Below are 72089 nucleotides of genomic sequence, written 5' to 3'. Positions count from 1 at the left end.
ATACGCTTATGCAATTTTATAACATACTCTTCACTAAATAATATTATGTCACATGTATTTCAAGTAATGGAATACCTATTAGCCGCCCCGCTCGATGTTTGGCAGGAAATTTGCACGCCAAAAATGGCGCCTTCTTCACCCAAGATGAAAGCCAAAATGGCGTCTTCTTCCCCAGGTGTAGGGAAGGCCACTTTATTTTGTAAACTGTGCCAAGCTACAGATCATTCAATCAAGAACTGTAGTAAGCAAGTTCGTTCGAAGCAAAGTGTCAAAGGGCTAAACAGTTAAAGTTATGTACTCGGTGTTTGGGTGAGCACGCAGAGGCATCTTGACATGGTAGTAAGGGATTTCCTTACCCATGTGCAATATGTGGGTTGAGAATCCATTTTACCGTCATTTGTCCCAAAGGAAATAAATCCTTTGTGAGCCGAACAAGATATCCCGAATCACTGAATAGTATTTTTCCCGTCATCAGAATATCTATGAAGGCACATGGACGACCAGTATATTTCTTCTGTTTATTAGATACTGGGTCACAACATACGCTTTTCACCCAGGAAATTCTTAGTAAATTGTGTTCTGATAAACCCATAAACCACAAGAAGGTTAATATGGCGGTGAATACGCTTATCTGGAGTGACTCCTTAACATTGAAGGAGTACTATATATCGATCAAATTAGGGAATCAAAATCCCTTTAAATTTGTGGCTTTATTCTCCCAAAATTTGAATTTAAAATTCGAAGTGGATAACTTCGATAAAGTTGTTGATAACTTATCTCAGGAAGGTTTCCGGCTATGTCCCGGATATAAGAATTTGAATGGAACCCACCTTATGGGGATGATTGGATTAGACCTTCTGGGCAAGTTAAATGATCTCAAGCAATACATAAACTAATATAAAAGAATTTTTGTCTAACAATAATATTTTATAAAAATAATTCATCTACAATTTTCTAAAAAGGATTAGAGTTATCCTACATATTTTTGAAAATTCATTTTATTTTAATAAGTATTAAACAAAAACTGATTATTTTTAATATTTAATTTTAAAAATAGAAAAAACAGAAGGGAGTATACGAATTCTTGCTTGAAACTTGGAATTTGGTGGACTAATTTTATACCCAATCATTATTAAACTCTTACAAAATTAAGTTTTTAATGATTTAAATGGAAACAATACATAACAACACAACATAAAAGAATATAATTTTTGTTTAACAGATATTTTATAATAATTTATATTTCTACAATTTTCTACAAAGGGTGTAACATAGTTACATCAGCATTTAGGTAAGTGTGTACGCAGATGTATGAAAGTTAAATCTTGCCAGTAAGGATTGAGGACATGCGTTGCATGGAATAAAGTGATATGAGAATGATACAATTTTAACGTTGTTCGAAAATCAACGCAGTTTTCAGTCGCAAAGCAGAAAAAGAATAGAAAAGAACTTCAACTCGCTTTTTGTTTTGCACAACGACATTTATTTCCTCATTTGTACAGTCGTTGTTGTACGCTCTTCGTATCTTCAAAAGATTTCATGTCACGTCATGGACTCAAATGCATATATAAAAATTTCCCTGCAACCTCTTTTCTACAGAAGAGACGTTGCAAGCCTGTTTCTGCTTTATCATCATTTTCATGGCAAATGCTCATCTGTGCTCAAATCTATGGTCTCCCCAGGCCTAACTTTCATGGAAAACACTCGACTAGCTGAAACTACTATCAATAATTTCCCCCACTCTTTATCTGTGGTTAAACCTAAGTGTAAAATCTTTGAACAAAGCTTCTTTCTTAGAACTGCATGCCTCTGTGCCGTTTTCTTGCTTTCCAACAATATGGTCGTCTTCAAATCCGATGTGAACAAATTCTTGATGAGCCATCCTCTTAAGTATCGTATATTTCAGCGTATATGACCACCCATAAAGTTAAAAAGATCATCTTTAAAAACCAATATTAAGATACTGAGTGTTGCAATCTCTAGCCTAGGCTAAACAAACATGGTTTTGTGATTTAGAAGTCGTCTTATACAAGCGATTTCTGATAAATTTATTAAAATTTGCTCCAATTTTGTACCTCGTCTTATCTGACGGTCGCCTTATACGTCAAAATATATGGTAATCTAATTCACCAAATTTCCACTACTAACGATTACTACATTTTCCCATTGACTACTGTACATTCATTAACCCTTATCCTTGAGTGGTCTTCAGGTCTTGATAAGTGGTGACTACTTTGTAAAAAAAAAGAAGAAAGAGAAGTAAAAAGGAAACAATGCGTAGCGATTGGGCAAGTTACATTCGGTGAACATGTGAGGCTTCTTTTTCCTGCTACTCCTTTAAAAATTAGGGAGATTTACAATATGTTTGTCTGGTGCTGTTTACTGACAGCTAGTAGTTTTGAGCGTGTGAAATGAACAAAACAAATACCTATTCATTTTATTTATTGTGGACTATTATCGTTATCTTTCTTAGTTGTTGTCTCACAATGTTTCAGCCAACTACTCCTCTGGCCTTCGTCAGGTGGCAACCACAACGAGATAGGAACTCTGAATCTTCTAACTGCATTCTCAGCAATTACTGCCATCCATATAGTTGATGTCCTCTCACCACATTTTTTTGGCTAAGTAAGACTCTGGCTGGCTTTGGTTAGGATTGAAATCGCTATCTTCAGACAATTCTCACCTGGAACCGATGAGGATAATAGTCCGCAATAAATAAAATTAATAAATGATACTCATCTCAATAATGAATTCCAGTTAAATTATATAAAATAAATACCTTTTGCCTTTGTGGTGAAATTCTCATTTTCTTTGTGACAATATTTACAGATGTAAGAGCGTCACTGACGATGAGTTAGTAGCAGCAGCAGCAGCAGACATATGCAAATGACCAAGCCAGCAGAGGAAAAAAGTGCATGCATGTTCAGAGAAGCGTACGCTTGAGAACTGTTCAAGACATAGAGCATTCAAGATATATTCAAGACATGAGAGAGCAGAAAAAGGACATGTTATCAATATGAGAGCAGAAAAAGGATGCGTTATCAATACGAGAGTAGAAAAAGGATGCGTTATCAATACGAGAGCAGAAAAAGGATGTGTTATCAATACGAGAGCAGAAAAAGGATGTGTTATCAATACGAGAGCAGAAAAAGGATGCGTTATCAATACGAGAGCAGAAAAGGATGAGTTATCAATACGAGAGCAGAAAAAGGATGCGTTATCAATACGAGAGCAGAAAAAGAATGCGTTATCAATACGAGAGCAGAAAAAGGATGTGTTATCAATACGAGAGCAGAAAAAGGATGTGTTATCAATACGAGAGCAGAAAAAAGAAGTGTTATTAATACGAGAGCAGAAAAAGGATGTGTTATCAATACGAGAGCAGAAAAGGATGCGTTATCAATACGAGAGCAGAAAAAAGCAGTGTTATTAATACGAGAGCAGAAAAAGAATGTGTTATCAATACGAGAGCAGAAAAAGGATGCGTTATCAATACGAGAGCAGAAAAAGGATTTGTTATCAATACGAGAGCAGAAAAAGGATGTGTTATCAATACGAGAGCAGAAAAAGGATGTGTTATCAATACGAGAGCAGAAAAGGATGTGTTATCAATATGAGAGCAGAAAAAGGATGCGTTATCAATATGAGAGCAGAAAAAGGATTTGTTATCAATACGAGAGCAGAAAAAGGATGTGTTATCAATACGAGAGCAGAAAAGGATGTGTTATCAATACGAGAGCAGAAAAAGGATGCGTTATCAATACGAGAGCAGAAAAAGGATTTGTTATCAATACGAGAGCAGAAAAAGGATTTGTTATCAATACGAGAGCAGAAAAAGGATGTGTTATCAATACGAGAGCAGAAAAGGATGTGTTATCAATATGAGAGCAGAAAAGGATGTGTTATCAATATGAGAGCAGAAAAAGGATGCGTTATCAATACGAAAGCAGAATAGGATGCGTTATCAATATGAGAGCAGAATAGGATGCGTTATCAATATGAGAGCAGAAAAAGGATTTGTTATCAATACGAAAACAAAAAAAGGATGCATTATCAATACGAAAGCAGAATAGGATGCGTTATCGATATGAGAGCAGAAAAGGATGCGTTATCAATATGAGAGCAGAAAAAGGATGTGTTATTAATACGAGACCAGAAAAGGATCCGTTATAAATACGAGAGCAGAAAAAGGATGCGTTATCAATACAAGAGCAGAAAAAAGAAGTGTTATCAATAAGAGAGCAGAAAAAGGATGCGTTATCAATACGAGAGCAGAAAAAAGATGCGTTATCAATACGAGAGCAGAAAAGGATGTGTTATCAATACGAGAGCAAAAAAGGATGCTTTATCAATACGAGAGCAGAAAAGGATGTGTTATCAATACGAGAGCAGAAAAGGATGTGTTATTAATATGAGAGCAGAAAAAGGATGTGTTATTAATACAAGAGCAGAAAAAGGATGTGTTCTAGAGACAAGTGTTGGGAGAACTACAGTTCAAGACACATACGTGTTGTCAGAGCAGCGATAAAAAAATCACATAAAGCCGGAAAAAAAGAAATTTGTTAAATAGAAAAAATGTTTAAATCTAATATATGTATGGCTATATGTCCATCTATCAGTCTGTCTATCGGTCTATCTCCATATTTTCAAATTCTATTTCCTCTGAAACTAAAAATCACAAAGTGGTGCTAGGGGCCTCAAATGCTTGGGGGTGGGGGTTACGGGCTGTTCTTATATGAGTCTCTAGCCAGTCAAAATTGTTAAGGGGACAAAAATGGGTCAAAATTGAAAAAAAATTGTAAAAATTTTGTACATTCATCTTAGTTTATTTTTCATTTTTAGTTTTTTTTTGTGTCTGTATTTGTGTCATGTTGGTACAGTGGTAATGTAACCAGCATTGAATGCTACAGTTTTGACCATTACAACTTTGAATGCTACAGTTTTGAATGCTACAGTTTTGAATGCTACAGTTTTGAATGCTACAGCTTTGAATGATACAGTTTTGAATGCTACAGTTTTGAATGCTACAGTTTTGAATGATACAGCTTTGAATGATACAGCTTTGAATGCTACAGCTTTGAATGCGACAGTTTTGAATGCGACAGTTTTGAATGCTACAGCTTTGAATGCTACAGTTTTGAATGCTACAGCTTTGAATGATACAGCGTTGAATGCTAGTTTTGAATGCTACAGCTTTGAATGCTAGTTTTGAATGCTACAGCTTTGAATGCTACAGTTTTGAATGCTACAGCTTTGAATGCTAGTTTTGAATGCTACAGCTTTGAATGCTACAGCTTTGAATGCTAGCTTTGAATGCTACAGCTTTGAATGCTACAGTTTTAAATGCTACATCTTTAAATGCTACAGCTTTGAATGCTAGTTTTGAATGCTACAGCTTTGAATGCTACAATTTGGAATGCTGCAGCTTTGAATGCTACAGTTTGGAATGCTACAGCTTTGAATGCTACAGTTTTGAATGCTACAGCTTTAAATGCTAGTTTTGAATGCTACAATTTTGAATGCTACAGCTTTGAATGCTACAGCTTTGAATGCTACAGATTTAAATGCTACAGTTTTGAATGCTACAATTTGGAATGCTACAGCTTTGAATGCTACAGTTTTAAATGCTACAGCTTTGAATGCTACAGTTTTAAATGCTACAGCTTTAAATGCTACAGCTTTGAATGCTAGTTTTGAATGCTACAATTTTGAATGCTACAGCTTTGAATGCTACATCTTTGAATGCTACAGCTTTGAATGCTAGTTTTGAATGCTACAATTTTGAATGCTACAATTTTGAATGCTACAATTTTGAATGCTACAGCTTTGAATGCTACAGCTTTGAATGCTAGTTTTGAATGCTACAGCTTTGAATGCTACAGCTTTGAATGCTAGTTTTGAATGCTACAGCTTTGAATGCTAGTTTTGAATGCTAGAGCTTTGAATGCTAGAGCTTTGAATACTACAGTTTTGAATGCTACAGCTTTGAATGCTACAGCTTTGAATGCTAGTTTTGAATGCTAGTTTTGAATGCTACAGCTTTGAATGCTACAGCTTTGAATGCTACAGCTTTGAATGCTAGTTTTGAATGCTAGTTTTGAATGCTACAGCTTTGAATGCTACAGCTTTGAATGCTACAGCTTTGAATGCTACAGCTTTAAATGCTACAGTTTTGAATGCTACAATTTGGAATGCTACAGCTTTGAATGCTACAGTTTTAAATGCTACAGCTTTGAATGCTACAGTTTTAAATGCTACAGCTTTAAATGCTACAGCTTTGAATGCTACAGTTTTAAATGCTACAGCCTTGAATGCTACAGTTTTAACTGCTACAGTTTTAAATGCTACAGCTTTGAATGCTACAGTTTTAAATGCTACAGCTTTAAATGCTACAGCTTTGAATGCTAGTTTTGAATGCTACAGCTTTGAATGCTACAATTTGGAATGCTGCAGCTTTGAATGCTACAGTTTGGAATGCTACAGCTTTGAATGCTACAGTTTTGAATGCTACAGCTTTAAATGCTACAGCTTTGAATGCTAGTTTTGAATGCTACAGCTTTGAATGCTACAATTTGGAATGCTGCAGCTTTGAATGCTACAGTTTTTAATGCTACAGTTTTGACTGCTACAGTTTTGGTTTTGAATGTAGCTGATGGCACCCAAATTCTTTTTTTTTACTTTTTAAATCATGACTCTATAATAATATATACGAAATCTGGACAAATAAAAATATTATTTTTAAGTGTATTTTATGCCTAGGAAATGTCGCCCCTCACCCCCACTCTGCTAGTACCAGATATAAAGGCTTCTGTCAAAAAAGAAAGCGTGTCAAGAACTTTTTCTTTTTTCCATTCCTTGCAATGGCATTTTTTACATTTAAATTTTTTACTTAAAATAACTTTTCAAGTCCTCAAATTATTTAGTCCTTAAAATAAAGATTTTGATTGTACTCTTGAAATATATTCTATTTTTATGAGATTTAAATAACATATCTAAAATTTTCCAAGGAAAACAATGGAAATGGTTCCAAATCTCTAAGTGCCATCCTTACCTAAAGGAGTTACGGCAAGATGAACCTCCTTTAAACTTCAAATATATCCCATTTTTATGATATTTGCTATCCTAACCTAAAAGAGTTATGTCGGGGTTGAATCAAGACCGTCTTAAAAGACAAGATGGCCGGTGGGCAAAAATAATTTAATCTGCTGACGTCATCACAGATAGTCCCTTAGTTGCTTGACACCGGTAATCACCGGTAGTCACTCGTGGATATCTCCATTCAGCAAAGTAAGTTTTAACGTGCTCCTCCCCCTGTATTTAACACGATGCAACTATAATTTAATTCAATATTATCATCCTAAGTTTTTTACCATTCAAAAGAAGAAGCTTCAAATAAATTGCTAATATTAAAAAAAAATTTTTTACAGCATACAAAACTAATGAAAATGCGAGACAACATCGACTCTTTAAGACACGTTCTTTTGAAGAGATGATTTTTTTAAGCTGTTGACACACATGTTTTAAAAATCTAGCAAAAATTAATTTTCCTGAAATTTTTCAATATTTAAAAATAAATTATGCTGGCTGATAAAATTTTTAAACTTTTTTTTAAAGCTATAAAGATAAAATTTTAAAATACTTATTTTTATATATATATATATGAAACTAAACTAAAAAAAAAAACGCGCGTTCACTCGTGGTCTTAAAGTTCATTTCAGGTTTGTATTACTGTACACATAGATTCGAAAAAGTTGTCAAAAAACAAATATATAACAAATAAATGTTATCAAAGGCAAGATAAGTTACTTTTCTACCAAACTGGATATATTTTTCGTGTTTTTATTCAATGTAACATGTTTATTCAGCTCGAAAAACATACTGTTTACCGAGGTATTGGAAAATTCAAGATGGCGCCTCACTCCCTCTTTAACACGGTAAGTATGGGAAAAGGTGTTATAAATAAAAAACTAGAAAAAATACTATTAAAAACACGCCGAATATATGTCAAGCTATGTCACGGTAACATATATTGAGCGAGTTTTTAACAGTATTTTATCCAGTTTTTTATTTATAACACCTTTTCCCACACTTACCGTGTTAAAGAGGGAGTCAGACGCCATCTTGAATTTTCCAATACATCGGTAAACAATGTATGTTTTTCGAGCTGAATAAACATGTTACATTTAATAAAAACACGAAAAATATATCCAGTTTGGTAGAAAAGTAACTTATCTTGCCTTTGATAACATTTATTTGTTATATATTTGTTTTTTGACAACTTTTTCGAATCTATGTGTACAGTAATACAAACCCACGTATTTTAACAAACTGAAAATATGGATATAAAAAAATGATTTTGCATGTTATTTTTGTTATGTGGTGAAATAATCTTAAATAAGAAACATGATTTTTTCTTTAGGTTAATTATTTTTTACTGTGCAATATTTCATGAATTTATTAAAAATATTGTTTTTAATTTTGAAAAAATATTGTGGTTCATTTGCATTTAAAAATATTGTTGTTCATTTTGATTAAAAAATATTCATTTTGATTAAAAAAATATTCATTTTGATTTTTTAAAAATATTGTTCATTTTGATTAAAAAATATTCATTTTGATTTAAAAAAAATATTGTTCATTTCGATTAAAAAACATTCATTTTGATTTAAAAAAAATTCATTTTGATTAAAAAAAAATTCATTTTGATTTAAAAAATACTGTTCATTTTAATTTAAAAAATAGTTTAATTTTAATATTTGTTTATTGTCTTAACTCATATCAAATGTTTTGCTTGTGTTCTGCTTCAAATATTCATAATCTTACATGCATAATTTTCATTTAATTATATTAAATAAACTTCAAGTTTACTACAAATCAAATCGTGTTCCTTCACTTTTTTAAAATGTAATTTATAAGTAATTAAAGAACGCATTCTAATCTTTAAAATCTATAATACAACAAAATATTCAATTGCTTATAATACTTAAACAAACAACTTGTGTTTTTTTATTATTTTTTATTATTAATATTAGATGAGTTTCAGTATAAATCATCGTGTTCTTTATTTCAATCCAATTTTGAAGTTTTGTAACGCTGTCTGTAAAAATTACTGTTCATTATTGACAGTTTAAGAGTTCCACATATCTTGCTTGTTGGGACCTCGGCGATGACGTCATTTTTTCAGCTGGCCGGCCATCTTTATAATGAAGGCCACGGTTGAATCCCCTTTAAAATTTCAAATATATTCTGGAAATAAAAGCCTCTGTTCAGTCTTGAAAGACAATGTCCCCCCCCCTGAAAAGGGAGCTATATGTGTAATTGAGGCAAGGGTTGTGTAATATCCGACCACCCCTCTCCTGAATTGAGCTCACTGGCAATTAGAGGTCCAGGACGACTGGAAATAATGCCGAGATAAGCAGAGAACACATACACCACCTCAAATTCCTTTGAATGAACCTCCTTTTAAATTTAAAATGTATCCTATTTCTTTCTTCTTCTTTCTAATTTTTCTTTTCTTTTTTTTTTTTTTGAAAACAGAATAAAAGATTTAAGAAAAATAACATATAACATTACTTTCCAATTGTCTTTCCTTTTCGCTCGTATAACTCTTCCGAAAATCCGATAGGCTCATAAGAGTAGTGGTAGATGGACAAAAATCGGAGGCCTGCAATATAAATGCTGGAGTCCCTCAGGGGTCAATCCTGGGCCCAACTCTCTTCCTGATCTACATCAATGACCTCCCTAAACACATACTTAAATCATTTGTTGACATCTATGCTGATGACACGACCATCTATGGCAACACATCAAAGGCTATAAATGACAAAGTTCTCTCTGATTCTCTCTCCTCTGATCTCGAGCGCGTGGTTCAGTGGGGGAAGATGCGGCTGGTTACCTTTAATGCATCCAAAACCAAACTCCTATCCTTACATCATCAACGCTCTGATCCCCATCTGACATCAATTGTGATGGATTGCTCTCATCTGGGCAAGGCCCCGTGTTTTGACAAGCTTCTGGGTTTAACCTTTACTCCTGATCTGAAATGGAACACGTACATCAAGTCTGTTGCCAAGGTCGCTGGAAAGATGGTGGGATCCTTCTACCGCTCCAGAAGATATCTCACTACTGATGCAATTCTCTATCTATATAAAAGCCAAGTACGTTCAAGGATGAAATACTGTTGCCATATCGAGGCAGGAGCTGCTAAAAACAGCCTATCCTGCCTTGACAGAGTACAAAATAGACTTCGTGGCTTAGTGGGGGATGCCCTTTTCTCTACCCTGCAACCTCTCTCCCACAGAAGAGACATTGCGACCTATCCTTGTTTTATCGTTATTTCCATGGCAGGTGCTCGTCTGAACTCCAATCTCTGGTCCCCCCTCGCCAATCTTTCATGAAAAACACCCGTCTAGCTGAATCCACTGTGAAAAATTTCCCCCACTCTATATCTGTGCCTAAATCAAAAGGCGGATTCCATGAACAAAGCTTCTTTCTTAGAACTGCACACCTGTGGAACTCTGTTTCGTTTGCCTGCTTCCCTCCGGACTGCAACTTGGATGTCTTCAAGTCCAATGTTAACAAATTCCTAATGAACCGCCCCCTTAAGTAAACACTTCATCAAATCTCCACACTAACGTAATGTACTTGTAATAACCCTTATCCCTGAGTGGCTTCCGGGCCTTGATAAGTGGTGATCACTGTGTATAAAAAAACCAAAATAAAAAACAACAAAACTACTTCCGGCGAGTTAAAGTGCACTTGTCCCACTTGATGAAATTAAATAGAGTTATAAATAAAATAATAATGCAATTAAGTTACTTTATTAAAATTCGTTTTTCATAGTTTTCACTTATTTATGCTTACCTAATCTCACCTAACCCACCCCCCACCCGCAAAAAAAGAAAGTAGTTCAACCTCGACTGGAGAATAATATGATATCATTTTAAAGTTAGCAAAAACATATTTACAAATAAAAGGTACAAGGATTCAATTAAGATTAGATGCTTCTATAGTTTATCGCCGAAACTGGAGACGCCATTTTAGTTCTCGCAGCAGAGCTCAGCTGTCGTTCAAATCCGAGGGAGAAATCAGTATTTTAAACTATGGCCTAAGTAGGAAATAAATAAAAATTAAACTAGATATTAATTACTTCCAGAAAGAACTATGAAAAAACGTAAATAAAGAAAGTGAAAGAGAACATATATCCGTAATTGTTTAATTGGAAATGTTTCGATTTAATTAATGAGAACGGGGAAAGTTTTGCATGAAACATTTTTTTTATTATTATTAAAAACAGAAAATAAAAATGACATACTCATAATTGTTTAAATTGGGCGAGCGCCATTTGAAAACCAAAACATTTATTGTATAAAAATTTATCAAAATATGATTGTAAAATCATTTATCGAAAAGTTTGCGTAAGAAAATATAATTTTAAGGTGCTAGTGCAAGTGCACTTACTGATCTGCGCTATTTTTTAAAAATCGTATTTCCAAGTTTAATTAAAGTTTTATGATGTTTTTTTTTTTTATTCAATTCGAAGGTTAAAGTATAGAATAGGTACAAAACACCCTCCCCTCCCCATGTTAAGAATGGCTTTTTAAATAATAACGTTATTATTTCAGCACGGATCAATAAGTGCACTAGTACCAATTTTAATAAAACAATTTTGTAATGAAAGCAACATTGGATTTTTATAAAATAGTTTTTTTTTGTTTTTTTTTTTTAACAAATAAATAATTTTAATGAAACATTTTTTTTTAATTAATGCAATTTTGAAGCGTCAACAACAATATTAATTTAAATGAAACAGAAAAATCATTATCTAGTTTAATTTTCTTATTATTTATTTCATGCTTCGGCCATAGTTTAACATACTGATTTCTCCCTTGGATTTCAAGGTGTGTGAAATAAAATGGCGTTTCCGTTTCGGCGATAAAGTGTAGAAGTACCTAAGATTATTGCACTTACTTTTATTTAATCTTCTTTCGTTTGGGCTTTTGTGTTTATTTATTTATTTACTTCTTTTTTTCTTTTTTTTCTTTTTTTTTAACAGGAAAACAATTGAAAGGTTAGCAAATTACGTGTTACCAATCCCGCAGTCAATATTCAAAATGGTTATCCTCGCAAAGCAACTTCGCAGAAGTTTTTTTTTTTTTTTCTAATCAAAATATAGAGAACCAGAACCTCTTTAAGAACACTGCCTATCCGTTTGGGATTAAAATGAAATTTATTTTTATTTATTTATTTTTTTTTTCAGCATTTTATGATAATTCAGAAGAACGTCTGACTTACTCTGCAGTTAACGGTGTCTGGTCAAATTCAGTTCCTGATATTAAACTTCATCCATAATATAAGTTCCGGCGAGGGTTTCAGTTTCACAAATTAATTCATTTATTTATTTATCAAATCGTTACCTGGAAGTACAGAATAGTTAACAGAACCAGTTATCTTCAAGAAACCAATCCCACTTTGACTTCCGCTTTCTGCTGAACGGAAGCGTGGCCGTTTTATGCCATAAAGTGTCCCTGTTTATTTTTTTTAGTTTTACACAATAGTTTCATTTTTAATAAAATCATAGCAGGGGGAGGGGCGTAAAACACGCTTAAATATGATATTTTAATTTGTCCAGAATTCGTATGTATTATTATAGAGTTGCGATTTCAAAAGTAAAAAACAAAAAGTATTAGGGTGTCCTCACTCCTCAGCTAGAACCGAAAGAAAAACTGCAGCATTCAAAGCTGGCGACTACCACTACTGTACCAACGTGATTGAGCCGATTATAAATAAACTAAGATGGTTGGTTGGTTGTTTTTGTTTTACGGCATATCAACCTTTTTGCAGGTTATTTAATGCTGAATCTAGTTATTTTGAGGAACGATTTTTAATGGAGTATATTTTTTTTAAGTCGGATTCTATTCAACCCATAGTTGGGACCCTAGCAGGTACTCCCACTCCGGTTCAGAGTGGACCTGGGAGCAATAGCAATTAAAGGGTGCTCCACACTCCCCAAGGTCCGCAAGGTGGGGCCTCACCATCGGATATAGTTTTTTAGGTCATATCCGGGACCTAAACTAAGATGGATGTACAACGTAAAGAAAGAGACTCCTTACAATGTCGGTAGCACACACACAAACATATATATAAGGCACTTTGTCTATGTGTGTGTGTGTTGTGTTTCGACCAGACACTTAGGACTCAGACGAAAAAGAAACACGAATATACAAGTCAGAGAGCAATAAAAGTGTATTTAACTGCAAATAAACACAAATATAAAATAAGCAGGTTGCAAAACAATTGCGTTTGCGGCTTTTTAAGAAGTCCAAAAAGTTGTTATTTTAACGTCTTCAGTTTGACGGCCCCATTCAAGTTCGGAAAGAGGAGAGATGAAATAATAAGTCTTTCCTCCACAGAGGTTTGAATGAAAGAGAGAGTTTAAAGGGAATCTCTAGTCCTGCTTAATAAATAGGTTGCCGTGATTGGTCGATGAGCGGCACCTTTGGCCAATGAGACAAGGCCTTATTTAAAGTGTAAGGAAAGGAAATGAGAAGACGAAAAGGGAGGTAACTCTAGTTTTTTATGTGTGTGTGTGTGTGTGTGTGTGTGTGTGTGTGTGTGTGTGCAATTCCGTTCTCTATAGACTCCGAAATTACTGACAGTTTTTTTTTTTTAATTTTTCACAAAAATATTCCTTATTTTATATCATGAATAAGCGTATGGTACCAGGAAAAAAACAAACAATATAAGTTTAATTTTAAGCAATTGATTACTCGTTTATTTTAAAAACAAACTTAAGAAAAGCAAAATAAAATAAAGTGTTCTTCAGTTCAACAGAAGTTTGTCCCTGATGTTAAGGTTATTCATTTCAGTATAGTCTTTATCGGCAATTCACGTCCTTCTTTGACCAAGCTGTCAAGTCTCCTGGCGTACATAGTAGCTGCATCTGGTAGTAGCGTCTTCGATCGATTTGTTGTCCATTAGACTGGGGATTTGACAAGTTGTCTGGTGTGAAAATTAGACTTTCCCAGTGGTAGACCAGTGAAGTTGTTGTGGTAGAGACCCATGGCCAAACTGGCCAGGGTAAAGGTTGATTGCTCTTCTTAGTTTTAAAGTTGGATTCTCAACTGACAGGGATTCATGGGGTGTGTGCCAGGCTCAATCAAGCAATCTTCTCGATCAGCTTGGCTTCTCTCTATTTAAACGTAATTTAGCAGGTGCCCGGCTCCCACAGCAAGTCTTTTCTGATTGGTCAAAGTTGCATTTTGACAGCCTATCAAACTGTTGGAAATTAACCAATCAGAGTAGAGTATTTTGGTATTTTGTAAAGCTTTGTAAATATTGTTGCTTTTAGCTGCTGCTGCTGCTGCTGCTATTATTTGTCATGGTTGGAGCTTTCCCTTCTAATTCAACAATGTGTTTGCTGCTCCTGCTAATTTGTTGTTTTCACTGCAAGAAAGCTTCACAAATCGAAATGAGATCTCGCACTCAACCAGATCTCACTTCGATTTGTGAACATGGAATATTGATAAGAATTCTGTAGTAATATCCATAAATGTGTATTCATTTTTTTTTTTTTTTTTACATGGAGGTCACCACGTATCAAGGCCCGGAGGCCACACAGGGATAAGGGTTATTGTGTGAACAATTGGAGATTTGATAGTGTCTTACTTAAGAGGGGGGTTTGCCAAGAATTTGTTTATGCTGGACTTGAAGACATCCAAGTTTTAGTCAGATGGGAGACAGGCAGATGGAACAGAGTTCCACAGTCATGCACTTCTGAGAAAAAAGCTCTGCTCATGGAATCTACGTTTGGATTTAGGCACAGATAAAGAGTGGGGAAAATTATTGACAGTAGTTTCAGCCAGACGAGTGTTTCTCGTGAAAGATTGGCGAGGTGGGACGAGAGATTGGAGCTCAGATGAGCACTTGCCATGGAAATAAGGATAAAACAAAGACAGGCTCACAACGTCTCTTCTGTGGGAGAGAGGGTGCAGGAAAGAGAAAAGGGCATTCCACACTAAGCTATGAAGTCTATTTTGTACTCTGTCAAAACAGGATAGGCTGTCTTTAGCAGCTCCTGCCTAGATGTGGCAGCAGTACTTCATCCTAGGACGTACTTGGCTTTTATATAAATAGAGAATTACATCAGCAGTGAGATATCTTCTGGAACGGTAGAAGGCTCCCACTATTTTCCCAGCATCCTTGGCAACAGACCTGATGTACATGGTCCATTTCAGATCAGGAGTAAAGGTCAATCACAAAAGCTTGTCAAAACATGGAGCCTCTCCAAGACGAGAGTCATCCATTTCAATTGATGCCAGATAGGGATTAGAGCATTGATGATGTAAAGATAGAAGCTTGGTTTTGGATGCATTAAAAGTAACCAGCCACCTCTTCCCTCACTGTACCACGTGCTCGAGATCAGAAGAGAGAGAATTAGAGAGAACCGTGTCATTTACGGCCTTTATGTGTTGCCATAGATGGTCGTGTCATCAGCATAGATGTCAACGAATGATTTAAGTATGTGTTTTGGGAGATCATTGATGTAGATCAGGAAGAGAGTTGGGCCCAGGATGGACCCCTGAGGGACTCCAGCTTTAATACTGTGGGCCTCTGATTTCTGTCCATCAACCACTACTCTTATGAACCTATCGGAGAGAAATGATTTAATGATTGAGAAAACATTTCCAGTGATACCATAGCTGGAAATCTTGTAAAGTAGGCCCTTATGCCATACCTTATCGAAAGCCTTTGATATGTCAAGAGCAATTACCCTGGAAAGGAAGCCTTTGTCAAGGGATTCACTAATCCTATGAGATTAGCACATCTGCTATAGATCTTGCAGAGCAGAAACCATATTGCATGTCACTAAAAAGGTTTTCCAGGGTGTTGGAAAGCACTTCTCCTTAAGGCAACGCTTAAACAGTTTTGTAAGTATGAGGGCAAGTTCTGTTTGGAGCTTTTTCAGCACTATAACTGGAATGCTGTCAGGGCCAGTTGCTTTACTGGAATCAAGGTTCTTGATTAGCTTGGCGACCTCACACACAGATATTTGTATGTTGCATAGCGTGTTGTCTGTTATAGGAGGAAATATGGAGAGTTGATGGTCTTCGTTACATGGGGTAGAATTAGCTGCAAAGTTCTTGGCAAATAGTTTGGCCTTGTCTGATGCTGACGAGATGACCTCTGGTCCATTGATAATGGTTGGGATAGAACGCACACTTCTGTTCATTTAAATCTGTCTGGATTTAAGCATTTATTTTTTAATATTTTTTTATTATATATCATCGGTTGACAAATCGGTGTGGATGTTTGATGTGTATGACGAGTATGGTGAAAATCGTAATGCTGTATCGTTAGGCGAGGTGGCTGACTCTGTTTGAAAGGGAATAACTTGTTTTATGGCAGTCAAGAGAAAAGTGATGGCAGTAACATGTAGAGGTTGCTTGGTGAGATAAATGGTCCAATATCGAAAAATGAGCTGCGTGTGTAGCGAGGTAAATTCGATTCTTGTATCGGAAAGAATACCATTCAGTTGAGCGCAGTCAGAATGTCGTCGGTAATAATTCCTCGCCATTCCTTGGGTTCGGCTGCAATCTGTATGAGACTGGCGGTATCGATGGATTGAATGGCATTGTGTATGCATGTGTGTGATTATCAGCATTGTGGAAGTAATGTGATGTAGTCGTGCGTGTGCATGCGTGAAAATGTATCAGAAATTGTTTAAGAATCCGAGGTGCAAGTGATAAGCTCGTACTGCAGTGTTGAACATGTTGTTTAGCCTGGTGGGCGCTATTAATTTCCGCATGTAGGAAAAATGGTGGTATCTCTGATTAGCTTGATGCCTCGAAGAGGCCGTGGGTAGGCACGAGAGTAACTTGTCACCACTATTCAGCAAAATCCATAACAAGCGGCACTTGAATCTATGGTTTAATTTATTGATCCTACACCATAATCACGTGATTAAAATTTTAGCAGACGAAAAATCGGGAGTCAAAAGAGTCAGGAGTTCCCTTTTTTTTTAATAATATGAATGTTGGGTCTGTTTTAAAATAGACTTTAAAATGTATATTTGTTTCGAAAACCAAGTAATATCGAGCGTTACATGAGAATAAGAAAAAATGACTGCTACAATAGGGTCATATCTTTTGAATCTCAATAATGTCTTAAAAATAAATAATAAAAGAAATTACTGGTAGAAATCCACCTGTTGCATTACAAAACTGAGCGTATGGAAAGCAAGGGTGGGATTTTGCTGCTTGATGGGCTTGTCACAGGTATTTACATTGAGTGGGGATACGCGCAGCAAGTTCATTGGAGAACATTCTGTGAAAGTATGTGTAATATAAGCAAAGGGATGAAACATTACCGTGATGGAACAGGGGCTGGAGCTTGGTAGACAGTGCGGGACATATTCAGTAGGAGACTCTTTATTGCATCTTATCTAAGAGGGAGGGGTTAGTAGTTAGTATGCCAGCCCAGCTGTGACAACAATACTCCATGCATGTAATAAAGAAAGTCAATGGATTCGCATAGCACAACAGCGTGCAGGAATATAATAATATTGTACTGACATGCAGAAATTCAAGTGTAATGTGAACTGACATCTTGCTGCTCAACTCCCCACTTAGTACCCCTGTAGGCTGTGTTCCTAATAGTAGCCCCCTACATCAAAGTGGCAATGTGCCTTGTTTAGGGTGAAAATGTAATTAAAAAAAAAAAAAGAAAAAAAAGTTCACCCAACATAAGGGCATTGGTGCGTTTGTTATATTACAAAACTGAGCATATGGAAAGCAAGAAAGTGACAAACGAAAAGGTTGAGTTTAAACGTTTTATTTAAAGTTTAAACGATCATGAAACAAACTGTTTGGTATGTCAGGATAATTTGATGGCAGCAACGACGGTGAGGCGTCGGTAGTGCTGGTCAGGTGTTGATATGAACTTGGTAACGATCTAAGTTATTGTCAGGCTGAGGTGGGGGAGGCGGTGATGGCGAGGGGTTAACAGCTGTTGGCTGGCGAGCAGTGGTGATTTGGAGGTGGCGGTGGCGGAAGAGAGGGAGTCTTCAAGGCTTGCTGTTCAGTATCACGAGTGAGATGGCGGCGGTGCGGTAACTACACCGCAGTAATCTCAGTAGCTGATGTCGCTGGCGAAGGGCTAACTTGCTGCTGACGGAGCAAGATTAAGGCTGACACGCAGGGGCCAATCTGGGCCAATCTGTTTGCTTGTCGAAAAGGCAGTCACTTTTATACTGGTGATGCGGACGTAGTAGTGGACAAAAGATGGGGTTTATCGTTGGCCAACATTTTTGTTTTTATTTATGTTCGTTTTTTGTGTTTTAGGGAGTCGTCTGTTTGGTGTTTGTATACAAGTGTTATGTCAATTTAAAGCTAAGAAAGTTGTGAATCGTATTCTAGTAGTTGTTGTGTTGTTGCAGTGTCTTATGAGATAATTATTCGTGTTTATATGCTGCTGGAGTTGAGTTTATTTTTTTTTATAGTCCTTACCTCTACTTCTCTAAAGACTTTTCACACTGGCTTGCTAAAAGAATCGGTCAAATTAACAGAAAGTATTTTCAGTTTTACATTGACCGCGATTATCCCCTGTTTAAAAAAAAAAGCCTAGCCTCACCCCTACCTGTGTAAATGTCCAGTAAAAATAGTTATTTATTGGGAGGGGGGGTAGTCCTATTTTAAACTAGAGAAATGAAAGCTTAGCCCACACTTCTCAAACTACTTTTTCTTTGTCAACGTGCCATTTTTACCTATTTATTCACTTTTGCCAATTTTACCGGTGCCATTTTTCCGGTGTCATTTTTACCGTGCCATTTTTACCTAAATTCGTCAGACTTCAAATTGACTTAATGATTCTAAAAATATCTGTGTTCATGAGAAAGTTGTTTTGGTGGTGGAAGGGAAGAAAGAAATTGAATGGGAAAAATAAAGAAATATTCATTTAATTCTTTCAAATATTATGAAAAATCAAAGTACTGAATTGTTGGCAGTCTTGCAGTTAAGTCCCGGCAAAGTTTTACAACTCTAGAAGGGTCACATCAGTATTTTACACCGTCAAATCACGAATATTATGAATTATTAGTTTTAAAATAAAAATAAAAATTATTAAAGTTTTAAACAACAAACAAAAATGTAATTAATGAAGTATATCAACATTAACAATGCATAATGAATAAAAATGCACAAGACAAAATAACATTATAGATAGATCGGCAGACAGTACGCCTCGTAGGGAAAGATCGTCTCCCGGTCCTTTTATTTACAAAGAAAAAGATTTCAAGACAGTCGCGCCCTCTAGTGGTAGTTCATTGAAGTACAAGGGAGATAATCCGTAGTTCATTAAAGTGCAAGGGAGATAATCCTGTCCAATATATTACAATTAATATTTAATAAACTGTGGAGGAATTCTGGTCACATGTGAAAAGGAAGATGAGGATGGTAGCGACTAATGAAAATTTGGCAAGTGTATATTTCAGCTGCGTTAATTATTTGACAGACAAAAATTTATAAAAACTATTTATTTTTATATAAAACACATTATTAGATCCTAAGGCTGAAATAAAATCCGAAAAAAATTTAATTTTAATTTTTTTTTCCAACATTTTTTATTTGACTATATGTACAACAATCGAGGCCGCCATCTTGTTTTGAAAATTTGGCCTTTCTAATGATTCACAGATTTGCCTTTTTGTAAGTACGGGCAAAAATGGGAGGGCAAAAATAGGTAGACCTAGTTTTTAAAGCTGATTTATCATAATTTTTTGGTAGTTTTCAAAATGAAGTCATGATAATAAGAGGAGGTAGAGGTGTCAGATTTCTTCCTGGGCCCCAGACGTGCATACATACATTCCTATCCTGAACGTTTGTATCAATTTTTATAATTTTTTAATTTAATTATTTTTTACGTTCCTGTTTTTAAATTATTATTTTTTTTTTTAAATATTGTTCGAGATTATATAAAAATTATGTTATGAATTTTAAAATAAAAATAAAAATTATTAAAGTTTTCAAACAAAACAAAAATGTAATTAATATTTAATAAACTGTGGAGAGATTCTGGTCACATGTGAAAAGGAAGATGAGGATGGTAGTGACTAATGAAAATGTGTTCCATTCCCATCCAATGGAAGAGTTGTGGCTTGTGTAGACGGCGTGAGAAAGGACACGCATTCCTACGAATTATTAAAAGCATAAAATAACAATACACTTTTAAAGAAATGTTTAATTTTCAAAGTTGTTTTAGTTTGTAGAAATTTATATTTTATTACGTGGTTCATTTCTTCAGATTTTATTTTGTATAAATTTATTTTTTGTTACGTGGTTCATTACTTCAGATTTTATTTTGTTCGTTTTTCTGTTAAGACAATAATACACTTTCTAAAAATTGCTTCATTTTTCTGTTAAATAAATAGTTATAAATATATAAAAATGTATATTTTGTTCGTTTACTTTATTTAATCAAGTGCTTATTTCCAATATTAAAATATTGATAATCCGGAAGAAAGAGAGAGATCGTTTCCTCCGTTTGACTATAGGTGGCGTTACTGTCTGTCCACCCAGTTATGGAAGCACAAAATGTATATAATGGCACCCTTGAAATAAAAATAAATGTTTTTGTTATATTTTAATTTTACGTTTTTTAATGTATGTTTTTTTGTTGTTGTTGTTTTTGCAAACATATTTAAGTTTTATTTTTCCAAACATTTACGTTTTGTTGCTGGTTTATTTTCAAACATTTACGGTTTTTTTTTTTGTTTTTTTTTCAAGGATAAACTAAATGTTTTTGCTATATTTTTCTTTTAAACATATTTATGGGTACAACCGTTTTTCCGCGAGTATTTTTTTACGCTTTTATAAAAAAAAAAAAAATCAACGTTTTTTTTCTTTTATCTTTTTATGGTCCCCCCTTTTTCTTAATTTTTCTGCACTTATTTAACCTTTTCCGCGAGTATATATATATATATATATATATATATATATATATATATATATATATATATATATATATATATGCGCGTGATCAAAGAAAGAGCCCACACAAAAAAAACGTAAATATGTTTGAAAAAATAAAACTTAAATATGTTTGCAAGCACAAAAACAAAACGTAAATATGTTTGCAAAAAAAAAAAAAATAAAATAAATAACAAAAAAACATGTTTAAAATTAATATATAACAAGAACAGTTATTTTTATTTCGAGGGTGCCATTATATACATTTTGTGCTTCCATAACTGCGTGGACAGACAGAGTAACGCCACCTATAGTTAAACGGAGGAAACAGGCTTTCTCTCTCTTTCCAAAATATTTTTATATTAATTACATTTTATTTTGAAATTTCAATAATTTTTATTTTTTTATTTTAAAACTAATAATTCGTAATATTCGTAATTTGACGGTGTAAAAGACTGATGTGATCCTTCTAGAGTTGTCGAACTTTGCCGGGACTTAACTGCAAGACTGCCTATATATTTTTTATTTTTTATTTATATTTTACTTTAGTTGTTTTTGGAAATTTCTTTGTGGACGGCTGGTTTTACAATCTGTTAATATTTAAAATAATAAAATGTGTTTATTATTAAAAATCGAATCATCACAAAAATTAACTGTTCCCATAGTAACCAAAAGCGGTGTATAGGGAAGTTAGTTCCTTTTGCTGTGAAAGAGGGTTAGAGACTATTGTCTCGAGCTTTATGCCGGAATACCATCACATTTTCTATCTAGGCTTTCAGTTTATAAAAAGCGTGAATTGAAAATAAGTTTCTGATAAAGTTAATTCAATGATTTATTAAGCCCCGGACAAAAGGAGGGTGGACCTGTAATTTCACCCTTGTCTGTTTGTTCGTTCGTCTGTTTGTCTGTCCGCACTTTTCTCAATAACTACGCCTTGGAATTTTTTTTTGAATTTTGCACAAACAGTAAACATGATATGAGTAAAAAAGTAACAGAACGGATTTTCCGGGAAAACTCCAGTTTGCCCCCCTAGGGTTGCCTTTCGGCTTAAGAAGTCTAAACTTGACACTTTTGTGCTTATTAAAAAAAAAAATTAATGCCTTGGATTTTTATAAAACTTTCTGAAAAGTTGTAACTAACTGATTTCTATGTAATTTTGTTTGCCTATACTTTGCGATAACTCTTGGTTGTGCCCCAGGGGCTCTTTTAGGGTTAATAAAAACACTCCATTTTTGGGACTATTTTATCATATTTGTCCAAAATTTTCTGTGTATGTCTATTTAGCAGTTTTGTATGGTGCTGAACTCAAATTTAAATATGTTAAGGCCTTGGAGACTTTGGGGCTAAATGGGGGTGGGGGGACAAATGATGGACAGTCATTTCTTTTTTTGCATGGTGCAGAACTCAGATTTACATATGTTAAGGCCTAAAACTGCACCGTTTGTTCATTTTCACCAGGATTTGGCGAAATGGGGGTGGGGGTGATAAATGCTGAACTTAGTCATTTTTTTTATGCCTCGTTCACTGTGCACTCACGGGGGACCATGTATGTTTTATTTGTTTTTTAAAAATCCTTGCTGGTTGCAAATCATTTTCTTTAATGTGTGGGAACATGATGAGAATTATTAGCAGCGAACCGGATGTTAACGCACCCACCATGATAGTCAAAATGAAAAATCGTCTTTTGCACATGGCTCCACGCATCGCTTCCGCTTGGGAAGAAAAAAATAAGATAACCACAAAATAATTATCGACCAATGGCAGAGCTCCGCGCCTAAAATAAACGCCTCAAATATCACAGTCGCTGGGAGCCAGTTTGCCACTATAAAATGAGGTGACCAAAAAGTGGAAAGAAGAGATTCGCCCTGCTGCATCGGTGAACGCACGGACAGATTCTCCCACCCGACCTAAAGAGATGAAGAAGAAAAAGAAATAAGGCACCAGTGAACTGGAGCCGACTACGCTCTCATGTTATGGGCCAAATGCCTTCAATTCTAAACAATGCCTAATTCACACGAACCAAAGAAGAAAGGAGGGGAAAAAAAGCAAAGACGCCGGGCTGCTAGCTGCTGATGAAAAAGTCACTCGCTTTCCAGTTACAAGTCAGGACACGCATCACTGACAGCAGGATGACCGGCCTACCCTAACCCTCTCCATCGTCGAAAAGATAAGTTACATTTTACAAACATTTATTCCTTGTCAATTCATGCATACCTACAAACATTTTACGAACATTCATTCCTTGTCAATTCATACATACCTACAAACATTTTACAAACATTCATTCCTTGTCAATTCATACATACCTACAAACATTTTACGAACATTCATTCCTTGTCAATTCATACATACCTACAAACATTTTACGAACATTCATTCCTTGTCAATTCATACATACCTACAAACATTTTACGAACATTCATTCCTTGTCAATTCATACATACCTACAAACAGTTTACGAATATTCATTCCTTGTCAGTTCATACATACCTACAAACAGTTTACGAATATTCATTCCTTGTCAATTCATACATACCTATAAACAGTTTATGAACATTCATTCCTTGTCAATTCATACATACCGACAAACATTTTACGAACATTCATTCCTTGTCAATTCATACATGCCTACAAACAGTTTACAAACATTCATCCCCTTCGTTAAATCACATTCCATCCTACAAACACTTTGCCTCTCCTAATACAAGTTGTTAGTAGTAAATAAAATCGGTTCTCAACCTTCAATATTCGTCTGTCTTTAATTATATGGAGTCAGAATCTACACACTTCCAACGTTGTTCATTTTATGTATTCTTGGTTGTGGCCTCTTTGGCATCCTTCCCCTCCCCCGCCCTAATCCTTTTTATAAAAACCTTAAGCCATAAACGTGTTGTTTTTACATTTACACGTTCACTGTTTATTGGTAGGAATGTACACGGAAGGTAATGCAGCATCCCTTCACCTTATTAAACCAACTGCTCACACCTGAGAGTATCCTGTACCTCTGTAAGGCCACCATGCGCCATGTATGTTGGCACAACTGGTTGGTTGTTTTTGTTTTACGGCATATCAACCTTTTTCAGGTTATTTAATGCCGAATCTAGTTATTTTGAGGAACGATTTTTAATGGAGTATATTTTTTTAAAAAGTCAGATTCTATTTAACCCATAGTTGGGACAATAACAGGTACTACGGGTCAGAGTGGACCTGGGAGCAATGGCAATTAAAGGGTGGCTCCACACTCCCCAAAGCCCGCAAGGTGGGGCCTCACCATCGGATATAGTTTTAGGTCATATCAAGGACCGGCACAACTGGGCTGATGCATCTACCACTAGTCTCTCCCTCTTGGTAGGGTCCAAAAAAGGGGCCTACAATCTAATAGGTCCCACTTTGTTAGCTAGGCTCCAACCCCTGTGCCATCGCTGCAATGCTGCATCCTTGTGCCTATTTTACAAGTATTTTAATGGAATGTGCTCTGATGAACTCATTGCATTGTGCCCCATCGATGTACACATCCCTGACAAACCCGCCTGGCAACAAAATCATACCCCTTCACTATTGAGGTCTGCAAATGTGAAAAAGTTTTCTACTCAAATGGTTTCTTCCCTAGAATGGCTAGACTTTGGAATTCCCTTCCTGCTGCCTGCTTCCCAAACTCTACTGATATGCAGAAGTTCAAATGCGATGTAAACCAACAATCTGTTATTGCATTTATTACTTCACTCAGAACTCTATTCCAAGTACCAGAAATCTTGATTGAGAAAGCAGCCCTCCTTTGGTTGGTTCAGTCGAAATCAGCGGTGAAATAATTTCTTGTAATGTTCACATAGACTTTTTTCTCATGCAGGAGTGAAGAACAAATCCTGAGGTTGATCATAATGACCATCGATGAGATTGTAGGCCCAAATCATGTTGGCGTGCAATCCTCGGTGCCCAAAGGGGAAAATGGTTACATTTTTTTGGTACACTTTAATAAGGCAGATCCGATAAACTCTTTCGGATCACCAGTCTTTGAACTCTCACTGGATATCACAGATTCGATATGGATAAGATATCTGTGTGACAACATGCGTGGCCCCCGACAGACCGCCAACCCCCAACGTTGTGTGTGCTGTTGACTTTCCGGCCGGATCACACTTTTTTCTCCTGTCAAGGCCTTTTTGTTGGTTATTTGATTAATTCATCTTTGGTTGTTCAAGGGCTCTCAGTCTGGTCCAAACCATGATCCGGCTTTAGTGGCATTCAAACTCCTACACTCCACCCGTCATCAACCATTGCCCGCTGATAACTCACTACTGACTACCTGGCGTTGTGATATCAAGTCCCCCACCCCAGCTATCCGACACCTGTCGTTCCCTCTCTAAGCATCTCAGTGATACCCCCCGTCAAGTGTTGTTGGTTCTCTTTGTTATCTGATCTGTAGGTTTCTATTGTCATTGTCAAATCTAAAGGCTCAATCTAAAAAATACCTCCAGATTCATTGTTTGTTATTTCCTCTTTCTTTGTTTATCTTGAGCCATTTCCTATCTCTTTGTCTATTATACCCTCTCCTCTCAGCACTTAGTGACCATAGGTCATCTTCATGGTATCCCATCTGGGTACCATACTCTAGCAGTAGAAAGAGAAATATTCCAGGAGTGAGTTTGTAGAAAGAACTTTGTATGAGACATAATATACTCCTTGCTTTGTAAACAGACTGAATGCAATATTTAGATGGCTTGAAGGGCGAGTCTCATTCAATTGAAAATGAGGTTTTGTCATAGTCATAAATTTTGCTCCATAAACAAAGTAATTGCAATAGGAAACTTGTTGGCACTTGTTGGCAAGAAAAAATAAAATAACTGCTGCCACATTGCACACATTTGATGTCACAAAAAAGAAACTCTTACCCAGAGAAAGAGAAGCATTTACCATAAAGGAGACGATTTTAAAACATCACTTTTTTCTGCTTGATTGCGTATTCATCATTTTCATGCACCAGAAATCCCTTCAACCAAATGGACTTTAATAATGCTAACATTAAAATATGGTAAGAGGAAATTTTTTCTTTTCACAAAGGAATCACCAATTATCAAGGCCCAGAGACCACTCAAGAATAAGGGTTACAGAGTGTACAGTAGTCAATTGGACAATATAGTAATTGTTAGAAGTGTAAATTTGGTAAATTGGATTACTTAAGGGGAACGGCTCACCAAGAACTTGTTTACATTGGACTTGAAGACAGCCATATTGCAGTCAGCTGGAAAGCAGGTAAACGGAAGAGAGTTCCACAGGCGTGCAGTTCTAAGAAAGAAACTTTGTTCATGGAATCTACATTTAGGTTTAGGCACAGATAAAGAGTGAGAGAAATTATTGATAGTGTTTTCGGTCAGACAAGTGTTTTTCGTGAACGTTTGGCTGGGGGGGGGAGACCATAGATTGGAGGCTCACAACGTCTCTTCTGTGAGAAAGAGGTTGCAGGGAAGAGAAAAGAACATCCCCTACAAGGCTACGAAGATTATTTTGAACTCTATCAAGGCAGGGCAAGTCCTTTCTAGCAGGGAAGAGAAAAGTGAAAGGCGAAATAAAAGTATTGGCTGACATGCTTAGTAGAAGCCACATGTAAACCAGACAACTCACCAGCAAAATATTCAAATTGTAGGACAAAGTCTGGTATAATTTTCTCGTAACATTCTCATTAAACACAAAAGATTTCTTGGCCTTTGGGCCAAGATCACAGTTCAATACATAAATGATATATTTGCACATGCACACAAGAGTACTTTAAGTCAAGTTTTGCCTGCTTAGTTCTATTTTTTTAAAAATTTGGACCACTTATATTTACCAGTTTGTATATTTATAAAACAATGGTCCACAAAAATGCAATCATTTAACTCGCCTTGCATCTGGCTGCGACCTTGAATCTCGGGGCAGCTGCACTTTGAAATGGAGACACACACACACACACAGATATAACACTCTGGCCTTCGGGTCAAGATCAAAGGGTAGTATCTGTTCTTTGGATGCTACACTTCAATTTCTTGTTCTCTGTCAGTGGAGGAGAAATCCTTCACGACTGAGACAATTTTTATTTTTGTACCTTTTCTCCACATTAAAAAACGACCCTGGTGTCTAACTCTGTCCCGTGGGGAGGCATTGTAAATAGGAACACTATATAAAATGATCTCAAGTAAATGTCAGCTGGAATTTAGAAGAAACTAAGCGATTGACTAAAATTAACCTGTTGGAATGAAATTACAAAGAATTTGTGTTTTATAGGTATGGGTTATAATGACAGAAAAAGATAGGGGGCTAGGGTTAGTTTTGAAAGCCGGTTTATCATAATTTCTTTTATTGGTTTTTTAGTTAATAATGAAGACAACAAAAGGCAATCTCATTTTAACATTTCATAAACAACTTTATTTGTTATCTCGGTTAGCAGCGTGTATGCAAGACAAACAGGTTAGTAGAGTTCAGTGTTAGAGACGAAAAAATTTGAGAATAGTATCTCGTAGCCATTAAAATTCTTAACTGCATCTGCACATGTTTGAACATTTTTACAAGCGTAAGGTTTTTTGCTTGTTTTATTTTCCTTCAGATGAAGTTCTCAGAAATCAACAGGTCAACTACCTGGGGCTAACACTTAAACTCTATAAGATACATAGATATTCGAATGTTCCATTAAACTTCTTTATCTCTCAAACATTGAGTTAATAAAGAAATTGAGAACATAATTTTCCTCTCCCCAATTAACCATGTTTATACGTTGTAGTATATCTTTCATTTTGGTCTCTTGATCTTACTGGATTCCAGGACAAGAATTTATTAGTCTGGTGGAGTATCCAGATTCGTGCTATTACTTGAGGTAGCATCACTTGGAGAAGGTGCACCATTCCTCATAAAAGCTAATGTGAGTTAGCCATAGTAAGGAGATCTTATTTGTGCAGCCAATACTATGTGATTTGGAATATTTGGTCAGTGTTTACTTTTAGAGCAAAGTATCCTCATGCCAGATTTTCTGATAAACCCCTGTAAAGAGAGACATTAAACACTCGAGAATAGTGTCTAGTAGGCATGCAAGTTCTCTCCAGTAAGAATTTATATTTCAAACACTGAGAACATGAAAATGCTGAACTACACACTTTGTAAGAATAAGGTTTTATATGTGTGTGTGTGTTGGATTGTGTGTCATTATGTAATTTTTTTTATGTATGTTTTTCTGAAAATGATAAACAACAAATTTCACAAGGATAAGGTTTTTCTCTTTTTTGTTTTATTTCACTTAAGTCGAAGTTCTCAGAAATCAAGAGGCCCACGACCTGGGGCTAACACTTGAAGTATATATGAGATACATAGATATTTGAATGTTCCATTTAAGTTCTTTATTTCTCAAACACTGAGTTAGTAAAGAAATTGAGAACATAATTTTCCTCTCCCCAATTAACCATTTTTATACGTTGTAGTATCTCTTTCATGTTAATCTCTTGGTCTTACTTGATTCCAGGACAAGAATTTGTCTAGTCTGGTGGAGTATCCAGCTTCTTGCTATTACTTGAGGTAATATCACTTGGAGAAGGTGCACCATTCCTCGGAAAAGCTGTGTGGTAGCCGTAGTGAGGAGATCTTATTTGGGCTGCAAATACTATGTGATTTTGAATATTTGGTCAGGGTTTACTTCTATGGAAAAAGTATCCTCATGCCAGATTTTTCTGACAAACCCCTGAACAGAGAGACCTTAGACACTCGAGGATAATGTCTAGTAGGCATTCAAGCTCTCCCCCTCCAGTGTGTATTTGCTGGTGGTCTTTTAACTTATTTTTTGTGAAAATGCTGAACCAGACACTTTGAGAGAATAAGGTTTTTCATGAGTGTGTGTTATTTTACTTAAGTCAAAGTTCTCAGAATTTAAGGGGCCCACAACCTGGGGCTAACACTTGAACTCTATATGAGATACATAGATATTCGAATGTTCCATTTAAGTTCTTTATCTCTCAAACATTGAGTTAGAAAAGAAATTGAGAACATAATTTTCTTCTCTCCCAATTTTCATACATTGTAGTATATCTTTCATTTTGGTCGCTTGGTCATACTGGACTCCAGGATATGAATTTATTTAGTCTGGTAGAGTATCCAGCTTCGTGCTATTACTTAACATCACAAGGTAACATCACTTGGACAAGGTGCACGATTCCTCATAAAAGCTAATGTGGGTTAGCCATAGAAAAGAGGATCTTATTTGAGTTGTGAATACTATGTAATTTTGAATATTTGGTCAGGGTTTACTTCTAGAGAAAAGTATCCTATTTGACAAACATTTGTACAGCAAGACCTAAGGCATTCGAGACTTTGTCTGTTTTAAAATTTTAATGAAAATGCTGGACCGCATGTTTTACAAGAATATGGTTTTAAACATTGTGAGTTTTCATATGCCTTTTTAAACTGCTCTTTCTTGAAAATGCTGTGACACACGCAACACAATTATATGGTTTTTCACCAGTGTGTGTTCGCATGTGAGCTTTTAGATTAATTTTTTGTGAAAATGCTGAGTCGCACACATCACACTTAAAAGGTTTTTCTCCGGTATGTGTTCGCATGTGCCTTTTTAAACTAAGTTTTTGTGAAAATGCTGAACCGCAAACTTCACAAGAATAAGGTTGTTCGCCAGTGTGCTTCATCATGTGACTTATGAGATTATGTTTTCGTGAAAATGATAAGGTGCACGTTTTACAAGCATAAGGTTTTTCACTATCGTGGGTTTTCATATGCGTTGTAAGATGGCCTCTCTCTGCAAATGTTGAGAGACATACTTCACATTTATATGGTTTCTCACCAGTGTGTGTTCGCATGTGTATTCTTATGTAGGATTTATGTGCAGATGCAAAACCACACACTTCACAAGAATAAGGTTTTTCCCCAGTGTGTATTCGCTGATGGTTTTTTAAACTAAACTTTAGTGAAAATGCTAAACCACACACTTGACAGGAATAAAGTTTGTCGCCAGTGTGTGTCCGTATGTGCCTTTTTAAATCAGAGTCTGATGAAAATTCTGAACCGCATATTTTACAAGCATAAGGTTTTTCACCAGTGTGAGTTTGTGTGTGCTGTTTTAAATAAGATTTTAATGAAAATGCTGAACCGCACGTTTCACATGAATAAGGTTTTTCACCTGTGTGGATTTTCATATGCCGTTCTAGACTGCTCCTTGTTGAAAATGCTGAGGCACATATTACACATTTATATGGATTTTCACCAGTGTGTGTTCGCATGTGGATTGTTAGATTATGTTTTTGTGAAAATGCTGAACCACATACTTCACAAAAATAAGGTTTTTCATGAGTATGGGTCATCATATGTCTTTTTAGACTGCCTTTTGTTGAAAATGTTAAACCACACACTTTGCAAGAATAAGGTTTTTCATGGATGCGTATCAGATTGTGTGTCATCATGAGACTTTTTTTGTGAAAATGCTAAACTACAAATTTTAAAAGAATAAGATTTTTCTTTAGTGTATAGTCACTGGTAGTATTTTAACTTAATTTTTTGTGAAAATGCTGAACCACATACTTTGCAAGAATAAGGCTTTTCATGAGTGTGCGATATTTTACTTAAGTCAAAGCTCTCAGAATTCGAGGGACCCACACTTGAAGTATGAGATATATAGATATTAAAATGTTCCATTGAGTTAGTAACGAAATTGAGGACATAAAAGTTTCCTCTCTTCCAATTAACCATTTCCATACATTGCAGCATATCTTTTGTTTTGATCTCTTGATCTTACTGGACTCCAGGACAGGAATTTATCTAGTTTAGTGGAGTATCCAGCTTCATGCTATTACTTGAGGTAACATCACTTGGAGAAGGTGCACCATTCCTCGTAAAAGCTAATATGAGTTAGCCATAGAAAGGAGATCTTATTTGAGTTGTGAATACTATGTAATTTTTAATATTTGGTCAGGGTTACTTCTAGAGAAAGTATCCTCTTTGACGCATCCTTGTACAGCGAGACTTAAGACACTTGGGAGTTTTTTCTTGCATGTTCTGTTTTAAACTTTTAATGAAAATGTTGGGGCGCATGTTTTACAAGAATATGATTTTAAACATTGTGGGTCTTCATATGCCTTTTTTAGTCTGCTCTTTCTTGTGACACAATTAAATGGTTTTTCACTTCTTTGTTTTATTTTACTTCAGTCAAAGTTCTCAGAAATCAAGTAGCCTACAACCTGTGGTGAACACGAACTCTATATTAGATACATAGTAATTTGAATGTTCCATTAAAGTTATTTATCTATCCACCATTCCTCATAAAAGCTAATGTGGGTTAGCCATAGAAAGGATATCTTATTTAGGCTGTGAATACTGCGATTTTTAATATTTGGTCAAGGTTTACTTCTAGGAAAAATTATCCTCATGTCAGGTTTTTCTGACAAATCTATGTACAGAGATATTGAATGGGTTTTCTTAAATTTGATTTCTCACCAGTGATAGTCTTTATGTTCTTTATTAGTTATTAATTTATTTTCTATTTTCGTCAAAAATCATATTTTGCTTTCATCAATAATTTTTTAAACTGTGGTTTCGATCCTTTGTCCCTGTGAATGGAAAAAATTGAAGATTTATTATATTTAATAAAATATTCACAAATAAAAAATTATATGGGCACAAAATATTAAATATTTTTTATGTTATATATAAGTATCCAAATATGCTTTTTAAAATCAAACGTGAGAACCAACTTTTTTCTTCCGTGAATTAAAACTTTGCTTTTGATCATTTGTCCTTGTGAATAAAAGGTTTTTTTTTTATTTCATCACTGTATTTCTGTATTAATTTGAAAATCCTTCTTAGACATCTTCCAAAAATGATATAATTTTTCTTACAATTATAGTGTCGATAGTGAGGAATGAAAGAAACCCAGTAATATTGAACTTTATGGAGCAAGGGTTGCCTAATCATTAACCAAGACAATTTATTTATGCTAAGCAACTCACTTCACAATTATTTTTTGTTTTATTTTATTTATTTTTTTTTATAATTTTCTTCCTTTGAAGATTGTAACACTGAATATGAAGCAGACAAACCAGCTCCCAACATTGCCCTGCTTTTTATTGAAACCAACCGAGAGCTCTTTTTAGTATCCTCACTGTTCCCTTAAGTGCAATTGTCTGGATCTCTTTTGTACTTGGTTCACCAGGAATATTAGTTAGGTAGGACTTCAGGTTCTTCTTCATAAGCCCTGTGGCACCTATAATAACTGGTATGATTGATATCTCCCTAAGATTCCAGTTTCTTTTTATATCATACATGAGACCTTGGTATTTGGTCTGTTTCTCTCTTTCAGCTCTGTTCAGACCTCCATCATTAGGAACACTCACTTCAATCAAGGTTGCCACTCTCTCTGACTTATTCCATATACCTATGTCAGGTTTCACAGCAACATTTTCAAGGTAGGTGGCTGTAGGGATTACATGATTGTAATATATGGTATATAAGTCATTGCCAACTGTTCTTTCAGGTTGATGTCCCCAAGACTTGCTGCTATACTGGATGTTTAATTTTTTACAGATGGTCCAGTAGGTGTACTTACATACTCCATCATATCTTGTTGTGTAGTAGATATGCGTTGATATCACATGCCTATATTCAAAATCCTATATTTTGTTTTTGCATAATTAGCATTATGTATATAATTTTTTTCTTATGAGTCGTGTGCGAGGCCCCCAGTAATCGGAGGCCCTAGGCGGTTCCCTAGTATTCCTATGCCTAAAGCCGGCTGTGCTGATATAAAGAAACAAAACAGAAAGGCTATGTAATATGGACAATGATAATTTAGATAATGTAAACCTGTTGTTTATCTATCGCCTTTTTCTTTCTCCATGTGAAAGGTTATACACTTTCTACTAAGACATGTTTTATTGATTCTAACCTTACTTTCTGTATTCTATTGCACGTTATTTGAATCAAAACACATTTCAACTGATTAATGAAATTTTCATTGCTAAATGTGCACATTGAACTATCTTAAAAATAAATCCATTCTCGTTTTGTTTAAGAATAGTCAGACCAAAAATTCATGTAATAATATTTGAAAAAAAAAAATCTGTTCAAAAGTGAGTCGCCAACTTAATAGGTCCCGCACTGTCAGTTAGGCTTCAGCCTCTGGCCCATCGACAAAAATGCTGCATCCCTCTGCCTGTTTTACAAGTATTTTAATGGTAGGTGCTCCGACAAACTACAAGCCCTTGTACTCTCTCTACGTAAATACCAGTGACAAACCCAATCAGCAGCAAAATCCCACCCCTACAAAATAGAGATTCCCAGATGCCAGAAAGCCTTCTACTCTAATAGTTTTTTTCCCTAGAACAGCTAGAATTTGGAATTCCCTTCCGGGTTCCTACTTTCTTGGCTGTACTGAAGACATGTTTTATTGATTCTAACCTTCACTTTTCTATTCTACTGCACATTATTCTAAGATTCCAGTTTCTTTTCATATCATACATGAGACCTTGGTATTTGGTCTGTTTCTCCCTTTCAGCTCTGTTCAGACCTCCATCATTAGGGACACTCACTTCAACCAAGGTTGTAACTCTCTTTGACTTATTCCATATAACTATGTCAGGTCTCACAGGAGCATTTCCAAGTTTGTTCATATGGAAATTCTAAGGATCCATCTTCTAAAAGTGACTTAATTTTTTTTTGATTATGGTGGCCTCGTTGAAATTTATGGTGAAGCAAGGGTTGCCTTCTCATAAACCCAGACAATGTAATTATGTATTAATTTGGAAACCCTAATGATCCATCTTCTAAAAATGATTTTAATTTTCTTAAAATTATGATAGCCTTGGTGGAAAGGGAAATTATTTCATATATGTTGTACAATACCTGTCGAGAGTTAAATTGTTTCATATATGTTGTACAATACCTGTCGAGAGTTAAATTGTTTCATATATGTTGTACAATACCTGTCGAGAGTTAAATTATTTCATATATTTTGTACAATACCTGTCGAGAGGTAAATTATTTCATATATGTTGTACAATACCTGTCGAGAGTTTAATTATTTCATATATGTTGTACAATACCTGTCGAGAGTTAAATTATTTCATATATGTTGTACAATACCTGTCGAGAGTTTAATTATTTCATATATGTTGTACAATACCTGTCGAGAGGTAAATTATTTCATATATGTTGTACAATACCTGTCGAGAGGTAAATTATTTCATATATGTTGTACAATACCTGTCGAGAGTTAAATTATTTCATATATGTTATACAATACCTGTCGAGAGTTTAATTATTTCATATATGTTGTACAATACCTGTCGAGAGTTAAATTGTTTCATATATGTTGTACAATACCTGTCGAGAGTTTAATTATTTCATATATGTTGTACAATACCTGTCGAGAGTTAAATTGTTTCATATATGTTGTACAATACCTGTCGAGAGTTAAATTATTTCATATATGTTGTACAATACCTGTCGAGAGTTTAATTATTTCATATATGTTATACAATACCTGTCGAGAGTTTAATTATTTCATATATGTTGTACAATACCTGTCGAGAGTTTAATTATTTCATATATGTTATACAATACCTGTCGAGAGTTTAATTATTTCATATATGTTGTACAATACCTGTCGAGAGTTAAATTGTTTCATATATGTTGTACAATACCTGTCGAGAGTTAAATTATTTCATATATGTTGTACAATACCTGTCGAGAGTTTAATTATTTCATATATGTTGTACAATACCTGTCGAGAGTTAAATTATTTCATATATGTTATACAATACCTGTCGAGAGTTTAATTATTTCATATATGTTGTACAATACCTGTCGAGAGTTAAATTGTTTCATATATGTTGTACAATACCTGTCGAGAGTTTAATTATTTCATATATGTTGTACAATACCTGTCGAGAGTTAAATTGTTTCATATATGTTGTACAATACCTGTCGAGAGTTAAATTATTTCATATATGTTGTACAATAGCTGTTGAGAGTTAAATTGTTTCACATATGTTGTACAATACCTGTCGAGAGTTAAATTATTTCATATATGTTTTGCAATACCTGTCGAGAGTTAAATTATTTCATATATGTTGTACAATACCTGTTGAGAGTTAAATTATTTCATATATGTTGTACAATACCTGTCGAGAGGTAAATTATTTCATATATGTTGTACAATACCTGTCGAGAGTTAAATTGTTTCATATATGTTGTACAATACCTGTCGAGAGGTAAATTATTTCATATATTTTGTACAATACCTGTCGAGAGGTAAATTATTTCATATATGTTGTACAATACCTGTCGAGAGTTTAATTATTTCATATATGTTGTACAATACCTGTCGAGAGTTAAATTGTTTCATATATGTTGTACAATACCTGTCGAGAGTTTAATTATTTCATATATGTTGTACAATACCTGTCGAGAGTTAAATTGTTTCATATATGTTGTACAATACCTGTCGAGAGTTAAATTATTTCATATATGTTGTACAATAGCTGTTGAGAGTTAAATTGTTTCACATATGTTGTACAATACCTGTCGAGAGTTAAATTATTTCATATATGTTTAGCAATACCTGTCGAGAGTTAAATTATTTCATATATGTTGTACAATACCTGTCGAGAGTTAAATTGTTTCATATATGTTGTACAATACCTTTCGAGAGTTAAATTGTTTCATATATGTTGTACAATACCTGTCGAGAATTACATTGTTTCATATATGTTGTACAATACCTGTCGAGAGTTAAATTATTTCATATATGTTGTACAATACCTGTCGAGAATTACATTGTTTCATATATGTTGTACAATACCTGTCGAGAGTTAAATTATTTCATATATGTTGTACAATACCTGTCGAGAGTTAAATTGTTTCATATATGTTGTACAATACCTGTCGAGAGTTAAATTGTTTCATATATGTTGTACAATACCTGTCGAGAATTACATTGTTTCATATATGTTGTACAATACCTGTCGAGAGTTAAATTATTTCATATATGTTGTACAATACCTGTCGAGAATTACATTGTTTCATATATGTTGTACAATACCTGTCGAGAGTTAAATTATTTCATATATGTTGTACAATACCTGTCGAGAGTTAAATTGTTTCATATATGTTGTACAATACCTGTCGAGAGTTAAATTGTTTCATATATGTTGTACAATACCTGTCGAGAGTTAAATTATTTCATATATGTTGTACAATACCTGTCGAGAGTTAAATTATTTAATATATGTTGTACAATACCTGTCGAGAGTTAAATTATTTCATATATGTTGTACAATACCTGTCGAGAGTTAAATTATTTCATATATGTTGTACAATACCTGTCGAGAGTTAAATTATTTCATATATGTTGTACAATAGCTGTTGAGAGTTAAATTGTTTCACATATGTTGTACAATACCTGTCGAGAGTTAAATTATTTCATATATGTTGTACAATACCTGTCGAGAGTTAAATTATTTCATATATGTTGTACAATACCTGTCGAGAGTTAAATTGTTTCATATATGTTGTACAATACCTGTCGAGAGTTAAATTGTTTCATATATGTTGTACAATACCTGTCGAGAGTTTAATTATTTCATATATGTTGTACAATACCTGTCGAGAGGTAAATTATTTCATATATGTTGTACAATACCTGTCAAGAGTTAAATTATTTCATATATGCTGTACAATACCTGTCGAGAGTTAAATTATTTCATATATGTTTTACAATACCTGTCGAGAGTTAAATTGTTTCATATATGTTGTACAATACCTGTCGAGAGTTAAATTGTTTCATATATGTTGTACAATACCTGTCGAGAGTTAAATTATTTCATATATGTTGTACAATACCTGTCGAGAGTTAAATTGTTTCATATATGTTGTACAATACCTGTCGAGAATTAAATTGTTTCATATATGTCGTACAATACCTGTCGAGAGTTAAATTATTTCATATATGTTGTACAATACCTGTCGAGAGTTAAATTATTTCATATATGTTGTACAATACCTGTCGAGAGTTAAATTGTTTCATATATGTTGTACAATACCTGTCAAGAGTTAAATTATTTCATATATGTTGTACAATACCTGTCGAGAGTTAAATTGTTTCATATATGTTGTACAATACCTGTCGAGAGTTAAATTGTTTCATATATGTTGTACAATACCTGTCGAGAGTTAAATTATTTCATATATGTTGTACAATACCTATCGAGAGTTAAATTGTTTCATATATGTGTTTGCATTACCTATCTTCCGGTAGGCAAAATTATTTTAAATATGTGTTGTACATTATCCGTCCTAGCGAAGTTAAAATTCTTTTATATGTGCTGTAAATTACCCCCCTTAGGGAAGGTAAAATTTTTGCATACATTTCCCTACAATTTCTCCCCTTTTCTTTCTCTCTTATAAATTACGATTTATTATCCTCAATTTAAAACAAGTTGAACTTCTAAATGACAAACCTCTCTCAATCTCTAACACTCTTTTGCTATTTCTTTTCTTCTTTTCCTCAGTTTTATTTCTCTCTCTCTCTCTCTCTCTCTTCCTATTTCTTTTTCTCCATTCTTACCTATTATCCCTCTTTTTCATTCTTTTGTTCGCTTTCTTTTCTTTCTCTCTTTCTTCTTATCTCTCTTTATTTCTCTCCTTCTTTCTCTTTTTATTTCTTTTTCTGTCTTTTCTTCTTCTTCTTCTCTCTTTCTTTCTCTCTATCCTCTCTCTAACCTTTGATCTCCTTTTTTTAATTTATGCCCTTCTCTCCATCTTTCTCATTCCTTCTTTTTGTCCCTCTTTTCCAAATCTAGTACCCCCTCTCCCTTCCTGTCTTTCTCTCTCGCTTTCTCTCTCTCTCTCTCTCTCTCTATGAAACTCTTTTTCTTTCTCCCTCATTAATAACTACAACTTATTAACAGGTTAGACGCCTCAATGACAGACTCCTTATCTTTTCCCTCTCTATTTCTCTTCTTCTCTCCGTTTGTCTATCAATTTTATGTATTTCTTCCTCTTTCCCTATTTTTTTTCTATTTGTATCAATCCCTCTCTTTCTATCTCTTTCTCCTCCTCTTTCCTCTTAGGTTTTCCTTCTCGCTCTCTTTCTCTCTCTCAAGATAGCAAGTGACACATAGACATAAAAAGTTCTTCTATCCTAAGAATAATGGATATGTTCAGAAATAACTTAATTTTTCTCAATGTTTTATACGGTTCCGAGCAATGCCGGGTAGCCCTTTTTTACATTAATATTTATTTGAAACATTCATGATGATTACACTGAGAAAAATACATAAATTATTTTCTAATGTTCTAATTTTGAATAACCTTGTAATTTGTTGTGCAGATAAATAATTATCAAATTGATGTATCTGTAATTTTATTGAGACCAGTGTCTGTATTTTATAAGGCAGTCCATGGATACGCGTGGTTGATTTACTGACATTGTATTAGATGTTTGGAAAAGAAAGACTAGTTTTTGTATTTTTTTTCCTTTTCTTCCTTGAGTTCAGAAACCAAAGCGTAGTGTCGTCTATCCAAAAAGGCGGGATTTCCACCAATGGAAGCATAGTCGAATTTGATGATACTTTAACGTTTTCCATTTTCATGCTGCACGAGTGTTCTGCTCTGGTGCTATAGTTCAGTAATTAATACATGCAAAATGAATGGCTTATCACTAAAATGCACAAATATTTTGACCCGTCTCTTCATTTACAAATTCACAAAAATTCAGGAAATCAAATTGTAAATTAATAAATATGGAACTCACACTCTTGACGTTTAAATTATTTTCTAATGAAAGAAAAATGACATCATCAATTTTTGGGTTGCGTGATTGCCTGGGTTTGATAAATTGTGTAATTTCATAAGAAATGAGCTGCATGTATTTGTCGAGGTGCATTATGGACGTTTGTATCCATTTAGATTATACCATAGACGAAAGCAGAATGTTATAGGTGATTCCTCGTCATTGCTATGATCGGCTTATGCATGCGTGGTGCATCGGCATTGTGTAAGAATGAGATGTACTTATAAGAAGTTCTCTTTTGCAGGCATGCAAATGTATCAGAATTGCTTAAGAATCCGATGTGTTTCAACGGCATCAAGTGTGGTTGGCCCACTGCGGGCGCATTATTAATTTCTGCATGTGAAAAATGTTCGAAATACACACAAAGGAAATTTAAAACTGAATAGTCTGGAAGAAATGTTGTATAGTCAGTGATAAAACGTGTCATATGTTATATATTGGGTGAGATATTAAAACAGTTATATTACATAGTGAGATGGGAAGATATCGTTCTTATAATAGGATTCGATATAAACGTATAAAATTGTATGGTTGTTTAGCCAGGAGGATATGATATCACTGTGTAAACTGAGTCATGGCAGCATTTCCGTTGTGCTCGGGGTTACCATGGTTTGGTGTGAGAGCATTTGTCTGCATTGTTTGTGAGCTCCATATGAAAAAATGTTCGAAATACACACGAAGGAAATTTAAAACTGAATAGTCTGGAAGAAATGTTGTATAGTCAGTGATAAAACGTGTCATATGTTATTTTTTTATTTTTTTATTTTTTTACACAGAGATCACCACTTATCAAGGCCCGATTTTTGACCATCTACCACAACTCTTATGAGCCTATCGGAGAGAAATGATTTAATGATTGAGAAAACATTTCCAGTTATACCGTAGCTGGAAATCTTGTGAAGTAGACCCTTATGCCATACTTTGTCGAAGGCCTTTGATATGTCAAGAGCAATTGCCCTAGAAAGGAAGCCTTTGTCAAGAGATTCACTAATCCTGTGGGATATAACCGTCAGCACATCTGCGGTAGATCTTGCAGAGCGGAAACCATATTGCGTGTCACTAAGAAGGTTATTCCTGCTGAGGTGGTTGACTATTTCTCTATTTAATATGGATTCCAGCAACTTACTCATAACACAGAGAAGACTTATTGGTCTGTACTGAGAGGGAGATGACTTATCACCTGAATTCTTAAATACAGGGCAAACTGATGAGGTCTTCCAGGGGGTCGGAAAGCACTTCTCCTTAAGGCAGCGCTTAAATAGTTTCGTAAGTATGGGAGCAAGTTCTGTTATATATTGGGTGAGATATTAAAACAGTTATATTACATAGTGAGGTGGGAAGATATCGTTCTTATAATAGGATTCGATATAAACGTATAAAATTGTATGGTTGTTTAGCCAGGAGGATATGATATCAATGTGTAAACTGAGTCATGGCAGCATTTCCGTTGTGCTCGGGGTTACCATGGTTTGGTGTGAGAGCATTTGTCTGCGTTGTTTGTGAGCTCCGTAGAAAATCCAATGTTAAATAGGCATTGATAATCAAGTTAAATCAACATTTCTGTATATAACTCACATCCTCAACATAAATCATTTTCTAATGTTCTACATTTTGAATGACCTTTGAATGTTGTAAATTACAAATAACAAGAAACAATAAATCAAACAATAATGTAAAAGTTTAAAATAAAAAAAATCATTTTAAAATCGAAAAAGGTTACCTGATTCATATATAAAAAGAAAGATACAATAAAAAAAATTAAAACAAATTCTATAAAAAAGATAGAATTAAGGAAAACAAAAGAAAAGAAGAGGACAAACAATAAATTGTAAAATTGAAAACAAGTTAAAATAGCCTTGCTAGTTTTAATATCAGGTTGACAAGAAAGTTCTCATGGGTTTTAACTATTAAATTCAGACGAACATATCTCAGCTCAAACAAAAATTTATTGATAGAAATAAGCAGCATTAGAATCAACGCACTTTTGCCAATGCAAAACAAGTATATTTATGCAAGTCATGTAAAAATCTTGCATTCTGGTGGCGATGATGTCACTGAAGGCTTTTTTGATATAGATGAATAATCTTTATCCCTTCTATTGAAACAACTTGTAATGAATCAAGTTAATACACCCGAGGTTGAAATAATAAAAAAAGCCGCACATGCGTCATGCCCCTCTGGTGCTGCATGTGAGATGACGCCACAAAAAATAGTGAAGAAATGATGAATGTGAGAAGTGTGAAGGGCCAACGTTGCCTTCACATTTTAGCTAAGTTTCAGAAAAATCTAATGGATGGGGCAAAAGTTATGAGGTAAAAAGTGTAATTTTTTGCAACTTCGTTGAGTTCATTAGTTCCTATTTTTGAATATCTCAAGTCTGGATTTATATATATATATATATATATATATATATATATATATGCCCTTTTCTCTACCCTGCAACCTCTCTCCCACAGAAGAGACGTTGCGAGCCTGTCCTTGTTTTATCGTTATTTCCATGGCAGATGCTCGTCTGAACTCCAATCTCTGGTCCCCCCTCGCCAATCTTTCATGAAAAACACCCGTCTAGCTGAATCCACTGTGAAAAATTTCCCCCACTCTATATCTGTGCCTAAATCAAAATGCGGATTCCATGAACAAAGCTTCTTTCTTAGAACTGCACGCCTGTGGAACTCTGTTCCGTCTGCCTGCTTCCCTCCGGACATCAACTTGGATGTCTTCAAGTCCAATGTTAACAAATTCCTAATGAACCGCCCCTTAAGTAAACACTTCAGCAAATCTCCTCACTAACTTAATGTACTTACAATAACCCTTATCCCTGAGTGACTTCTGGGCCTTGATAAGTGGTGATCACTGCGTAAAAAAATAAAAAATAAAAAAAATAACTACTTCATTTACTTACATAAAATTAATATACGAAAGTATAAATTTATGCGTAAACTTTAAGTATTTACTTCAAAAGTGCTCAATACGTAGGTAGAGCTAGTTAGTAATTTATAAAATATATATGGCGATTAAGCTACACTGAATATTCTGCATTTCATCCACTTTAGGACTCTTCAGGCTTATGCACCTAAGCCTAAGCCTGAAGGGTCCTAGAGTGGATGCGCCTAAGCATAAGCCTGAAGAGTACTAGAGTGGATGAAACACGGAATATTTAGTGTAGCTTAATCGCCATATATATTTTATAACTTACTATATATATAATATATATATATATATATATATATATATATATATATATATGGTTTTTTTTTAAATTATTGCAACCTCAAGTGTATTAACTCAATTCATTACAAGTTGTTTCAATAGACAGGATAAAAATTATTTGTTCATATCATTCAAGTCAAGTGTAATTTTTTGCAACTTCGTTGAGTTCATTAGTTCCTACTTTCGAATATCTCAAGTCTGGATATATATATATATATATATATATATATATATATATATATATATATATATATATATGAGCAAGCAGTTAATAAAATATGTTAAAAAACACTTTGAAATGAGTTATAAACATATTTAATCTGAAAAGGAAACACTAGATAAACGGATAGTCCTTAATCCGCAGAGTTTCGAAAAAATACTTTCCTTCTCATCAGAGGGTAGGAATTAGCAAAATGCAGGATCGGATTTTGCATGCAGAAGTATTTTATATATATATATATATATATATATATATATATATATATATATATATATAACAACTACTTCATTTACTCACATAAAATTAATATACGAAAGTATAAATTTATGCGTAAACTTTAAGTATTTACTTCAAAAGTGCTCAATACGTAGGTAGAGCTAGTTAGAAAGTTATAAAAATATATATGGTGATTAAGCTACACTGAATATTCCGCATTTCATCCACTCTAGGACTCTTCAAGCTTATGCGCCTAAGCATAAGCCTGAAGAGTCTTAGAGTGGATGAAACGCGGAATATTCAGTATAGCTTAATCGCCATATATATTTTATAACTTACTATATATATATATATATATATATATATATATATATATATATATATGAGTTTTTATTATTTCAAGCTCAAGTGTATTAACTCAATTCATTACAAGTTGTTTCAACAGACAGGATAAAAATTATTTGTTCATATCATTAGAGGATTCAAGTTAAAAATACCCCAACCTTGGATTTTTTTTAACTTGAATCATCTGAACAATGGTCCATGCAAGAGCGTAAAAAAGGCCAATCCGTGAAGCCTTAGAATGCCAAATTTTCAAAACAAGATGGCGGCCTCGATTGTTGTACATTTAATCTAATAAAAAATGTTGAAAAAAAAATTAAAATGAAATTTTTACGGGCTTTATTTCAGCTTTAGTGTAGGCACCGCCAAAAATGGCCGAAAAATCAAGTTGTTGTTGTTTTTAAAACGAAATTACATTTATTAAAATCCATTATTTCTGAGTAACTTTTTTTTTTCCAGAAAGATAAAACCCTGAATTTTATCATTTTGAAAACAGAATAATGTAAAACTTTTTCTACTATTTTTAATTGAATTTTAAATGTTAAATTTTCCCAAAAAGTTAACAATTGACATTTTTTGTCTTGCACAAAAAACGTACATAAATATTTTTAAAAAAAGTTTTTGAAATAATTCATTTATTTATTTGTTGTCTAACTAAGATATAGGATGATTTTCTAAGAGAATATGCAAAAATATTATAATATAAGTACCTGGATTTCAAATAATTCCACTTATTCATATAGGCAACCAGTTACTTCGCATCGATCTAGAGTCTAGATCGACACTGTTTACGTTTGCATTTGATAAAAAGCAAACTATGGAAGACCAAACAGGCCAAAAAAACTTATTTTTCAGTGACGAAAATTTCAATGTATTATTAAGCTGAGGCTGGCCAGTACCAGATGGGTGACCATTTGTATGAGTTTGGTCTTTAATGTGTATGTGTGTGGGGGCCAGGCTCCCCAAAATAGGGGGGGGGGGCAATTTAAAGCAGAATAAAAAAAAATTATTTCAGGGCGTTTGGTCCACCGTAGTCGAAAGGCGGCAAACGTTTTCAAACGGGATCGAAAAAATGATGCTATTTTTAACACAAAGGGCACAATATTTATCGAATTTTTTTTTTGTATCGATTCTTCAAAGCATGCCCTGTTTAATAATGGTCATGCATTATTCGGCTCGCTAAAAAAAAATTGTTAATTTATTTATCAAAGATTTTAAAATGGCTTTTTTCGTATAAATATTTAAAAAAAATTTTTTTGTTTTGCTTAACTTAAATTAATTATTTTACTTAACATATACACTGAATTTCACACTTCAAAACTCAAAAGCGGGATAATTAAACACAATCGAAGTTCTGATATTCAGACGTCAAAATAAGGTATGCAAACAATTTTTTTTTTAATCTATAATTCTGTCCCTTACAACAACACAATATGCTGTGTTCAGTTTCAGATGATTATTTTAAGCATATTTGTACCCCCTCAAAACAAGGGGGGGTTGTAAGCAAACAAATATATATATATAAATATCGTTTATGAAAAATAAGTACACTGTTATAAAGTTCATTCTTCTCTTAATAATCGCTGAAAATTTCGTATTGATCGGATAATTACCTGATTTTTGGTAGATTTTTAAAAAGACGGTCCGTCAAAAAGTACTGACCTGCCCCCCCCCCCCCCCAGTTTTGGCGGTGCCTACCTTAGTGTCTAATAATGTGTTTTATAAAAAAATAAATGATTTTTATAAATATTTGTCTGTCAAATAATTTACGCCGCTGAAATACACATTTACCATAAATAAATACTCCCGATCAGCTAAAGGTCATTTGTGCCAATTTATATTGCTCTAATCACAATTATCAGCATTTTCCCTCCAAAAATTGTTTTCCTCCTATATTAGAGAATAAGAACACGAGATATATTTGGGAACTTAATAAAAACATGTTTTCAAATAGCCCCCCCCCTCAAAAAACAAAACAAAACAGATACTCACTTTTATTCAACCTTTTTCCGCTTGAGTTCTTAAATGCAGGTTTAATTCGGTGTTTAGCTCTGAAGGGAAGAAATTAGAGGAATCTCGCAAATATCTGATTGAATGAATGATGGACGGCGCATGCGTCGTTACTCAAAACGAGGCTTCTGATTGCGCCCCTCTCCCCCTCAGTGTATATCCCTGCTACATTTATTTACTTAAACGCTACAGTAATAATATATTTTACAAAAAAAGAAAAAACGGGGGGGGGGGAAGCAATTCGAGATCTAATTGGTCTAAGGGAGGTAAGTCTATCTTAATAAGAATTGCTAGAAAAATTAGTTTTTTTTTTCAACTACATAATTTAATGTACCTATTTACAATTTACAATGCCTCCCCACGGGACAGAGTTAGACACCAGGGTCGTTTTTTAACGTGGAGAAAAGGTACAAAAATAAAAATTGTCTCAGTCGTGAACGATTTCTCCTTCACTGAAAGAGAACGAGAAATGGAAGTGCCGCATCTGAAGAACAGATGGTATTTATTTGCTCCCCCCACTGAGCAAATTAGGCACAAGGCCGTTTTTAATGTGAGGTAAAAACCAGCTCCCCTAAAAGTAGGCAAAAAGGGGGCACTCTGGTTACCAAAAATAATAATTGTCCCAGTATAGAGGGTTTCCCCTCCATTGACTGGTACAAATTATCTTAAGTGCAGCATCTGCCGGAACAGATACTACACTTTGATCTTGTTTATATATTTTATTGAGAAAGAAAAAATTGAACATAAAAAACGTACAAAAAATTCAATTCAACAAAATTTAGGCACAAGGCCCTAGAAGAAATTGGGAGGGGGAGGGTACAGGGTCTTTTTGACTATGTAACAGATGAGACTTTGAAGTCTTACTCTTGACTGGCAACATTTACCAAAATACCTCAATCACTCTGTGGATCCTAATCTAACTAATAACCCCAGCGTTCAATACTTTGATCTTGGCCAAAAAGGCCAAATGTAACAAAGTTTTATAACATCACTGTAAAATGGCGATGATATTGTAATTTTTGTTATATAAAACATTCGAGTAGGTGTAAGAAAAAAATATTTTTTTTTTTCAATTACTTTAGTAAAACAGATTTACCTCCCAACCAAATCAAACAAACTCGCCTCAAAACACAACAATAGCAACAATAATAACAGTACAAGTATACAGGGTGACCCCAAAAAACGGGCTCCAACTCTAATTAATAAAGTGTACACGGGCCCGTTTTTTGGGGGGAGGGTATTTTTGGCAATTCAGAATCTTAACTTATTGGTCTAAGGGAGGTCAATCGATTTTTAAAGTAGTTGAAAAAAAAATTTTTTTCTTACTCGAATGATTTGTTTAAGAAAAATTACAATATGGCTGCATTTTACAGCATTTTTTAACGGCATATCAACACTTTTCAGGTTATTTAATGCATTTATTTGCTTCCCCACCAAAACAAATTAGGCAAAAGGCCGTTTTTAATGTGGGGTAAAAACCAGCTCCCCTAAAAGTAGGCAAAAGGGGGGCACTCTGGTTACCAAAAATAATAATTGTCCCAGTATAGAGGGGTTCCCCTCCATTGACTGGTACAAATTATCTTAAGTGCAGTATATCTGCCGGAACAGATACTACACTTTGATCCCGGCCCGAAGACCAAGAAGAACAGAAAAAAAAGGAAGCCTTTTTTCCATTTTTCTCTTTTCAGGTTATTTAATGCCGAATCCAGTAATTTTGGTAGCACATTTTATGATTCAATTTCTTTATTCCTTTAAATATTTATTAATAGTATTTGTTTTATGGCATACCAATTCTTTTCAGTTCATTTATATTTTATTTTGTAAAAGGTTTTATGTTTAAAGTTCTTTTTATTTTTAAATATTTATTTATTGTATTTGGTAGTTTTGTTTTATGGCATATAAACCCTTTTATCCGGCACAATCACATTGACACACGAGTTCTTGCCGGATCACCGAAGATAAGCAACATTGAGCCTGGCCAGTACCAGATGGGTGACCATTATGATGGGTGACCAGACTAGGCGCTGTATGTACCTTCTGGGAAGGTTGGGCGTGGGGCCAGCACCCTCACACCGAAAAAAGAACTCCTCACTACAAAATAACCCTTATCCCTGAGTGGCTTCCGGGCCTTGATAAGTGGTGACCCCCTTGTAAAAAAAAAAAAAAAAAGAAAAAAAAAAAAGCATCTACAAAGTTGTAGATGGCCTAGGCCCCCCCAGGAGCTCTAGGCTATGGATGCATGGAAACGATTTTCTATGATTTTATTTATTTTTTTTGTCAAACTTTTATCGTTCAAGTTCTTTATATTTTCAAATATTTATTAATAGTGTTTGGTTTGGTTGTTTTGTTTCGTGCCATATAAACTCTTTTCTTTTATTTATTATTATTATTTATTTTTTTTTGTAAAACGTTTTATGTTTCACATTTAAGTTCTTTATTTCTCAAACACTGAGTTAGTAAAGAAATTGAGAACATAATTTTCCTCTCCCCAATTAACCATTTTTATACGTTGTAGTATCTCTTTCATGTTGGTCTCTTGGTCTTACTTGATTCCAGGACAAGAATTTGTCTAGTCTGGTGGAGTATCCAGCTTCTTGCTATTACTTGAGGTAATATCACTTGGAGAAGGTGCACCATTCCTCGGAAAAGCTGTGTGGTAGCCGTAGTGAGGAGATCTTATTTGGGCTGCAAATACTATGTGATTTTGAATATTTGGTCAGGGTTTACTTCTATGGAAAAAGTATCCTCATGCCAGATTTTTCTGACAAACCCCTGAACAGAGAGACCTTAGACACTCGAGGATAATGTCTAGTAGGCATTCAAGCTCTCCCCCTCCAGTGTGTATTTGCTGGTGGTTTTTAACTTATTTTTTTGTGAAAATGCTGAACCACACACTTTGAGAGAATAAGGTTTTTCATGAGTGTGTGTTATTTTACTTAAGTCGAAGTTCTCAGAATTTAAGGGGCCCACAACCTGGGGTTAACACTTGAACTCTATATGAGATACATAGATATTCGAATGTTCCATTTAAGTTCTTTATCTCTCAAACATTGAGTTAGAAAAGAAATTGAGAACATAATTTTCTTCTCTCCCAATTTTCATACATTGTAGTATATCTTTCATTTTGGTCGCTTGGTCATACTGGACTCCAGGATATGAATTTATTTAGTCTGGTAGAGTATCCAGCTTCGTGCTATTACTTAACATCACAAGGTAACATCACTTGGACAAGGTGCACGATTCCTCATAAAAGCTAATGTGGGTTAGCCATAGAAAAGAGGATCTTATTTGAGTTGTGAATACTATGTAATTTTGAATATTTGGTCAGGGTTTACTTCTAGAGAAAAGTATCCTATTTGACAAACCTTTGTACAGCAAGACCTAAGGCATTCGAGACTTTGTCTGTTTTAAAATTTTAATGAAAATGCTGGACCGCATGTTTTACAAGAATATGGTTTTAAACATTGTGAGTTTTCATATGCCTTTTTAAACTGCTCTTTCTTGAAAATGCTGTGACACACGCAACACAATTATATGGTTTTTCACCAGTGTGTGTTCGCATGTGAGCTTTTAGATTAATTTTTTGTGAAAATGCTGAGTCGCACACATCACACTTAAAAGGTTTTTCTCCGGTATGTGTTCGCATGTGCCTTTTTAAACTAAGTTTTTGTGAAAATGCTGAACCGCAAACTTCACAAGAATAAGGTTGTTCGCCAGTGTGCTTCATCATGTGACTTATGAGATTATGTTTCCGTGAAAATGATGAGTTGCACGTTTTACAAGCATAAGGTTTTTCACTATTGTGGGTTTTCATATGCGTTGTAAGATGGCCTCTCTCTGCAAATGTTGAGAGACATACTTCACATTTATATGGTTTCTCACCAGTGTGTGTTCGCATGTGTATTCTTATGTAGGATTTATGTGCAGATGCAAAACCACACACTTCACAAGAATAAGGTTTTTCCCCAGTGTGTATTCGCTGATGGTTTTTTAAACTAAATTTTAGTGAAAATGCTAAACCACATACTTGACAGGAATAAAGTTTGTCGCCAGTGTGTGTCCGTATGTGCCTTTTTAAATCAGAGTCTGATGAAAATTCTGAACCGCATATTTTACAAGCATAAGGTTTTTCACCAGTGTGAGTTTGTGTGTGCTGTTTTAAATAAGATTTTAATGAAAATGCTGAACCGCACGTTTCACATGAATAAGGTTTTTCACCTGTGTGGATTTTCATATGCCGTTCTAGACTGCTCCTTGTTGAAAATGCTGAGGCACATATTACACATTTATATGGATTTTCACCAGTGTGTGTTCGCATGTGGATTGTTAGATTATGTTTTTGTGAAAATGCTGAACCACATACTTCACAAAAATAAGGTTTTTCATGAGTATGGGTCATCATATGTCTTTTTAGACTGCCTTTTGTTGAAAATGTTAAACCACACACTTTGCAAGAATAAGGTTTTTCATGGATGCGTATCAGATTGTGTGTCATCATGAGACTTTTTTTGTGAAAATGCTAAACTACAAATTTTAAAAGAATAAGATTTTTCTTTAGTGTATAGTCACTGGTAGTATTTTAACTTAATTTTTTGTGAAAATGCTGAACCACATACTTTGCAAGAATAAGGCTTTTCATGAGTGTGCGATATTTTACTTAAGTCAAAGCTCTCAGAATTCGAGGGACCCACACTTGAAGTATGAGATATATAGATATCAAAATGTTCCATTAAAGTTCTTTATCTCTCAAACATTGAGTTAGTAACGAAATTGAGGACATAAAAGTTTCCTCTCTTCCAATTAACCATTTCCATACATTGCAGCATATCTTTTGTTTTGATCTCTTGATCTTACTGGACTCCAGGACAGGAATTTATCTAGTTTAGTGGAGTATCCAGCTTCATGCTATTACTTGAGGTAACATCACTTGGAGAAGGTGCACCATTCCTCGTAAAAGCTAATATGAGTAAGCCATAGAAAGGAGATCTTATTTGAGTTGTGAATACTATGTAATTTTGAATATTTGGTTAGGGTTACTTATAGAGAAAGTATCCTCTTTGACGCATCCTTGTACAGCGAGACTTAAGACACTCGGGAGATTTTTCTTGCATGTTCTGTTTTAAACTTTTAATGAAAATGTTGGGGCGCATGTTTTACAAGAATATGATTTTAAACATTGTGGGTTTTCATATGCCTTTTGTTTTTGTTTCTTTTTTTCTTTGCTAAATTAATATTTTACATATTTGGTACATTTTAAAAGTGTATTATATTTTATCAAATAATTTATCAAATAGTTGTTTGTTTTTTATTTGCTCAGTAAATATTTTTCTTGAAAATGCTGTGACTCATGCAATTAAATGGTTTTTCACTTTTTTGTTTTATTTTACTTCAGTCAAAGTTCTCAGAAATCAAGGGGCCCACAATTTGGGGCTAACACTTGAACTCTATATTAGATACATAGTAATTTGAATGTTCCATTAAAGTTATTTATCTATCCACCATTCCTCATAAAAGCTAATGTGGGTTAGCCATAGAAAGGAGATCTTATTTAGGCTGTGAATACTGTGATTTTTAATATTTGGTCAAGCTTTACTTCTAGGAAAAATTATCCTCATGTCAGAGACCTTGAATGTGTTTTCTTACATTTGATTTCTCACCAGTGAAGGTCTTTATGTTCTTTATTAATTATTAATTTATTTTCTATTTTCGTCAAAAATCATATTTTGCTTTCATCAATAATTTTTTAAACTGTGGTTTCGATCCTTTGTCCCTGTGAATGGAAAAAATTTAAGATTTATTATATTTTATAAAATATTCACAAATAAAAAATTATATGGGCACAAAATATTAAATATTTTTTATGTTATATATAAGTATCCAAATATGCTTTTTAAAATCAAACGTGAGAACCAACTTTTTTCTTCCGTGAATTAAAAGTTTGCTTTTGATCATTTGTCCTTGTGAATAAAAGGTATTTTTTTATTTCATGACTGTATTTCTGTATTAATTTGAAAATCCTGCTTAGACATCTTCCAAAAATGATATAATTTTTCTTACAATTATAGTGTCGATAGTGAGGAATGAAATAAACCCAGTAATATTGAAATTTATGGAGCAAGGGTTGCCTAATCATTAACCAAGACAATTTATTTATGCTAAACAACTCACTTCACAATTATTTTTTGTTTTATTTTATTAATTTTTCTTTTATAATTTTCTTCCTTTGAAGATTGTAACACTGAATATGAAGCAAACAAACCAGCTCCCAACATTGCCCTGCTTTTTATTGAAACCAACCGAGAGCTCTTTTTAGTATCCTCACTGTTCCCTTAAGTGCAATTGTCTGGATCTCTTTTGTACTTGGTTCACCAGGAATATTAGTTAGGTAGGACTTCAGGTTCTTCTTCATAAGTCCTGTAGAACCTATGATAACTGGTATGATTGACATCCCCTTAAGATTCCAGTTTCTTTTCATATCATACATGAGACTGATATTTGGTCTGTTTCTTCCTTTCAGCTCTGTTCAGACCTCCATAATTAGGAGCACTCACTTCATCCAAGGTTGCAACTCTCTCTGACTTATTCCATATAACTATGTTAGGTTTCACAGCAACATTTTCAAGGTAGGTGGCTGTAGGGATTACATGATCGTAATATATGGTATATAAGTCATTGCCAACTGTTCTTTCAGGTTGATGTCCCCAAGACTTGCTGCTATACTGGATGTTTAATTTTTTACAGATGGTCCAGTGGGTGTACTTACATACTCCATCATGTCTTGTTGTGTAGTAGATATGCGTTGATATATCAGCTTGGCGGTTCTCCGTTGAACTCTGTCAAAAAGAGAGAGACTAGTAGCAGATGCACCAGCCCAAAGATGACAACAACACTTCACACATGGACAAATGGTGGCCTTGTAGAGGTACAGGATACTTACAGGCGTAAGTAACTTTCTAGAACGGTAGAGAAAGCCCAACTTCTTCGCAGCAGCTTTGGCAATGCTCTCGATATATCTGTTCCAACTCATGTTCCCTGTGAACGTTAAGCCGAGGAGTTTAAAGTACTTTCAGATAATGTATCATTTCGCCATAGCTATTGGTGGTTGAGAAGGTTCCTTGCAATTATTAAAGAAAACGCGATAAGTTTTTGTAGCATTGAACGTTACCATCCATTTTTGACTCCATTCCACCACAGATTGGAGGTCTTCCTCTAGGGTTTCCTGCATTTTCTGGTATATGTGCCCATTCGTTTTCCGCTCATGCTTGTTATAGAGCATGGTGTCGTCGGCAAATATTTCCATCTCCGAGACTATTTTATCATGGAGGCCATTTATAAATATGAGGAATAATAATGATCCAAGGATCGGCCCCTGAGGTACACACGCATTTATACCATATTGTTTAGACGTACAACTATAACGAAAAACCTGAATTCTTTCCTTATTTAAGAATTTTAATTATGTTAAGTATTCGTCCAATAATACCATAGAATCCTATATTTTGTTTTATGCATAATGCTAATTATGCATATAATTTTTTTCTTATGAGTCCTGTGCGAGGCCCCCACCAATCGGAGGCCCTAGGCGGTTACCTAGTATTCCTATGCCTAAAGCCGGCTCTGCTGATATAAAGAAACAAAGCAGAAAAGCTATGTAATATGGACAATGATAATTTAGATAATGTAAACCTGTTGTTTATCTACCGCCTTTTTCTTTCTCCATGTGAAAGGTTATACACTTTCTACTAAGACATGTTTTATTGATTCTAACCTTACTTTCTCTATTCTATTGCACGTTATTTGAATCAAAACACATTTCAACTGATTAATGAAATTTTCATTGCTAAATGTGCACGTTGAACTATCTTCAAAATAAATCCATTCTCGTTTTGTTTAAGAATAGTCAGACCAAAAATTCATGTAATAATATTTGAAAAAAAAAAATCTGTTCAAAAGTGAGTCGCCAACTTAATAGGTCCCGCACTGTCAGTTAGGCTTCAGCCTCTGGCCCATCGACAAAATGCTGCATCCCTCTGCCTGTTTTACAAGTATTTTAATGGTAGGTGCTCTGACAAACTACAAGCCCTTGTACTCTCTCTACGTAAATACAAGTGACAAACCCAATCAGCAGCAAAATCCCACCCCTACAAAATAGAGATTCCCAGATGCCAGAAAGCCTTCTACTCTAATAGTTTTTTTCCCTAGAACTGCTAGAATTTGGAATTCCCTTCCGGGTTCCTACTTTCTTGGCTGTACTGAAGACATGTTTTATTGATTCTAACCTTCACTTTTCTATTCTACTGCACAGTATTCTCTCTAAGATTCCAGTTTCTTTTCATATCATACACGAGACCTTGATATTTGGTCTGTTTCTCCCTTTCAGCTCTGTTCAGACCTCCATCATTAGGGACACTCACTTCAACCAAGGTTGCAACTCTCTCTGACTTATTCCATATAACTATGTCAGGTCTCACAGGAGCATTTCCAAGTTTGTTCATATGGAAATTCTAATGATCCATCTTCTAAAAGTGACTTAATTTTTTTTTGATTATGGTGGCCTCGTTGAAATTTATGGTGAAGCAAGGGTTGCCTTCTCATAAACCCAGAAAATGTAATTATGTATTAATTTGGAAACCCTAATGATCCATCTTCTAAAAAATGATTTTAATTTTCTTAAAATTATGATAGCCTTGGTGGAAAGGGAAATTATTTCATATATGTTGTACAATACCTGTCGAGAGTTAAATTGTTTCATATATGTTGTACAATACCTGTCGAGAGTTAAATTATTTCATATATGTTGTACAATACCTGTCGAGAGTTAAATTATTTCATATATGTTGTACAATAGCTGTCGAGAGTTAAATTGTTTCAAATATGTTGTACAATACCTGTCGAGAGTTAAATTATTTCATATATGTTGTACAATACCTGTCGAGAGTTAAATTGTTTCATATATGTTGTACAATACCTGTCGAGAGGTAAATTATTTCATATATGTTGTACAATACCTGTCGAGAGTTAAATTATTTCATATATGTTGTACAATACCTGTCGAGAGTTAAATTGTTTCATATATGTTGTACAATACCTGTCGAGAGTTAAATTGTTTCATATATGTTGTACAATACCTGTCGAGAGGTAAATTATTTCATATATGTTGTACAATACCTGTCGAGAGTTAAATTGTTTCATATATGTTGTACAATACCTGTCGAGAGTTAAATTGTTTCATATATGTTGTACAATACCTGTCGAGAGTTAAATTATTTCATATATGTTGTACAATACCTGTCGAGAGTTAAATTGTTTCATATATGTTGTACAATACCTGTCGAGAGTTAAATTGTTTCATATATGTTGTACAATACCTGTCGAGAGTTAAATTATTTCATATATGTTGTACAATACCTGTCGAGAGTTAAATTGTTTCATATATGTTGTACAATACCTGTCGAGAGTTAAATTATTTAATATATGTTGTACAATACCTGTCGAGAGGTAAATTATTTCATATATGTTGTACAATACCTGTCGAGAGTTAAATTATTTCATATATGTTGTACAATACCTGTCGAGAGTTAAATTATTTCATATATGTTGTACAATACCTGTCGAGAGTTAAATTGTTTCATATATGTTGTACAATACCTGTCGAGAGTTAAATTATTTCATATATGTTGTACAATACCTGTCGAGAGTTTAATTATTTCATATATGTTGTACAATACCTGTCGAGAGTTAAATTGTTTCATATATGTTGTACAATACCTATCGAGAGTTAAATTATTTTATATATGTTGTACAATACCTGTCGAGAGGTAAATTATTTAATATATGTTGTACAATACCTGTCGAGAGTTAAATTATTTCATATATGTTGTACAATACCTGTCGGGAGTTAAATTGTTTCATATATGTTGTACAATACCTGTCGAGAGTTAAATTGTTTCATATATGTTGTACAATACCTGTCGAGAATTAAATTGTTTCATATATGTTGTACAATACCTGTCGAGAGTTAAATTATTTCATATATGTTGTACAATACCTGTCGAGAGTTAAATTGTTTCATATATGTTGTACAATACCTGTCGAGAGTTAAATTGTTTCATATATGTTGTACAATAGCTGTCGAGAGTTAAATTATTTCATATATGTTGTACAATAGCTGTCGAGAGTTAAATTGTTTCATATATGTTGTACAATACCTGTCGAGAGTTAAATTATTTCATATATGTTGTACAATACCTGTCGAGAGTTAAATTGTTTCATATATGTTGTACGATACCTGTCGAGAGTTAAATTATTTAATATATGTTGTACAATACCTGTCGAGAGTTAAATTATTTCATATATGTTGTACAATACCTGTCGAGAATTAAATTATTTCATATATGTTGTACAATACCTGTCGAGAGTTAAATTGTTTCATATATGTGTTTGCATTACCTATCTTCCGGTAGGCAAAATTATTTTAAATATGTGTTGTACATTATCCGTCCTAGCGAAGTTAAAATTCTTTTATATGTGCTGTAAATTACCCCCCTTAGGGAAGGTAAAATTTTTGCATACATTTCCCTACAATTTCTCCCCTTTTCTTTCTCTCTTATAAATTACGATTTATTATCCTCAATTTAAAACAAGTTGAACTTCTAAATGACAAACCTCTCTCAATCTCTAACACTCTTTTGCTATTTCTTTTCTTCTTTTCCTCAGTTTTATTTCTCTCTCTCTCTCTCTCCCTCTCTTCCTATTTCTTTTTCTCCATTCTTACCTATCATCCCTCTTTTTCATTCTTTTGTTCACTTTCTTTTCTTTCTCTCTTTCTTCTTATCTCTCTTTATTTCTCTCCTTCTTTCTCTTTTTATTTCTTTTTCTGTCTTTTCTTCTTCTTCTTCTCTCTTTCTTTCTCTCTATCCTCTCTCTAACCTTTGATCTCCTTTTTTTAATTTATGCCCTTCTCTCCATCTTTCTAATTCCTTCTTTTTGTCCCTCTTTTCCAAATCTAGTACCCCCTCTCCCTTCCTGTCTTTCTCTCTCGCTTTCTCTCTCTCTCTCTCTCTCTCTCTCTCTCTCTCTCTCTCTATGAAACTCTTTTTCTTTCTCCCTCATTAATAACTACAACTTATTAACAGGTTAGACGCCTCAATGACAGACTCCTTATCTTTTCCCTCTCTATTTCTCTTCTTCTCTCCGTTTGTCTATCAATTTTATGTATTTCTTCCTCTTTCCCTATTTTTTTTCTATTTGTATCAATCCCTCTCTTTCTATCTCTTTCTCCTCCTCTTTCCTCTTAGGTTTTCCTTCTCGCTCTCTCTTTCTCTCTCAAGATAGCAAGTGACACATAGACATAAAAAGTTCTTCTATCCTAAGAATAATGGATATGTTCAGAAATAACTTCATTTTTCTCAATGTTTTATACGGTTCCGAGCAATGCCGGGTAGCCCTTTTTTACATTAATATTTATTTGAAAGATTCATGATGATTACACTGAGAAAAATACATAAATTATTTTCTAATGTTCTAATTTTGAATAACCTTGTAATTTGTTGTGCAGATAAATAATTATCAAATTGATGTATCTGTAATTTTATTGAGACCAGTGTCTGTATTTTATAATGATTTTATGGATACGCGTGGTTGATTTACTGACATTGTATTAGATGTTTAGAAAAGAAAGATTAGTTTTTGTTCTTTTTTTTCCTTTTCTTCCTTGAGTTCAGAAACCAAAGCGTAGTGTCGTCTATCCAAAAAGGCGGGATTTCCACCAATGGAAGCATAGTCGAATTTGATGATACTTTAACGTTTTCCATTTTCATGCTGCACGAGTGTTCTGCTCTGGTGCTATAGTTCAGTAATTAATACATGCAAAATGAATGGCTTATCACTAAAATGCACAAATATTTTGACCCGTCTCTTCATTTACAAATTCACAAAAATTCAGGAAATCAAATTGTAATTAATAAATATGGAACTCACACTCTTGACGTTTAAATTATTTTCTAATGAAAGAAAAATGACATCATCAATTTTTGGGTTGCGTGGTTGCCTGGGTTTGATAAATTGTGTAATTTCATAAGAAATGAGCTGCATGTATTTGTCGAGGTGCATTATGGACGTTTGTATCCATTTAGATTATACCATAGACGAAAGCAGAATGTTATAGGTGATTCCTCGTCATTGCTATGATCGGCTTATGCATGCGTGGTGCATCGGCATTGTGTAAGAATGTGATGTACTTATAAGAAGTTCTCTTATGCATGCATGCAAATGTATCAGAATTGCTTAAGAATCCGATGTGTTTTTCATGAGCTTGTTTCAAAGGCATCAAGTGTGGTTGGCCCACTGAGGGCGCATTATTAATTTCTGCATGTGAAAAATGTTCGAAATACACACGAAGGAAATTTAAAACTGAATAGTCTGGAAGAAATGTTGTATAGTCAGTGATAAAACGTGTCATATGTTATATATTGGGTGAGATATTAAAACAGTTATATTACATAGTGAGGTGGGAAGATATCGTTCTTATAATAGGATTCGATATAAACGTATAAAATTGTATGGTTGTTTAGCCAGGAGGATATGATATCACTGTGTAAACTGAGTCATGGCAGCATTTCCGTTGTGCTCGGGGTTACCATGGTTTGGTGTGAGAGCATTTGTCTGCGTTGTTTGTGAGCTCCGTAGAAAATCCATAGTGAGGTGGGAAGATATCGTTCTTATAATAGGATTCGATATAAACGTATAAAATTGTATGGTTGTTTAGCCAGGAGGATATGATATCACTGTGTAAACTGAGTCATGGCAGCATTTCGGTTGTGCTCGGGGTTACCATGGTTTGGTGTGAAGTTGTTGATAGTTCTACCAGTTTAAGAGATAAGACTGAAAAACCTGGCCGAAATAAGACCATAACTTATAAAATAAATGGAAGTGAGGAGTGGAAGAAAGGAAAGGTTATGTCAGTACAGCCTAAATCAACTGGCAAATATAGTCATTGGTTTCTGCTTGTACTCGCACACTGGCTGGCGAAGTGTGGCTTGATGTTTATTTAGATACTTTAAATGAAAGTGACCTGCAACTAGTGAAGTATACGAACTCAGACCGGAGTTTTTGTTTTGGTGATGGAGTGGCTGTCACAGCAATTAAAGTTGCTAAATTTCCGGTTACACTCGGAGGTATAAGAGTTTATATCGAAGCAGATATTGTGAAAAACGACTTGCCTCTTCTATTAAGTCACAAATCAATGAAGACAGCAGGAATAGTGCTAGATTTCCGGAAAGATATGTGCTGGATTTTTGATAAATGTATTGAACTAAAGACCACAACTTCAGGGCACTATTGTCTCCCCTTAACAAATAAGTTGTTGGATCATAGTGGTACTAAGAACATTGTATTACATGTTCAGAATTTTGGTCAGTGTTCTTTCACAGAAAAAAAAAAAAAAGCAGAAAAACTTCATCGACAGTTTGCTCATGCCTCGAAGGAAAAACTTGTTTCCTTGGTTAAAAAAAGTGGCAAATTCAATGACAAGGAATTTATAAAGGCGATTGAGGAGGTTTGTGAAAACTGTCAAATTTGCCTTAGATTTAAAAAAGCTCCACTGCGACCGGTTGTGGGATTGCCTCTTGGCAATAGATTTAATCACACAGTTTGCATGGATTTGAAAGAGTTCATCCACAATGAGGTGTGGATACTACATCTCATTGATGCCGCTACCAGGTATTCAGCGGCAACATTGATCAAAACAAAGAAGAAGGAGGAGATCATCAAAAACATCTTTATGATGTGGATTTCCTATTTCGGATCTCCTGTTCGTTTTCTGAGTGATAATGGGGGTGAATTCAACAACGAACACTATAGACAGATGAATGAAAAACTCAACATAGAGACCTGTACTACTGCCGCAGAAAGTCCATTCAGCAACGGTACTGTAGAACGTCATAATTTGATAGTTGCTGAGGCAATGAAAAAAACAATTGACGATGAGAAGTGAACCTGAAATTGCCTTGGCATGGGCTATTTGTGCAAAAAATGCCCTCCTCAATTACTCTGGACACAGTCCAAATGAACTTGTATTCGGGTTCAATGTAAATACACCCTCAATTCTGACAGACCAGTTACCTGCTATGGAGTCCTCTACTACAAGTGACATGGTGAGAAAAAATTTAAATGCTCTCCATAGTGCAAGGAGAAACTTTTTGGAAGCTGAGTCCAGTGAGAGAATTAGGAGAGCTCTCAGGTCTAATGTCAGAACTTATGCTGATGAAGATTATGCTACTGGAGACCAAATCTATTATCGGAGGCAGGGTTTTAAAGGATGGCGTGGTCCAGCAAAAGTGTTAGGCAGAGAAGGCCAGTTTGTCTTAATCAGACATGGCGGAGCATTTTATAGGATGCATCCGTGCCAATTGATGAAAGTGAATAAAAACAACGAAAAAAGAACAAAAAAAGCTGAAATGCTGGGAAACACTACAGAAGGGAAGAATGAATACCTTTCAGTTGAGGAGGAGGAGTTGCAGAATCAAGTGGTAGAAAGTGAAGATATAGACAGAGAAGAAGTTGTTGATAGTTCTACCAGTTTAAGAGATAAGACTGAAAAACCTGGCCGAAATAAGACCATAACTTATAAAATAAATGGAAGTGAGGAGTGGAAGAAAGGAAAGGTTATGTCAGTACAGCCTAAATCAACTGGCAAATATAGTCATTGGATCAATATAGAACCTGAGGATGAAAACGAGGATCAAGTTTGTATCAACTGGAATCATATTGATCATTGGAGAGAAGTGCCCCAATATACTGAACAGGAAAATGTAGTCCTGCTCACCGCTGAACAAGAGCAGTCGAAAGCTGTAATGGATGCCAAGCATAAAGAAATAAAAAACATGAACACCTATGAAGTATTTGAATGTGTGCCATACACAGGTCAAAAAACAATATCCACAAGATGGGTGATTACTGAAAAATTCAAGGATAATCAGAAAACAATGAAAGCTCGCCTTGTAGCACGAGGCTATGAAGAAAATAGTAATCTGAAAACGGACTCCCCAACATGTAGCCGTGAAGCTATGCGAATGGTCATGCTAACCGCATCAATAAAGAATTGGATGCTGCAGACCATAGATTTTACCTCAGCCTTTTTGCAAGGTGGCATTTTAGAGAGAGATGTGTACCTGAGGCCACCATCTGATGTTTGTCCTAAATCTCAAGTGTGGAAATTAAAAAGATGCATCTATGGATTGAATGATGCTCCACGGGCATGGTACAAGAGAGTTACTCAGGCTTTGATTGAATTAAAAGGAGTAGCAAGTGCTTATGATAATGCATTGTTTTTGTGGCATGATATTAAAGGAAATTTGACTGGAATTCTTGCTATGCACGTGGATGATTTTGTTTTCTGTGGAAACACAGAGTTTGAAAGGGATGTGATTGCAACATTGAAAGAAAAATTTAAGGTGGGATCTCATGAAAGTGGAACATTCAAATATGTTGGACTGAATGTTAATCAACAGGAAAATGGGATCACTGTAGAACAAGATCTATATGTATCTTCCATATCTCCAATAGAAATAAGCAAAGGGAGGATACTGAGGAAAAATGATGAACTGAATGAAGAAGAAAAGCATGAGTTGAAGAGACTTGCAGGTCAGATGATGTGGGTTTCAACTCAAACACGCCCTGATATAGCTTTTGATGTGTGTAAAATGAGCAACACTGGAAAGCATCCCAAAGTAAAAGCCTTATTTGAGGCGAATAAAGCCTTATCAAAATTGAAATCCAAGAAGGGTTCTATAACATTTCCAAAATTGGGAAAGCCCTCAGATTTACACATTTTGTGTTATACTGATGCCTCTTATGCCAGTCTGGAAGATGGATCTTCACAGGGTGGTTTTGTTGTCTTTATTGGAGGAAGTACTGACAAAATGGCCCCCATGTGTTGGGCGTCAAAGAAATTGGACAGAGTGACAAAAAGCCCATTGGCCTCAGAGACTCTTGCTCTGAATGAGGGAGCTGATGCTGGTGTTTTGACTGCGGTTATGATACAAGAGGTATTTCAGTTATCTAAATTGCCAGACGTTCTCTGCAAGACGGATAATGCATCACTTGTGGAGACATTGAATTCCAACAATCTGGTAAGCGATCGACGATTGAGAATAGATGTAGCAAGGCTGAAGGAAATGAAGAGTAGAGGAGAGATACAGATAGAATGGATCAGGGGTTGTGATCAGGTCTCTGATTGTTTGACCAAGGCAGGAGCTTCGTCTGAGCTTCTAAGGGACTTGTTAAATCAGAAATAAATTATTCACTTGAGGACAGCAGCAATGTTAATGTAGACATTGGTTACCTCCCTTGCTTCAGTTAATGGGATACCTCCCTTGCTTGTGGTGATATAAATAGGAGTCGGCCATCTTGGTTTAGTTAGTTCGTTCGTACAGTTTAGACAGACTACAAGTGTCTCAACAGATATCGTTCTTATAATAGGATTCGATATAAACGTATAAAATTGTATGGTTGTTTAGCCAGGAGGATATGATATCACTGTGTAAACTGAGTCATGGCAGCATTTCCGTTGTGCTCGGGGTTACCATGGTTTGGTGTGAGAGCATTTGTCTGCGTTGTTTGTGAGCTCCGTAGAAAATCCAATGTTAAATAGGCAGTGATAATCAAGTTAAATCAACATTTCTATATATAACTCACATCCTCAACATAAATCATTTTCTAATGTTCTACATTTTGAATAACCTTTGAATTTGTTGTAAATTACAAATAACAAGAAACAATAAATCAAACAATAATGTAAAAGTTTAAAATAAAAAAAATCATTTTAAAATCGAAAAAGGTTACCTGATTCATATATAAAAAGAAAGATACAATAAAAAAAATTAAAACAAATTCTATAAAAAAGATAGAATTAAGGAAAACAAAAGAAAAGAAGAGGACAAACAATAAATTGTAAAATTGAAAACAAGTTAAAATAGCCTTGCTAGTTTTAATATCAGGTTGACAAGAAAGTTCTCATGGTTTTTAACTATTAAATTCAGACGAACATATCTCAGCTCAAACAAAAATTTATTGATAGAAATAAGCAGCATTAGAATCAACGCACTTTTGCCAATGCAAAACAAGTATATTTATGCAAGTCATGTAAAAATCTTGCATTCTGGTGGCGATGATGTCACTGAAGGCTTTTTTGATATGGATGAATAATCTTTATCCCTTCTATTGAAACAACTTGTAATGAATCAAGTTAATACACCCGAGGTTGAAATAATAAAAAAAGCCGCACATGCGTCATGCCCCTCTGGTGCTGCATGTGAGATGACGCCACAAAAAATAGTGAAGAAATGATGAATGTGAGAAGTGTGAAGAGCCAACGTTGCCTTCACATTTTAGCTAAGTTTCAGAAAAATCTAATGGATGGGGCAAAAGTTATGAGGTAAAAAGTGTAATTTTTTGCAACTTCGTTGAGTTCATTAGTTCCTATTTTTGAATATCTCAAGTCTGGATTTATATATATATATATATATATATATATATATATATATATATATGCCCTTTTCTCTACCCTGCAACCTCTCTCCCACAGAAGAGACGTTGCGAGCCTGTCCTTGTTTTATCGTTATTTCCATGGCAGATGCTCGTCTGAACTCCAATCTCTGGTCTCCCCTCGCCAATCTTTCACGAAAAACACCCGTCTAGCTGAATCCACTGTGAAAAATTTCCCCCACTCTATATCTGTGCCTAAATCAAAATGCGGATTCCATGAACAAAGCTTCTTTCTTAGAACTGCACACCTGTGGAACTCTGTTCCGTCTGCCTGCTTCCCTCCGGACTACAACTTGGATGTCTTCAAGTCCAATGTTAACAAATTCCTAATGAACCGCCCCCTTAAGTAAACACTTCAGCAAATCTCCTCACTAACTTAATGTACTTACAATAACCCTTATCCCTGAGTGGCTTCCGGGCCTTGATAAGTGGTGATCACTGTGTAAAAAAAAAAAAAAATAAAAAAAATAACTACTTCATTTACTTACATAAAATTAATATACGAAAGTATAAATTTATGCGTAAACTTTAAGTATTTACTTCAAAAGTGCTCAATACGTAGGTAGAGCTTGTTAGTAATTTATAAAATATATATAGCAATTAAGCTACACTGAATATTCTGCATTTCATCCACTTTAGGACTCTTCAAGCTTATGTGCCTAAGCATAAGCCTGAAGAGTCTTAGAGTGGATGAAACGCGGAATATTCAGTGTAGCTTAATTGCCATATATATTTTATAACTTACTATATATATATATATATATATATATATATATATATATATATATATATATATGAATTTTTATTATTTCAAGCCTGAAGGGTCCTAGAGTGGATGCGCCTAAGCATAAGCCTGAAGAGTCCTAGAGTGGATGAAACACGGAATATTTAGTGTAGCTTAATTGCCATATATATTTTATAACTTACTATATATATAATATATATATATATATATATATATATATATGGTTTTTTTTTAAATTATTGCAACCTCAAGTGTATTAACTCAATTCATTACAAGTTGTTTCAATAGACAGGATAAAAATTATTTGTTCATATCATTCAAGTCAAGTGTAATTTTTTGCAACTTCGTTGAGTTCATTAGTTCCTACTTTCGAATATCTCAAGTCTGGATATATATATATATATATATATATATATATATATGAGCAAACAGTTAATAAAATATGTTAAAAAACACTTTGAAATGAGTTATAAACATATTTAATCTGAAAAGGAAACACTAGATAAACGGATAGTCCTTAATCCGCAGAGTTTCGAAAAAATACTTTCCTTCTCATCAGAGGGTAGGAATTAGCAAAATGCAGGATCGGATTTTGCATGCAGAAGTATTTTATATATATATATATATATATATATATATATATATATATATAACAACTACTTCATTTACTTACATAAAATTAATATACGAAAGTATAAATTTATGTGTAAACTTTAAGTATTTACTTCAAAAGTGCTCAATACGTAGGTAGAGCTAGTTAGAAAGTTATAAAATATATATGGTGATTAAGCTACACTGAATATTCCGCATTTCATCCACTCTAGGACTCTTCAAGCTTATGCGCCTAAGCATAAGCCTGAAGAGTCTTAGAGTGGATGAAACGCGGAATATTCAGTGTAGCTTAATCGCCATATATATTTTATAACTTACTATATATATATATATATATATATATATATATATATATATATATATATATATATATATGAGTTTTTATTATTTCAAGCTCAAGTGTATTAACTCAATTAATTACAAGTTGTTTCAATAGGCAGGATAAAAATTATTTGTTCATATCATTAGAGGATTCAAGTTAAAAATACCCCAACCTTGGATTTTTTTAACTTGAATCATCTGAACAATGGTCCATGCAAGAGCGTAAAAAAGGTCAAATTTGGCCTAAAAAAGGCCAATCTGTGAAGCCTTAGAAGTGCCAAATTTTCAAAACAAGATGGCGGCCTCGATTGTTGTACATTTAATCTAATAAAAAATGTTGAAAAAAAAATTAAAATGAAATTTTTACGGGCTTTATTTCAGCCTTAGTGTAGGCACCGCCAAAAATGGCCGAAAAATCAAGTTGTTGTTCTTTTTGAAAACGAAATTACATTTATTAAAATCCATTATTTCTGAGTAACTTTTTTTTCCAGAAAGATAAAACCCTGAATTTTATCATATAGAAAACAAAATAATGTAAAACTTTTTCTACTATTTTTAATTAAATTTTAAATGTTAAATTTTCCCAAAAAGTTAACAATTGACATTTTTTTGTTTTGCACAAAAAATGTACATAAATATTTAAAAAAAAAAGGTTTTTGAAATAATTCATTTATTTATTTGTTGTCTAACTAAGATTTAGGATGATTTTCTAAGAGAATATGCAAAAATATTATAATATAAGTACCTAGATTTCAAATAATTCCACTTATTCATATAGGATACCAGTTACTTCGCGTCGATCTAGAGTCTAGATCGACACTGTTTACGTTTGCATTTGATAAAAAGCAAACTATGGAAGACCAAACAGGCCAAAAAAAACTTATTTTTCAGTGACGAAAATTTCAATGTATTATTAACGCTAAGGCTGGCCAGTACCAGATGGGTGACCATTTGTATGACTTTGGTTTTTAATGTGTATGTGTGTGGGGGCAAGGCTCCCCAAAATGTGGGGGGCAATTTAAAGCAGAATAAAAAAAATTATTTCAGCGCATTTGGTCCTCTGTAGTCGAAAGGCGGCAAACGTTTTCAAACGGGATCGAAAAAATGATGCTATTTTTAACACAAAGGGCACAATATTTATCGAATTTTTTTTTGTATCGATTCTTCAAAGCATGCCCTGTTTAATAATGGTCATGCATTATTCGGCTCGCTAAAAAAAATTGTTAATTTATTTATCAAAGATTTTAAAATGGCTTTTTTTGTATAAATATTTAAAAAAAAATTTTTTTTTTTTTTGCTTAACTTAAATGAATTATTTTACTTAACATATTCACCGATATTCAAAACTCAAAAGCGGGATAATTAAACACAATCGAAGTTCTGATATTCAGACGTCAAAATAAGGTATGCAAACAATTTTTTTTTAAATCTATAATTCTGTCCTTTACAACAACACAATATGTTGTGTTCAGTTTCAGATGATTATTTTAAGCATATTTGTACCCCCTCAAAACAAGGGGGGTTGTAAGCAAACAAATATATATAAATATCGTTTATGAAAAATAAGTACACTGTTATAAAGTTCATTCTTCTCTTAATAATCGCTGAAAATTTCGTATTGATCGGATAATTACCTGATTTTTGGTAGATTTTTAAAAAGACTGTCCGTCAAAAAGTACTGACCTGCCCCCCCCCCAGTTTTGGCGGTGCCTACCTTAGTGTCTAATAATGTGTTTTATAAAAAAATAAATAATTTTTATAAATATTTGTCTGTCAAATAATTTACGCCGCTGAAATACACATTTACCATAAATAAATACTCCCGATCAGCTAAAGGTCATTTGTGCCAATTTATATTGCTCTAATCACAATTATCAGCATTTTCCCTCCAAAAATTGTTTTCCTCCTATATTAGAGAATAAGAACACGAGATATATTTGGGAACTTAATAAAAACATGTTTTCAAATAGCCCCCCCCCCTCAAAAAACAAAACAAAACACATACTCACTTTTATTCAACCTTTTTCCGCTTGAGTTCTTAAATGCAGGTTTAATTCGGTGTTTAGCTCTGAAGGGAAGAAATTAGAGGAATCTCGTAAATATCTGATTGAATGAATGATGGACGGCGCATGCGTCGTTACTCAAAACGAGGCTTCTGATTGCGCCCCTCTCCCCCTCAGTGTATATCCCTGCTACATTTATTTACTTAAACGCTACAGTAATAATATATTTTACAAAAAAAGAAAAAACGGGGGAAAAAAAAGCAATTCGAGATCTAATTGGTCTAAGGGAGGTAAGTCTATTTTAATAAGAATTGCTAGAAAAATGAGTTTTTTTTTTTTCAACTACATAATTTAATGTACCTATTTACAATTTACAATGCCTCCCCACGGGACAGAGTTAGACACCAGGGTCGTTTTTTAACGTGGAGAAAAGGTATAAAAATAAAAATTGTCTCAGTCGTGAACGATTTCTCCTTCACTGAAAGAGAACGAGAAATGGAAGTGCCGCATCTGAAGAACAGATGGTATTTATTTGCTCCCCCACTGAGCAAATTAGGCACAAGGCCGTTTTTAATGTGAGGTAAAAACCAGCTCCCCTAAAAGTAGGCAAAAAGGGGGCACTCTGGTTACCAAAAATAATAATTGTCCCAGTATAGAGGGTTTCCCCTCCATTGACTGGTACAAATTATCTTAAGTGCAGCAACTGCAGCATCTGCCGGAACAGATACTACACTTTGATCTTGTTTATATATTTTATTGAGAAAGAAAAAATTGAACATAAAAAACGTACAAAAAATTCAATTCAACAAAATTAGGCACAAGGCCCTACAAGAAATTGGGAGGGGGAGGGTACAGGGTCTTTTTGACTACGTAACAGATGAGACTTTGAAGTCTTACTCTTGACTGGCAACATTTACCAAAATACCTCAATCACTCTGTGGATCCTAATCTAACTAATAACCCCAGCGTTCAATACTTTGATCTTGGCCAAAAAGGCCAAATGTAACAAAGTTTTATAACATCACTGTAAAATGCGATGATATTGTAATTTTTGTTATATAAAACATTCGAGTAGGTGTAAGAAAAAAAGATATTTTTTTTCAATTACTTTAGTAAAACAGATTTACCTCCCAACCAAATCAAACAAACTCGCCTCAAAACACAACAATAGCAACAATAATAACAGTACAAGTATACAGGGTGACCCAAAAAAAAACGGGCTCCAACTCTAATTAATAAAATGTACACGGGCCCGTTTTTTGTGGGGAGGGTATTTTTGGCAATTCGGAATCTTAACTTATTGGTCTAAGGGAGGTCAATCGATTTTTAAAGTAGTTGAAAAAAAAATTTTTTTTCTTACTCGAATGATTTGTTTAAGAAAAATTACAATATGGCTGCATTTTACAGCATTGTTTAACGGCATATCAACACTTTTCAGGTTATTTAATGCATTTATTTGCTTCCCCACCAAAACAAATTAGGCAAAAGGCCGTTTTTAATGTGGGGTAAAAACCAGCTCCCCTAAAAGTAGGCAAAAGGGGGGCACTCTGGTTACCAAAAATAATAATTGTCCCAGTATAGAGGGGTTCCCCTCCATTGACTGGTACAAATTATCTTAAGTGCAGTATATCTGCCGGAACAGATACTACACTTTGATCCCGGCCCGAAGACCAAGAAGAACAGAAAAAAAAAGGAAGCCTTTTTTCCATTTTTCTCTTTTCAGGTTATTTAATGCCGAATCCAGTAATTTTGGTAGCACATTTTATGATTCAGTTTCTTTATTCCTTTAAATATTTATTAATAGTATTTGTTTTATGGCATACCAATCCTTTTTCAGTTCATTTATATTTTATTTTGTAAAAGGTTTTATCTTTAAAGTTCGTTTTATTTTTAAATATTTATTTATTGTATTTGGTAGTTTTGTTTTATGGCATATAAACCCTTTTCATATTTTCAAACATTTATTAATTGTATTTGGTAGTTTTGTTTTATGGCATATAAACCCTTTTATCCGGCACAATCACATTGACACACGAGTTCTTGCCGGATCACCGAAGATAAGCAACATTGAGCCTGGCCAGTACCAGATGGGTGACCATTATGATGGGTGACCAGACTAGGCGCTGTATGTACCTTCTGGGAAGGTTGGGCATGGGGTCAGCACCCTGACCCCGAAAATAGAACTCCTTACTACAAAATAACCCTTATCCCTGAGTGGATTCCGGGCCTTGATAAGTGGTGACCCCCTTGTAAAAAAAAAAAAAAAAAGAAAAAAAAAAAAAGCATCTACAAAGTTGTAGATGGCCTAGGCCCCTCCAGGGGCTCTAGGCTATGGATGGATGGAAACCCTTTTCTGTGATTTTATTTTATTTTTTTATCAAACTTTTATCTTTCAAGTTCTTTATATTTTCAAATATTTATTAATAGTGTTTGGTTTGGTTGTTTTGTTTCGTGCCATATAAACTCTTTTCTTTTATTTATTATTTATTATTATTTTTTTTTTTTTTTTTTGTAAAACGTTTTATGTTTCACATTTATTCTTTATTTTCAAATACAATTATCTGAGCTGGACATACCCCCCCCCCATCGAGCATGTCTCCAAGGCGATTGACAAACTCTTATCGGGGAAGGCTCTAGGTACTGATTCTATCATAGACGAGGTGAGCAAAAGTGGCAAGTCCTCTCTCCTCAAGCCACTATACAAACTCTTGCTATGTTGTTGGGAAGAAGGCACTGTTCCCCAAGATATGAGAAATGCAAACCGATTGCTTATACAAGAAGAAAGGGTACAGCATCAATTGCAATAATTATGGGGCAATCTCACTACTAATCATCATTTGCAAACTGCTTGCTCACATAATTCTGTTATCTTGGTGATTCAATAATTTCTCCCAGTCTTTATCTGTGCTTAAACCTAAACTTAGATTCCATGAACAAAGTTTCTTTCTTAGATCTGCATGCCTGTCGAACTCTCTTCTGTTTACCTGCTTTCCAGCTGACTACAATATGGCCATCTTCAAGTCCAATGTAAACAAGTTCTTGATGAGCCGTTCCCCTTAAGTAATCCAATTTACCAAATTTACACTTCTAACGATTACTATGATATTGTCTCTTTGACCACTGTACATGCTTTAACCCTTATCCTCGAGTGGCATCTGGGCCTTGATAAGTGGTGTTTCCTTTGTAAAAAAAACAAAAAAAACGACTACAAGTTCTTGCTGAGATCAAAACGTAGGTTCCATGAACAAAGCTTCTTTCTTAGAACTGCACGCCTGTGGAACTCTGTTCCGTCTGCCTGCTTCCCACCTGACTACAACCTGTATGTCTTCAAGTCCAACGTAAACAAATTCCTGATGACCCGCCCCCCTTAAGTAGACACTTCATTAAATCTCCACAATAACGTACTGTACTTGCAGTAACCCTTATCCTTGAGTGGCTTCTGGGACTTGATAAGTGGAGACCACCGTGTAAAAAAAAAAAAAAATACCCTTAATCACAGCGTGGCTTTCACTCCCAACGTTTCACCATTGACGTGATCTTCTCTCTATGCCAACTGCAGGAGAAATGTAGAAAACAAACTAGGGCATTGCACTTTGCCTTTATTGTCCTTACTAAGGCATTCGACCTAGTCAGTAGAGATTTTTCTTTTACAAAGGAGTCACCACCAATCAAGGCCTGGAGATCATTTAAGGATAAAGGTTAATGAATGTACAGTAGTCAATGGAAAATGTAGTAGTCGTTAGTAGTGGAAATTTGGTAAATAGGATTACTTAAAGGGAGTGTCTCATGAAGAACTTGTTCACATTGGACTTGAAGACGACCATATTGTAGTCAGTTGGAAAGCAGGAAAACGGAACAGAGTTCCATAGGCATGCAGTTCTAAGAAAGAAGCTTTGTTCATGGAATCTACCTTTAGGTTTAGGCACAGATAAAGAGAGGGGGGGGGGTTATTGATAGTGGTTTCAAATAGATGAATGTTTTTCGTGAAAGTCAGACCAGGAGAACCATAGATTGGAGCTCAGACGAGCACTTGCCATAAAAATAATGATAAAGCAGAGACAGCGTCGCAATGTCTCTTTTGTGGGAAAGAGGTTGCAAGGAAGTGAAAAGAGCATCCTCCACTAGATTACAAAGTCTATTTTGAACTCTGTCAAAGCAGGATAAGCTGCTTTTAGCAGCTCCTGCCCAAATGTTACAACACTACTCCATCCTTGGATGGACTTGACTTTTATATAGGTAGAGAATTGTATCAGCAGTGAAATATCTACTAGAGTGGTAGAACGATCACGCCATTTTTCCAGCAGACTTGGCAACGGATTTGATGTACGTGTTCCATCTCAGATCAGGAGTAAAGGTCAGACCTAGAAGCTTGTTAAAACATGGAGCCTCCCCAAGATGAGAGCCATTCATTTCAATTGATGGGCTATTTAAGATGCTGCCTCTTATTGGCTGCCCAGCCCCAGCGCTTATTGTTAACGGATCATTAAATCTAAGGGAGATAACCAGCATAGACATAGCAAAAATAAGCATATTTTGCAAGATATAATTTGGGACGCTGAAATAATCTGTAGAACAGTGAAAGAATGTTAAATAAAAAAAAAAAATTATTACACGATTACTGTAACTGAGTTCCGGAAATTGCTGAAGCAGTTTACGAAAAGGAAACAAGTTAGCGAAATAATCAACAAAATTAAAATATAAAAATGTTAAGTAACAAAATAAACGTATTAATTAACGTACACAAAACAAGTTTATTTTATAACTAGCAGGGGTGCCCGGCGTTGCTCGGGTGTTTGGAGGTGTATGCTGTGCAAAAAAAGCAAAAAAAAAAAAAAAATGGTTAATTTTTTAAAACTTTGACCCCTATTATGACCCCTTAAAATTTATAGTTTCGGGCTCAAATTACTTTATTAAGTTAGATCCAGGTTCAAGGAACCTATATCTAAAATTTCAAGTGTCTAGACCCAAAATTGTCGGAGGAGTTTGGTAGAGTTCTTAAAGGTCAAATCGTTGAAATTTGACCCCTTAACAGCCAAATTTCTGGCTGGCACTTGTCACATCGATTTTCCCAAATCTCAGTACCCGGTATTTCAAATTTCGAGTCTATAGACTAAAAATTGACAGAGTTATTGCGTAGGGAAATGTACACAGACAGACAGACAGACAGACAGACAGACACGTTCACTTTTATAGATATAATAGATTAACAAGTTTGGCGCTTATGTCAACGATCATCAAATCTAAGGGAGATAACCAGCATAAACACAGCAAAAATAAGAATATTTTGCAAGGTATAATTTGGGACGCTTAAGTAATCAGTAGAACAATGACAGAATGTTAAACGAAAAAAAAATATTAAGGTGATTTTGAAGTATTTAAACCGTCAATGAAATTTTTTTTTTTACACGAAAATAAAAAATTAAAAAATAATAAATTAAAAAAATTTTATTTTTATTTTAGGTAATCAGTCATTTCTGTCTATGATTAAAGTTTTTTTTTTTTTTTACTATTATGTAGAAATGTATATAAAAAAAACAAAAGAGAAAAAAAACCGTTCAAAGATTCTGTACAAGATACAGTGTTTGTTTGTTTGTTTGTTTTTTTGTTTGTTTTTTGTTCGCTTAAATAAGGAAAGCATTTTTCATTGGTTAATTTGGACAATTGTTACTTTATGGCGGTTACCATAAATTTTAACGACGTTTGAAAAAGGGTCACCATTTTGGTCGGTCCCCCTTTTGGGGCACCTCCGACATTAGAGAGAGAACGAGTATTGAAAAATAATGGTTGTGGAAAAAAAACATCGATTATAATTAAGTGCGACGAGACTTTAGGATTGATGATGTTTTATAAAGGTTTCCAAGATTTAGGGTAGAAAGAGGATGGTACATTTCTTTGATAAAAGTCATTACCCAAGGAAACTGGTCTGTCATGTGTTGATACTTCTATCGTTTCTGCATGTCTGAGACAGATTTCTTCTTTGTATCTCTAGCAACTCCTGCCCAATTGTGGCAACGGTGCTCCATCATTGGCTATACCTGGCTTTTATATAGGTAGAGCATTGCATCAGGAGTGAGATATCTACTGGAGCGGTAGA

General features: G+C 34.4%; 2 protein-coding genes across 2 annotated transcripts in view; both read right to left on the bottom strand.

Annotated features, from left to right (window-relative positions):
* LOC145271339 (uncharacterized) overlaps positions 1 to 12294 on the bottom strand; it is a 17644-nt gene extending 5350 nt beyond the window's left edge. Inside the window, exon 1 of the mRNA XM_080126886.1 lies at positions 11971 to 12294. The gene's annotated coding sequence lies outside the window, so the exon portion shown is untranslated. The remainder of the gene's footprint in view (positions 1 to 11970) is intronic.
* Positions 12295 to 27344: 15050 nt separating this feature from the next.
* LOC145271338 (uncharacterized) lies at positions 27345 to 44917 on the bottom strand. Its single transcript, XM_080126885.1, has 2 exons — positions 44753 to 44917; positions 27345 to 31531 (listed from the first exon to the last, which is right to left on the bottom strand). Exon 2 carries the CDS (start codon positions 30386 to 30388, stop codon positions 29348 to 29350), a length of 1041 nt encoding a protein of 346 aa, XP_079983011.1. The 5' UTR covers positions 30389 to 31531; positions 44753 to 44917; the 3' UTR covers positions 27345 to 29347.
* Between the last annotated feature and the right edge of the window lie 27172 nt (positions 44918 to 72089).

The sequence above is a fragment of the Euprymna scolopes genome, chromosome 46 (genome assembly GCF_053919585.1).
Source record: "Euprymna scolopes isolate OS-2025 chromosome 46, ASM5391958v1, whole genome shotgun sequence".
NCBI classification, from domain to species: Eukaryota; Metazoa; Mollusca; class Cephalopoda; order Sepiida; family Sepiolidae; genus Euprymna; species Euprymna scolopes.
The sequence above is the reverse complement of the archived record's forward strand: the minus strand, read 5'-3'. Positions and strand labels throughout refer to the sequence as shown.

Excerpts from the sequence above, each read along its gene's own strand:
- LOC145271338 (XM_080126885.1), bottom strand. The coding sequence starts at position 30,388 with ATGATGACACACAATCTGATACGCATCCATGAAAAACCTTATTCTTGC.